At 59.9% G+C, this 51,811-nt stretch overlaps 2 protein-coding genes across 4 annotated transcripts; one reads left to right on the top strand and one right to left on the bottom strand.

The window, feature by feature from the left end:
• Window positions 1-16,245: 16,245 nt before the first annotated feature.
• SPPL2B (signal peptide peptidase like 2B) lies at window positions 16,246-38,081 on the bottom strand. 3 transcript variants are annotated; one of them, XM_047096120.1, is made up of 15 exons: window positions 37,451-38,081; window positions 27,281-27,400; window positions 26,498-26,680; window positions 25,959-26,048; window positions 25,127-25,266; window positions 24,619-24,761; window positions 24,225-24,321; window positions 23,355-23,471; window positions 22,156-22,237; window positions 21,401-21,475; window positions 21,262-21,324; window positions 21,069-21,168; window positions 20,824-20,901; window positions 19,300-19,460; window positions 16,246-18,077 (listed from the first exon to the last, which is right to left on the bottom strand). In XM_047096120.1, exons 2-15 carry the CDS (start codon window positions 27,380-27,382, stop codon window positions 17,832-17,834), a joined length of 1,677 nt encoding a protein of 558 aa, XP_046952076.1. In that variant the 5' UTR covers window positions 27,383-27,400; window positions 37,451-38,081; the 3' UTR covers window positions 16,246-17,831. The 3 variants fall into 3 exon arrangements, with proteins under 3 accessions (XP_046952076.1, XP_046952075.1, XP_046952077.1); XM_047096119.1 differs by lacking the exon at window positions 37,451-38,081 and adding an exon at window positions 34,971-35,079; XM_047096121.1 differs by lacking the exon at window positions 37,451-38,081 and adding an exon at window positions 34,971-35,085 and having other exon boundaries at window positions 17,989-18,077; window positions 19,233-19,460.
• LSM7 (LSM7 homolog, U6 small nuclear RNA and mRNA degradation associated) lies at window positions 35,172-40,564 on the top strand. The gene is made up of 4 exons (XM_047096122.1): window positions 35,172-35,206; window positions 35,290-35,380; window positions 38,981-39,052; window positions 40,286-40,564. The coding sequence occupies exons 1-4, from the start codon at window positions 35,201-35,203 to the stop codon at window positions 40,426-40,428; spliced, it is 312 nt and encodes a 103-aa protein (XP_046952078.1). The 5' UTR covers window positions 35,172-35,200; the 3' UTR covers window positions 40,429-40,564.
• The last annotated feature ends 11,247 nt before the right edge of the window (window positions 40,565-51,811 follow it).

Genomic DNA, 51,811 nt, shown 5'->3' with positions numbered 1-51,811 from the left:
GGGAGGCCCCAGAGAGCTCCCTGGCCCCTGCTCCATGTGAGGACACAGTGAGAATATGGCCATCTGTGAACCAGGAAACAGGCTCTCACCAGATATGGAACCTGCCAGTGCCTTGAACTTGGATTTCCAGCTTCCGGAGCCATGAGAAATGTGTGTTGTTCATCAGCCACCTGGTTGGTGGCGTCCAGCTAGAGCTGCCCGAGCAGACTGAGACAGCTGCCCTCTTCCCCACTGGCCTCTCTCTTTGGCTCCTTTTACCCTGTAATGTTAATCCCTGTAAGCCGTAACTGTGACTGTACCCGCTTTTAGTGAGTTCTGAGTCTTTCTAGGGAGTTGTTACACCTAAGAGCGGTGCAGGGGACCTCCCTGCATGAGTCTCCTGGGGCTGCCATAACAGAGCAACACAAACCGAGCAGCTCAAACAGTAGAGATATATTCTCTCCCACCCCTGGAGGCCAGAGGTCCAAAATCAAGGTGTAGGTAGTGCTGGTTCCTTCTGAGGCTGTGAGGGGGAACCTGCCCCAGGCTCCTAGATTCTGCTGGTCACAGCAGTCGTGACCCTTGGCCTGTAGAAGCATCCCCTCATCCCTGCCTCCGTCTTCATAGGACCTTCTCCCTGTGTGCACATCTGTGTCCCAAGGTCCCTTCTTATAAGGACATCAGTCATAGAGCACTAGGACCCACCCTAATGACCCCATTTTAATTTGGTCACCTCTGTGAAGACCTTATTTTCCAATAATTATCCTTCTGAAGTGTTGGTGGTTAGGACTTCAATATACAAAATCTGGGGGACAGAATTCACCCCAGAACCCCTCTGAACTCGCATGTGGTGTCAGATATGCAGGCAGTCTCAGCCTCTGACCTTATAGTTGGTAGTTCACTCTTCACGAAGGAAGAGCTAAAGAGAGATATCACACCCATTAGGGTGGCCATCATCCAAAAACAGACAATAACAAGAGTTGGCGAGGATGTGAAGTCAAAAGACTTGTGCATGGCTGGTGGGAATGGAAAATGGGGCGGCCACTGTGGAAAACAGCTTGGTGGCTCCTCAAACAATGAAATACAATTACCATATGAATTGCATAAAATTATCACATAGAATGACCACAGGACCCAGCAATGCCATTCCCAGGTATACACCCGAAGAACCTGAAAGCGGGGTCATGAAGCTCTAATATATCTGTGTTCACAGCAGCATCATCCACAATGGCCAAGAGGTGGAAACACCCCAAGTGTCCATCGGTGGGTCAAAGACAAACACAACGTGTCCACCCACACGCTGGAATATTCTTGTTCAGCCTCAGGAAGGAAGGCATCCTGCCACCTGCCACCATGTGGATGGACCCTGAGGATGCTGTGTGCAGGGACAGAAGCCAGACACAGAAGGACACATCCTGCACGACCCCACTCATAAAGGAGGTCCCTAGAGGAGTCCTGTTCACAGAGACAGAGAGTAGATGGTGGGAGCCAGGGCTAGGGCAGGGGGGTGAGGAGTCAGTGCTTCATGGGGACATAGCCTCAGTTTGGGGAGATGGAAAGTTCTGGAGACGGATGGTGGGGTGGCAGACAACATTCACAACGATGTGAATGTGCTTAATGTCAGTGAGCTGTGTACTTAGACATGGTTAAGGTGTCTTGTGTGTATTACTGAAAGAGGAAGGGAAGGAGGGAGGAGGAAGAAAGGAAAAGAAAGAAGAAGGGAGGGGAGGGATCAGGAGAGAGAGCAAGCAAGGAGGTACATAGGCCACAAACTGAAACAGGAGGCGGACAGCTGGAGGAGGTGAGGAGGAAGCCAATAACCATGGGGAGCAGCAGGACACGGTTGATGCAGAAACATCCAGAATGTGGAGAGCCAGGAGCCAGATTCTGTGAACAAACAAGGAAACTCTGGAGGAGCCGGCCGCCTGCTGGCTGCGCCTCTGAGTCCCGCTGATCCCCGGGCTGGACCTGCACCAGTGCATTCGCGCCCCGGCACGACCCCCACGCGGCCTCCTCCAAGGGCCGAGAAACCTCATCCGGCAGTTGGCAGGCTTGGTGGAGGGCAGATAAAAATCAGGCTACAAAATCTGCCTTTGAACCAAGCAAGGCTTAGAAAGGCAGGGACTATTTGGTCCAAACAACCTGACAGTGTCCCCGGGCACTTCCACAGAAGTGGCATTTTGCTTAGACCCTGTGGTAGGTGGAAGAATAGCTCCAAAGGCGTCCATGTCCTCGTCCCCGGGACCTTGGACATGCTCGCCTCGCACATTGAAGGCACTTTGCCAGGGGGGCCAAATTGAGGCCCCTAAGGCAGGGGTGACCCTGGGTTCTTCAGAGGTGCAGTGTCCTCACGAGGTCCTCATAAGAGGGAGGCAGAGAGAGGGGCAGACCTCATGCTGCTGGCTGTGAGTATGGAAGAGTGGCCACAGGCCACGGATGTGGAAAAGGGGAGAGACGGGTCTCCTTGGGACCCCCGGGAGGAACCAGCCCTGCCCACACCTGGATGTAGCTCCGGGAGGCCCACATTGTTACAGCAGCAACAGGAATCTAATACAAGCTTTCTGTGGGCAGTGCTGACCCAGGAGAGAGGGTTGAGTGTTGATTCAGGACATTAGGCATCTTCATAGGAAAAACATCTTGAAAAGGGGAACTGCCTTTCCCCCATGGTGCTCTACAGTCAGGTGGAAGGAATGCTGGTCATCAGAAGACCAAAATCCACGTTCCAGCTGCAACCCAAGTAGTCTGTGACCCCCAGAAAGGTAAACCTCTTCAGGCCTAATTATGGCCAATGATCGGCCTTGTCCCTTTAGTTCTCATTTCTTATAACGTAGGGTGGCAATATCGTTTTTGTCTTCCCAGATCACTTTCTTTGGGGAAGACTTACCCCAGGCGTGAGCCCCACGCACCTGGCCACCAGACCTACCAGTCACACTCTCATGCCCACCCCCTTTGGTGCCAGGTCCACACTGAACCCGGGCCTGCCAGTCACGATACCCACCTCTTCACTCCCATCGGTGATTGGTCCATGGGGTCATGCATGACTGAAGCAAGCCAACTGAGTTTCTTCCCTGAGTTTCAACTGTATGAAATTGCCCTTTTTTAGACCAAAAACAACAGGACATGATCAATTTCATACAGTTCAACTAACAAGAATGGGGGGAGTAGGGGGGAAGCATTCTTCCCAGTGGGGCTCCTAAACTGCCATAGGTAGGCTTGGGGCCACCTTGACTGTCAACAGGAAGGAGGATGAGATCAACACCCTGAAGGAAGAGATGTGGGGGGGCACACCCAGGGGCATGCTTCAAGGGACAAGACCGAGTGACCCAGCTCTGCCAGAGGCCAGGGCTTCTTCTGGATTGCCCAGGCAAAGGAGCCAATCTTTGCTTGAACTGGTTCAGGATGGGGTTGTCTCTCTTACAAGACCAAGCTTATGGCTCATCGACACTCTAAAGCAGGGAGCAGTAACTTCTACTACACGGGCACTAAGGAAGATTCTCTTCACCCACCTCTTCAGCTCTCGTCAGACAAACACACACTACAGTCAACACAATGTCAGGGTCATCGGAGTTCAGGGTCCCAGATGTTGTCACCTCCCCATGTGCTGGGGTGCCTATTCCCCCAAGGCCTTTGTAGGCTTGTGGACATGTAGCCCCAGCGGGCCTGTGGTCAGGAAACTCCCTCCTAAACTCCTCTCCCAGTCTGATTAGGGGCTTCCTAGAGGCAGCAGGAGTGATAGAGGGGCCTTCCGCTAGGTCTTTGTGTCCTCACCAGCTGGCTGCTCTGCTGGTAACATCTTGATGGGACCATGTAAGCAGCCACAAAACAAAACACATCAACTAGTTGTAAGCTGCAGAGGCCTTTCTCGTCACTATCAGCCTTCTCCCACCTCGTCCTCCACGGCTCCCTTCTCTGGTGCTGCCCCTAGGAGAGTCCACAGCACCAGTGATCATTTATCTACCAGCAAGCCCCACATAGAAGTTTCCAGTTCATGTCTCTCTGGAGCTTCAGATGGGAATGGACATGGGACGCTTCTGCACACAGCTCAGCTTGTCCCAAGTGGGAAGTGTATTACCCCAGCCAACCTGCTCACTCTTCCCTCTCCAGAGTCCTGGGGACTACCTCTCCCATCTGCTGATGCTCTAGACCAGCCCCTTCCCCCCCCCCCCCAGTCTTCCTCTATCACTTCTCCATCTTCCTTCCCTTCCTTGCTGGTCACCTCCAAATCTGGCCACTCCACCTCCTTCCTCCTCTCCAGGGGTCCCCCCCCACCCATTCCTGCTCCCATACCTTCACCCCTTCCCTGGGCTAGTGATGTTCTTGCTAACTCCAGGCCTGTGTCAACCTACCCATTTTTTATACAACTAGAGATAGCTACCTAGACCAGGGGATCTCACCCAGGGTGATTTTGCCTTCAGGGGACAGTGGGCAGATGTTTGCGGCTGTCATGACTAGGGGCACTCTTGGCATTGAGGGGGTGGAAGTCGGAGATGCTGCTCAACTTCTCACAGCCCAGGATGCCCCACATGTCCACAGTGCCAAGGGAGAGAGGCCCTGGTCGGCACACATACAATGGTGCTACTCCCTGGCCCGTCAGTAGCTCTTTACCACCCTCAGCACCAAGTTCAAAGTCTTGGTCCTCACCTGACTCTCCTCACCAGCCCTTGCTCCTAGCCATTCCATGTGTATTCTCCCAAAGGAATCCTGACACCTGCTATAACGTGGAGGGACCCCGAGGACACTGTGCGCCACAGGACAGAAGGACAGAAGCCAGACACGGACAAATCCTGCGTGACCCCACTCACAGGAGGTCCCTAGAGGAGTCCCATCCACAGAGACAGAGAGTAGATGTGGGAGCCAGGGGTGGGGCAGGGGGCAGGGAGTCCATGTTTCATGGGGACAGAGTCTCAGTGTGGGGAGATGGAAAGTTCTGGACACGGATGATGGGGGTGGCTGCACCACAGTGTGAGTGTGCCTGACGCCGCTGAACTGTGCGCTCAGAGATGGTTACGATGGTGAGTTTTAGGTTGGGTGTACTCTATTGCAATAAAAAAAATCGCTAACAGAAATCGGAAAGGATGGATGGAGCAGAAGTTTGTGCCTGTCCTTGTGAGTGTGGATTCCAGAAGGGGGGTTCAGCGCTGGTGCAGTAAACGCTGGTGTGGAGTAGAAGGCGTAAAGCCATGGAGGCAACAGGGCTCCCTGGCTGGAAAGTGATTATGAAGTATTCCATGGACACATGCAGGTTAGAGAATCTTCTAGACCCCTGTCAACTCCTCGAGGACAGACGTGCACCTTCTGCCTTGCTCTCATGTCCTGGTAAAGCCTGTGCAAATCGTTGGCACAGACAAGGCATTTGTTGCTTCAGTGAAAAGCTAACAATTTTACCAACAGGTGAGTTATCAGTATGCCTGTATTAGCTTTGCAAAAAGTTGGCTAAAGACCTCTAAGGAGCAACCTCTTTGCATCGCTGTATGTTCCACTAAATGACGTAACATTGAGAGAAGCTGAAGGCTGGATTGATCATGGGCTAATTACCAGTTTCCAGTCATAAAGTCAAGTCGATTTAAAACTCAACTTTCTCAAAGCACCCGTATTTCTTTTTTTTTTCAATATATGAAGTTTATTGTCAAATTGGTTGCCATACAACACCCAGTGCTCATCCCAAAAGGTGCCCTCCTCAATACCCATCACCCACCCTCCCCTCCCTCCCACCCCCCATCAACCCTCAGTTTGTTCTCAGTTTTTAAGAGTCTCTTATGCTTTGGCTCTCTCCCACTCTAACCTCTTTTTTTTTTTTTCCTTCCCCTCCCCCATGGGTTCCTGTTAAGTTTCTCAGGATCCACATAAGAGTGAAAACATATGGTATCTGTCTTTCTCTGTATGGCTTATTTCACTTAGCATCACACTCTCCAGTTCCATCCACGTTGCTCCAAAGGGCCATATTTCATTCTTTCTCATTGCCACGTAGTCCTCCATTGTGTATATAAACCACAATTTATTTATCCATTCATCAGTTGATGGACATTTATTTAGGCTCTTTCCATAATTTGGCTATTGTTGAGAGTGCTGCTCTAAACATTGGGGTACAAGTGCCCCTATGCATCAGTACTCCTGTATCCCTTGGGTAAATTCCTAGCAGTGCTATTGCTGGGTCATAGGGTAGGTCTATTTTTAATTTTCTGAGGAACCTCCACACCGTTTTCCAGAGTGGCTGCACCAATTTACATTCCCACCAACAGTGCAAGAGGGTTCCCGTTTCTCCACATCCTCTCCAGCATCTATAGTCTCCTGATTTGTTCATTTTGGCCACTCTGACTGGCGTGAGGTGATATCTGAGTGTGGTTTTGATTTGTATTTCCCTGATGAGGAGCGACGTTGAGCCTCTTTTCATGAAAGCACCCGTATTTCTAAATTGAAGTAGAGTTTGGACCAACACGTGAAGTTCATTTAGGACTTAAAAAAAATGTCAGCCCCAAACCGAATCTGCCTACGTCGATTATCTTTCCCTTTCCCTTTTCACTCAGATACAATGGAGACAACCTGTCTCAGACAAATGGGCAGTTTACTTAGGGAAAGGTAAAGGGATGGGAGGTTCCAGAAGATCCTTCATGCCCTTAATCTCAGACTACAAAATATCTTCTAGAGTTTGTTTTATTTTTGTTTTTTTTTTTTTAAAGATCGGGCTGGGAGAGAATGGACAACGAAAGCTGAGTGCAAAGAGGGAAGATAGCCGATTAAGAGAAATAAGAGAGAACCCAAGAAGGCGATTGCTGGCTCACGCGGTGACCTTGAGCTAAGAGAAAGCCCTGGACAGGATGAGGCATAGTTTATTATTTTTTTTTGAAAGAAACGTAGGAGGATAAGTTACCACCTGCGCTCGAGAGATACATGAGAACACCCCAGACAAATCTAAAGAATGAGTGCAGTTGCAAAAGAAGAGAAATGAGTAGGCACAGACTTGCTGTCCCCAGTTATGGGAATGACCAGTAGAAGCTTCAAGAAGGACTGACACCGGTTCCAAGATCTGAAGTGTGCACGGAGACAGAGGGAAGGAAGAGGCAGGGTCTCTAGAACATAGAGACCCAAATTGTGAGCTGTGAACACCAGCGTCTCCAAGCTGAGCCTGTGGCTGGCCCAGCATCCAGCTCGAGTACATACCCCCCTGTCCCGACGTTCCCGGGCCCAGGCGGGAGGCGAAATGCCAGCCTCTCATCCCAACTCAGCAAGGATGGGGTGACACTGAGGAAGTCACCCCCATCTGGGGTGACCAAGTGTCTTAGGTCACCTGGAACTGTTCTAGTCATAACCTGGAGATCAGGACATCTGGGCACCTGCTCCCCCTCTGTCTTCATCTACCAGGAAGGGTCTGGAACAATCCAGGGGTTCCCAAGGGGGTGCTGAGCACGACCCCAGGGAGGGAACAACTTGTTTCCAGCCCCCCGACGATGCCGGGGACAGCTTCAGCTTGGAGCCAACATGTTCCTAATGCCACTCTTAACTCTTGTCAGTGACTGTTTTCAAAAAGGGCGTGAACTGTGGGTGCACAGCCTTCAGGGAGAGTACCCAGCCCAATGCCTAGGGTGAAGGGATCGAGGGGCTGGCCTCAGGGGCAAAGTGCAAGGGTGCCCCCACAAACCTCAGTTCAAGATAAATATTTTTACACAACATTTTAAACATATAAACATTAACAGCAAGAGAACGAGCAACCAAATACCGATGTGGCACACAAAGACAGGACTTTGCACGTCCCCGACCACCTCTCTCTCCGCCCCCACTCCCAGCCCTGCCGGGTGCTGTGTTGGTTTGAAACTTTGATATTTTGCTCATCGGGAGTTTCTCTGCGTTCATTGGTGTTTTCGTGATCGCACTGCAGTGTCATTTCTCATGAACACTGACTGTTTTTTTGTCCCTTCAAATTTTGTGCCCGAGGTGAGTGTCCTGCCTGCCTTGCTTCGTCTGGGCCCCGAAGGGCAGTAACTACCTAACAATACTGGTTTTCTTCCCATACATTTATTTATTGTCAGTGACCTCCTCTTTCTTGTTTTTTTTTTTCAATGTTTACTTTGAGAGAGAGTGTGCTAGTGGGGGACGAGCAGAGAGAGAGGGGGACAGAGGATCCAAAGCAGGCTCTGCACTGACAGCAGCAAACCTGACGTGGGGTTCGAACTCACGAACCCACAAGATCGTGACCTGAGTCGAAGTCAGACACTCAGCTGACTGAACCCCCCCCCAGGTGCCCCTTTCTTATTTTCTATTTGTGTTGCAGTGACTACATTTTCTTTTAAAAAAGGGAAAAAATCTTAATTTAAAAAAGTAGGCCATTTCAAGAAGATTTAATGAATATTTTCATGGTCTCCCTCCAGATAGGTGCCCTCCTCCAGTGACGCCACTCAGTCTTGTGGTTTTAATAACATCCCTGAATTCTACAAGCTCCTGGCCAGACTCCTCTTCTGAATTCTGGACTCAGGTCCAGCTGGCTGCTGGAGCCTCCTCCTGCTGGTGACCCAAGGCGACCCCGTGGGCCCTCCCCTCCTGGTATTCACACCCCTGGCCAGTCTCGCCCCCTGAGTTTGTGTGGCTTGCTTCTACCCATTGGAACGCAGCAGAGCCAATGGGCCATCCCTGTTCTGAGTATATTGCGTTAGGTAAGACCCTGTATTGGCAGACTGGAGCTAACAACCCCCTTGCTGGCTTGATGAAGTATGTGGCCACCTAGGAGACCCCCAGATGGCCTGTAGGAACAGAGGGCGGCCACCAGCTGGCAGGCTGCCAAAGCCAGGCCCTCCGTGCTCGCCCATGACCTGAATGAGTTTGGAAGGTGGGTCCTTCCCCAGTCTGGCCTTCAGTTGAGAACACGGTCTCGTGTGATCCTGAGCACGGGGGCCAGCTCAGCCACGTCCAGATTCTGGACCCACAGAAACTGAGAGGTATTAAATGTGAGCTGGTTCAAGCCACCAAACTTGTGGTGACCACAGCCCAATGACTGGCAAGCTGCTCAGATCTGACGCACACCAGACTGAAGCCTGTGGCTTCCCACGGCCTTCCCTGCCTCAGGCAGCACCTTCTGTGATCAACTGAGACCACATCTCCTAGGGTCAGCATGACATGTTTCCACAGCCTGGAAGTGCTGGCTGCCCCACCCCCAGAACATACCTAGCATTGGCCCACCTGTGCCGCACCTGCCTTGGTTAAACAGAGAACCACCCAGGCCTCATCACAGGGCTGGCGGCTTCCATCCTCAGCGGCTAAAACCTGACTCAGGCCATGTCCCACCTCTGCTCAATCCTCCCCGGGGCTTTCACTCAGGGCAAAATGCCTGGGAGACCCAGTCCCACCCATCCTCCCTCGTCTGTCCTCAGCTGTTCCTCCTTCCTCCCTCACTAGAGCCACGGAGCCTTCCCACTGCTCCTCAAACGTGCAGGACACAATCCTGCCCCGGGGCCTTTGCATCTGCTGTGCCTGCTGCCTGCCATGCTTATCTATATCCTCATGGCAGATGCTTCCACCCCCCTGCTGTATCTGTTTTCTCCTGGATTGTGCAGTCTGCACCCTTGGGAGCAGACTGCAGGATGGTGCTGAGCCTGGACTTCCGTGGGTCCCTTTGGGAGAAGCGGAAGTCAGGGAAAGAGCAAATGGACGTTCTCTTCATTCTTAACCCAATCCTGGCCGAGAGAACCGCCATCTCACCCCACACTCTGGCCTCACGGCTCCAGGGGGCACAGCTTGGTGTCAACGGCTGGGACGTCACTCCTCAGGACAGTGTGCCGGAGCAATGGGCCACGGCTTCAAGGGCTGCCACGAGAGGCATCGTCTCGGGGGGCCGCTTGCCGCGACGATGCTCACGCGCCACTGCACAGATGCAGGCCCGGAAGCGGTTCTTCCGGCCCCGGCCAACACCCTGACGGCAACATCATGAGAGGCCCCGAGCCCAGACCACCTGGATGAATCACCCCCAGGTCCCGCCCCACGGAAACCGTGGCATGATAAACTGATAAACGTTTGTTGTCAGTAAACCTTACCCCCAACATGGGGCTCAAACTCCTGACTCCAAGATCAAGAGTCACAGTCTCCACCAACTGAGCCTACCAGGTGCCTCTAATAAATGTTTTAATCTGCTAACATCTGGAATAATTTGCTATGCATCATCCGCTCACTCATTTGTACGCAGGCTCCAGACCCCACCCGGTGTTCTGTTCCCTTCCAGGCGCCACACTTTACTATCGGGGGCCCATCTGGCCCCTTCTCTCCACCTCTTCCAGGCCCCTCACCCTTTCTGTAGCGGCCAGGTGCCCGCCGCCGATCTCCCCTCGCCCCCAGTGGCCACCTGTGCCCCGTCGGTTGGGGTGCTGATCCAGCGTCTGCAAGGGCAAAAGAGCACCGGAGTTCACTGTCTGCCCAGGAAAACCCTGACTTCGCCTCTGCTTCGACCCTCCCCGCTGCCCCCACCCCACCCCAGCCCCCTGTGAAAGTCCATCTTTCCCCTGATCCCATGTGATGCTGGCCCCCCTTGCATCCCGCCCGGCTGCACGGCCCAAGGCCTGCTGCTGGAACAGGCCCCCCTTGCCCGCCCTCCAGCCTCTCCTGTTTCTCCCGCCGCCTCTCTGCGGGCTCGCCAGGAGACCTCCCCCGCCCGCCGCCCCCACTCCATGAAATAAATCACTCAGCAAGCCTACAGGAAATTTAATAAGCTCGGCCTCTTTTTTTCCTTTCCGTCTGTGGACTTTTTGTTAGGTTTTCATGGGAAGAGGTGTTTGTGAGAAAACTGTTTGCAGTGATGATATCACGTGTTCCCTTAGCTTTAGTAACATGCACAGAGGAACAGGGAGTTGGGGACCCCTCAGGGCGCCGGGCGGGGTTGCTGATAAACACGGGTGATACCCGGGAAAACAGATATAGATTCAAAGATTCAAGAAACAAACCTCCAGCCACCTACAACTTGTATAATTTAAAATTAACACAGGTCTGGGGCGCCTGGGTGGCTCGGTTGGTTGGGCATCCAACTCTGGATTTTAGCTCGGGTGATGATCTCACAGTTTGTGGGTTTGAGTTGGGCTCTGGGTTGACAGTGCGGAGCCTGCTTGGGATTCTCTCTCTCCCTCTCTCTCTGTCCCTCCCCTGCTCGTGTGCACACACTCTCAAATAAGTAAAATGAAAATTTAAAAAGTAAGATTAATGCAGGTCCTAAATGCCATGGGGGCTCTCAGACTGGAGCCCAAAACGGAAAAAGTACATTCGTGGGAAAACTGGGAAACCTGAACGAGGTTGGCTGCAAGTGCTGTGCCCACATTAATTTTCTGGTCTGCATCTTTGCACTGTGGTTACATGAGGGGAAGCTGGTGCAGGGTGTGCGGGGACCTGCCATGCCATCTTTGCAAGTAAAATTGTTCCAAAATCATTGATTTTATATTTTTAATGTTTTTAAATTTTATCCTGTGTAAAAAAATTTTTTTAATGTTTATTTATTTTGAAAGATAGAGGATGAGCAGGGAAGGGGCAGAGAGGGGGGAGAGGGAATCCCAAATAGGCTCCCCGACATCAGCAATGAACCCAACACAGGGCTAGAACTCATGAACTGTGAGATCATGACCTGAACTGAAATCAAGAGTCGGCCACTTAACTGACTGAGCCGCCTGGGCGCAAGAGAGAGGGAGTGCAAGTGGGGGAGGGGCAGAGAGAGAGGGAGAGAGAATCAGAATCGTAAGCAGGCTCCATGCTGTCGGCAGAGAGCCTGACGTGGGGCTCAAACTCACAAACTGTGCGATCATGACCTGAGCCGAAGTCCAACGCTCAACCGAACTGAGCCACCAGGTGCCCCCCCCAAATCATCGATTTTAATTAATAGAGGTAGAGTAGGAAAAACAAAGCCTTATCCAGGTATGAGCCAGCAGCCCAGAATATATTATCCTTTGCATTAATTTTAGAGCCATGAATGTTAAAATACATAGCTGGGGACAGCTGTGTCCCGTCTCTACTCACGTGGACAAGGAGAGGAGCAGCCACGAGCAGAAAGGTCACACCTGCCACCAGTTTATAGATGAAGAAACTGAGGCTTGGAGAGACTCCCTCTCTCTGCCTCTGTCTCTCTGCCTCCCCTCCTCCTCTTCCTCACACACACAGTTCTTTTGATCCCAGCGATGTCCCCCACTTCGCTGGTGGCTTCTCTATCACGAAATGGGTCCCTGCCACCCCAGGACCCGGCTGTCCAGGTACAGCAGGTGAGCCTCCAAGATGGGGTTCTCGGCTCCCCATGCACCAGCCACACCCCTCGATAAGAGTCACGCGTCCCAGAAGCACACGGCGGCCCCCACACGCCCCTTGCCTGTAGCGCATGGATGACGAGGCCCAGACACAGGCATCTGCTTCCTCTGCCTCTGTTCCCCTCCAGGACGGGCAGGGCTCACCCGGCCGCGGTCAGAGGAGCGCCCGCCTCTGCCCGGTCCCTCTCGGGTTCCTCCCAGTCCCTCCCAGGGCATCAGACTCTCCCCCCACAGCAGTGATCGCAGTGATCACGGGAGGGGGATGCTCTGTCTTCAGGCCGCACTCAGAGCAGGCTGTTCCGAATAGGAGTTCCCAGCCTTAGCGAAAGGCCGCTCACCACACTGTCTGCGGACCCTCCAAACCCCGCCCTGCACACGGAGTGAACTTGGGGCCACATGCACGTCAAGGACGGGGCTCAAAGCCGGGATGGGCTGCGGGCTTCACTGGCCTCAGTCCACACACCGCGGTCAGATCAGTGCCTACGTCTGACGTCTTGTGTGCGAGGGCCGCGTGCCACCGCGTCTCCTGGGGACCGCCGTGGCCTGGCTCTCCGATCCACACGAGCCGCGGTGGCCGCCATCCCCGTTCTCCAGGCCGGGAGGCTAGTAAGGAGTTCACACACGTGATGCCTCACACAACCGCGTAGAAAATCAGACAGCACTCCCAGTGCAATCACAAACACAACACAGACACACACAGGCTCACGCGCGTGGTCGCACACTGAGTGACACAGCCACGCACAGCCACCCCACAAACACTCCGGGACACAACTACGCACGGTCACGCGTGACTGTACATCCTCACACAGCCACACAAGAGCACACACTGTTGCCATACGGCCACACGCGACTACACAACCTCACACACGAGGTGGCAGGGACACAGACGCGCAGTCTCACACAGCACCCCGGTCAGGCCTGCGGGCAGGTGGCATGGGCTCTGGGTCCACGGCCACGCGCAGAACCCGAGTCCACTCACCTGCAGGGTTCCCGAGGCTGTCCCTGCACGTGCCAATGAGGCTTGTGTTTAATGTGAACACACAGTCCCCCAAAGCCCACACCTTCCCCCGTGGGGTCCAGGGAGCCTGCGAACCCTGAGATGTGGCCCCTGTGGCCCGGCCACCCTCAGCCATTTCAGGGGCAAAGCGGGTACTTCTGACCGGACCGCAGAACTCCAGTGACAGCCTGCCCTTGGTGCCAGGGTGGCTTTCCTGCCACACAGAACTGAACCCGTGAGACCCCTCCCGCCACAAACAGAACCCTCACCCCTTCAGACCACACCCTTCCTAACGTGTGGCCCCGGTAGCCTTGTCGTTTGTCACTTCCAGGGAACTCAGATGCTGGCCGGAGGGCCGGGCGCCCCACAGCCCTCCCTGCCTCTGTCCCCGGTCCCTCCCGCACTCCCCTCCGCCCGGGCTCCAGCTTAGCGTGAACGGAGGGCGGGAAACGGCGCCCTTGGCTGCCGGGACACGCAGTGCAACTGGCCTCCGTCGCCGCGACCCCCGGGCCTCCCCTCCCCGCCACCTGTCCAGCCGGCTCCGCAGCGGCTCTGCCCCACCTGCCGCGCGGTGCCGCCCCGGGAGCCACCGCGCAGAGGGGCCGCCCCAGCCCTTCCGGGGACCCAGACTCACCGAGCCGCGGAGCCGCGCAGGGGCTGAGGCCGCGCCAGAGCCGCCACCACCGCCGGCCAGCGGAGCCCAGGGAGTCGGGGCGGGGCCGGGGGCGCGGCCTCCCTCCTCCCCCTGGGGCGCAGGTGGAGGGTGAGGCCAGGGGCGGGCGAGTCCGGGACCGGGCCCGGGTGGGGGTGGGGGGTGGGGGGGGGTCTCGGGGAAGGGGTGTGTGAGTAACTACCATAGTTTAAAAAACCAACTTGATTTCAGAAGTTTCAGATTTACGGAAGAGCTGTGGAGAGCGCCAGTTACTCTGCACCCCGTTTTCTCCGTGAGTGACACGCCATCACAATTAACGAACCGATAGTGACACATTGTTAGTTAGCGAACATCCGCACTTTATTCAGATTCTGGCCCAGGTCCCCCAGGCTGAGGCACTTTCTCAGGCCCCTCGATTCTGAAGCCGTGGGCAGTCGGGAAAGGGCTGGTCAGGACTGGGGGGGGCGGCGTTTGTCGTGGCCAGGCTGGGGCAGGGGCCTGGCCTCAGTTTTGACACGCTTGCCACAGCCACGCTGGGACCCCGGCCTCCCCACCTGCTTACTTCTCCCTCACCGGCCCTGGGGGAACACATCTTCATCTCTGCTCAGGACGCTCAGGGGATATTTTCTGAATTGCCTCCAGGGACCAGCTGTCTTACTACCATTGGTGGCATCGTCTTTCATGTCCTAAGTGGTGACTGACTTTTGTGGGAAACGCCATAAGCCGTGGGGAGCCAAGCATGGTGCTAGAGGGAGAGCAATCCTCCGGGTCCCGGCTGCCTGCAGCATGGTCCCATTTCCTGAGCACATGCAGGGAGGCCCTGGAGAAGCAGCCGTCACACCACTGGCAGAAGCAACAGCTACAGCCCCAGAGGGAGCATAGGGGCATGACCGAGGTCACTCCTCCAGCATGTAAGCCAAGACTGCAGACCTGGGCTCTTCCCACTGCTGCACCTGTCCTTGAGCTACGACAGCTGTGGGGGGAGGGGTCTCCCTCCCCTCCCCCCACCAGGACAGGTGCCACTATGCCCTTTCTAGGACTCTTGCCCCCTCACCTTCTGGTGACACCGGCCATGCCTTCCCCACGGGGCCAAGAGACCCCTGCCCCTCTCCTGCCCTCCCAGCAGCCATGCTGATCTCCCCACTACAGGCCTCACCTGTCTTCTCCAAGTTCCCTTCCCAAAGACAAAGACAGGTGTGGACTCGTGTCCTGTCCCTCCTCTCCAGGGTCAGCCACCTGGGGCAGAGTGGGGTCTGAGCCTCGCACGTGAATCCCCGGTGGAGTCGGGGGCCTGGCACACAGCAGGCGCTCAATGAAGGCTGATGGAATGAATGAGTCGTGGAAACCAAATAAGCTCTGGGGCTTTAGTGGAAGAACACTGCTGTCCTCACGGCCCCGAGCCAACTACAGAGCCCGCACTCCAGCACCGAGCCGAGCCCCGCCACAGGGCAGGAGCACTGTCCCCCCCTGCGCCCACCCGCAGCTCTGCGCGTGGGGCCCTCCCTGCCCTCACGAAGGACGCTGGGCCCCCGGCCCCCGCGGCCTGGCCGAGACCACTGAGCACCCGGTGTCGGGACCATCTCGGAGGAGCGACACGTCTCTGCTGCGTCTCCGCCAGCCCCGCGCAGCCAAGTGGACCGGCCTCGGGAGCCTCGCCTTCTCTCTCTGCAGCAGAGCAGAGGCACCGCTCACACCGTGGGCGGCACAGCCGGGGGTGGGCCCGCCGCCCTTGGAAGATGCTGGCAAAGAAAGGGCTTCACTGTGTTGACTAGTTGAAAAATACCAAAAGGAGGCCATCACGTGACCTCTGAACACCACTCGGAAGGCACATCTCTGTGTCCGTCAGCGCCCTGGCCACGGGCACGCCTGCCCGCCACGTGCTGTGACACTTGGGTTATGGCAGCAGGGCTGAGTTGTGGCAGGGAGTGGGTGGCCTGGAAGACCCCAGACACGCTGGCTGACTCTTCACAAAGTCCGCGGGGTGCGGATCCCCGCCACGCTGCTTAGATCACCACGGACAAGCGATGGCCCGGAACACGGGGTGGACTGAGCACTGACTGGGCTTCCTTCGACTCTCCAGTGCCAGGAAATAGGACAGCAGCCCCGCTCGGCTCCAGTGGGCGGTGTGGACGCGCTCCCCGGGGCGGTGTGGCCATCCTCACAGACCAGGCCACTCTGATCCTGCCGGGCCGGGCTCTGCCAGCTGCCACACTGTGGAAAACATGAGAGCCAAGCAACAACTATCAAAAGCTGTGTCAGGGCGCCTGGGGGGGCTCAGTCGGTTGAACGCCCAACTCTGGTCATGATCTCGCGGCTCCTGGGTTCCAGCCCCGCGGCGGGCTCTGTGCCGACAGCTCAGAGCCTGGAGTGGAGTGTGCTTAGGATTCTGTCTCTGTCTCTCTCTGTCCCTCCCCCATTCATGCTCTGTTTCCCTTCAAAAATACAGAAGGCAAAAACTGCAAATGGAAACTTCAGGAACTAACAGCCGCCTTGAATTCCTTGATGTTTGTCAAACACAGAAGACAGAGAGAGATCCCGGCTCCTACACCGACGTACAAAATGGCTTAGAGTAAGGTGTGGGCCGATGTGCAAAGGGGGCCACTCAGGCCTGGCACCCCGGCCGCCCAGGGCTGCACCCCAGCTCCGGCCTCCGAGTCAGGGGCTCTCTGGGGTCGGCAGGTCCAGCTGGTCTCCCTCCCAGGTCACCTGTTTTTTTAAGAGACACACAGAAACAGGTGGAAAACGTCTGGTTGTTTTTTTTTTTTTTTTTGGAATAACCATTTCTTCTAGAGAAGCATGGCTGACAAAGGCTGTGAGTCTGTCTGGTGCTGGTATTTTCTGGAATGGATCATGGTTGACCCCCCGCCTGCTGTCTACAACTGATCAGCAGACACGTCGGGGACAGAGCTGGGACCGTGCGGCTGGAGGGTCTATGTCTTTCTGAACTTGAGTCTGTAAGCTGCGTGGACGGGCACGGCCCTGGCACGGGGGCCGCTGCACCGCGGCATTTCTGTCCTGACGTTCGGAGAACCCTGTCGGTGAGGTAGAAGACAAAATGCCGATTCCAGAATACTCTCCACGTTGGCGGTTTAAATAAAAAGTATGCTCGCCCGGCCGGTGGTGTCGCTAGAGGCCGGTCTGGGGTGGGGTTGAGAATGTGCAGATGCCGAGAGGACGGTGCCCCCCTCCCCAGTCCCTCTAAGCTGAAAGACCAAACGGAGCCCACACAGAAGACACAGCCGCCGTGGAGGGTGCGGCCTGGCACCCACCCGCCCCAACAAGGGTGGTCCGAGAGACTCACACCCAAGAGGTGACACTACGGAGCTCAACGAGTCATGGCCGTTTATTAAGAGGCGGAGAAGCTGGAGCGCAGGCATGGGCGGCCCTGGCTGCTGGAAGAGCCAGGCGGGCCCGAGAGGGGTGGCCCGTCACGCCGGGCGCCGCTTGCAGTCCCTGCCGACACAGAGGCAGGTCCGACCCGGCCAGCCGGGCCCGCATCCTGAGTCCAGACATCCAGGGCCCAGGTGCCGGACTGGGCTCTGCTGGCCAGCGTCCCTGGGGACGCGCAGGCGCGGCACAGGAGAGAACCTGAGGGAAGTGGCGGCAAGGTAAGCACCAGATGTGGGCGGATCTGCAGCCGTGGGCGGTCGGAGGCGGCACTTCCTGCCCTTTCCGAGGAACCACCGAGTTGACAGGCAAGACCGTGGAGCTGGGCGCTCCACACGGGTGACCTCGTCGGTCCGGGGGCTCACGGCAGCCACTCGGGCTGGGAGCAGGAGCTGGAGAGGGTCCAGGGTGCAGCTGGGCTCTGCTCAAGGAGGAGGAAGAGCGGGGACATCGGCCAGACCAGAGCACCAAGTTGGGGGGGGAGGGCCGAGCACGTCCAGTCTCGGGGTCTCTCGGCGCAGAGGGGCGGCAGCGAGGGCCCGAGAGTCTGCGCCATCATCTAGGCCGAGGTGCCTACCGGGCCTGTGGGTTCAGGGGTGCGGCTGGCTGGGCTCGTGGGCTCCTGGGGGGGTGCTCTGGCCCCCGTCTCCTCGGGCGCAGACAATGCCGGGGGCTGCTTCGTGGGCAGGGAGCACTTGGCCAGTCCTTCGCCTGGAGGCGGCTGGGAGAGGCCAGTGTCTGAGTCCATCTGGGGCTGGGGGCCGTCGGCTGAAGACGCCGCCCAAGGAGACTGAGGTAGGTCCTTCTGTAAGAGAAGAGGCCACAGTCAGGCGTGGGACGAGGACAGGAAAGCCCGGGGACAGTGGACAGGGGAGGGCAGATGAGTCACCGTCCCCCGAGGGTCCAGCTCCAGACCCAGGAGCCACCTTCCCTTGGGGCCAAGTAGCACCAGCCAGAAGGCGGGACCACAGGCCGGTGACCCAATGCAGAAACGCTGAGCCTTGTTCCCCGGCCTCCTGAACCTTCCAGAACTTTGCCCTGTGGCAAAGCCAGCACTCCTCGGGACTGAGAGCCTCTGAGGACGGTGGGCGATGAAGCCGGGAGCGTTTCCCCGAGGGCCCGCGGGAGGGCCCAAGGCCCTATCATCCATCGGTTACGTTATCTGGTTCATCTATCAGGTTAACCTGGGGCCCTGCTCCGTTCGGCGCCTCTAGGCCAGGACGGAGAGGGTGCGAGTTTCAACTTCCACAAAACCTGGCACGGTAACACCACACTCAACCAGCAGCGCTCCAGAGGGACACATGTCACACTCAGGAGCTCCTGTAACTGACAAGGCTGGTCCCGGTGTCGCCCGCCTCTGTGTGCTACTGACAGGGCAGCAGAGGCAGCCGCAGCCTTTCCATACCCGCAGGGCGTCAGCTCTGTCCCTGCGCCACTGAAACACGTGCCCTCGTCCCATCGAATGTGCTGCGCTGCACCAAGAGTGGCCTCCGTCCCTCTCCTCTTCTGTCTCAAAAACCAGGAACAGCAAGCCACTGGCCGTGATCCACTCCACGAGGGGGGCGGTGGCGCCACAGGCTGAGCTTGGTTCCTCCACCTGGCCTTGCACAGCTTGCCCCCGGGCCCCCTGCCCTTTCCCCGTCCTGGGCGGACAGCCCCCACCCTGGCAGAGGACCTCGGGGGCCCCCCCAGCTCGGCACTGTGTTCCCAAGGGCTGAAGCAGCCGGAAGCCAGTATCCCATCACATGGGGTGTTACGGTCCCTCGGGACTGGCACCTCTAGTAAAGGGCTGTTAGCACCATCCTCAAGCCACACCCAGTGGGACGGCACAAGCGCGTCCCCTCTGCTGGGACGGCTCGGACCCTTCAGAGCCACACGGACAGGACACCAAACAGAACCTTCTGGGAACGGGGACAGAGGCCGCGGGGTTTAGTCGTGAAACTAGGAGGTTTTACTCAACTTTAACTCTAGTTAGGGCTTATTGGGTTATTATTTCTCGCAGACAGTCATAGCAAACGGGTATTCACCGCAAAGCCGCTGCCCGTCCAGAACATGCCCAGCTCCCTGCGCCAGAGCGCCAGGGCGCAGCTTATCATCAGCGTGCAGGGCACCAGGTAGAGGAGGGCGGGCTGGCCGCGCTGCATGAGGGCCAGCGCCATGAACGTCACCAGGAGGCCGATCCCGTAGGCTGCAGGGAGAGACGGGCGGCGTGTTACCCCCACGGGTGGCCCCGCGGCCCAGCACCCGCCTGCGGCCGGGATGCCGGAACGGGGACCGGAGAGGCGGGGCGCCCGCCACACGGTAGCGCATGGGGCACCCGGGGCAGGCAGGGGGCTGCCTGCCTGCGCACGGATGCGCCTGCGTCTTCCGGCACACACACCCCTGCCCGGTCCCACCGGGCGCCAGCGAGAAGGCGGGAATGAGCAAGGCTCCATGGCTGAGCCCCGGGTCTGGAGCCACAGGGGCAGCGAGAGAAAGGCCCGTTAACTGCCTGAGCACCTGTCTGCTCAGCCTCTAGCTAGGAAGAGAATTCTGGAGAAGAGTAACGTCCGCACAAAGTTACAAAAGCAAATGTTCGTAACAAGCTGTGATTGTTCGAAAGGCCGTTTCCATTCTCATGAGATACCCGACGGAGCCCCGAGGGGCGAAGGTCCGAATAAATCCCACACGTCGGTTCCATACGTGAGCGCCAGCGTAGAAGGACGCGCGTTTACGCACGCACACACACGTACTTGCACACACAGTCACGCACGCACACGCTGCTGAACCCGAGGGCCGGCGTGCAGGCGCTCTTTGCGCTAATCCTGCAGCGGTAAATCCGCAACCGTCTCCTCGAGGAGTTAGGCTACAGTAACCTCCTCCGAGATCGCGGCTCGCTCGGCGGTCCTCACCTCCGGGGAGAGCTGTGCGTCACTTACCGGCGGTCCACGGGAGCGGGCTGCAGCTGCGGCTGCGGAGGAGAAAGGCGCCCGCTGCCCGCAAGGTCCGCAGGCTCGACAAGGAACCACACACACAAGCCGGCCAAGCGGCTCACACACACAAAGCCCTTGCAACGGTACCTGAAGGATGAGTGTGGTGTGTAAAGCCCAAGGGAAGGTTTAGGGCCGGCAAAGGGGACGAGGGGGCGTGCCTGCAGCCGTAGCAACCGGGGTGGGAAGACACAGGCGACCCCAAGGTACGCCCGGAAGGTCAGCCCCGGTCGTCCTGGTGCTCCCAGGGGCATTTACAGGGCCTCGCCTCTGCCGGGGTGGGCTGCCGGGGCCCGTGCACGCGGCCCACGACGCGGGGGAGGGAGTCGTCAGGCAGCCCCTCCCCCAGCCTGGCTCCCCCACGGCGGGGGACACGCATGCACACGGACAGGCGCCATCAGGCAGGCTCGCTGCTCCTCCGGAAGGGCTGACCAGAGGTGAGCAGGCCGGCCGGTCTGGAAAACTCTCAAAGCAATCGGGCTCCACAGGACAGGTCGGTTCTGTAGCAATGGCTTTGGTAACCAAAGAAAGAAGTAGACAAGGACAGAACGAAGGACGGACAGATACAAGGAGGGCGCTTACCCACGGTGCAGGCTACAAAGTAGACCCTGGACGACTGCACCTGGATGTCGAACCTGTGGCAGTAGGCCACGAGCAGCCCTGCGGGGAGAAGGCGCGTGGGCCCGGCGGCGTCCCGTGTGACGGCCGTCCCTGCTTTCAGACGGGGCTCGGCGGCCAGCCCGCCACCCAGGGGGCAAACCCCGCCTGCTCCGCTCAGGCTCCACCCACTGGACGCTCCCAAGGCCGCCCACCTCGCACCCCAGTACCTGGCACCAGGATGTCCCCGAAGCCCAGGAGGGAGAAGGGCCGGTCACACAGGGCCAGCGGCGAGGCGTTCAGTCGGGGCACCTTCAGGACCATGGGGAGCTGGGGAGAGCAGGAAGTGCCATGTCCGGGGGGGGCCGCGCGTGCCCAGCACTCTTCTCCGGGCAGCGCCCCGGCCGGGGGCCCCCTACGTACCTTCTCGTGGGTGGCCGAGTCCGAGGGCCCGGTTGCCACCTCCACCATGATGCTGTTCCCACTCTAACAAAGGGGGGGGTGTCAGAGAAGGGGCACGGGGACAGGGGGTGCAGCGGCAGGGCAGGGCAGGGGCGCCCACCTTGGTCAGAAAGGGCGTGATGAACACAAAGAAGACGTCGTAGACAAAGAGCACCAGCAGCAGCAGCGTGCAGGCCTGGGGAGAGGACGTCCTGAGGGGCCGCGCTCAGACGGTCCCCGGCGCACACCCCCAGGCCGCGTCCCCACCCCCACCTCCCCCCACAAGGCTCAGCCGTGCCCACGGGACAAAGCAGCTAGGGGCAAATCTGAGCAAATCCAGTCCCATCCCCTGGAGCCACGGGAGACCAGGGCAGCACGTGAGTCAGGCCACGGTTCTGAGTGATGGAAAAGCTGGAAGGCAGGTGGCTCCAGCGACACGCATTCTGTGGCTTTGGGGCGGTGACGCCCCTTCTTCACGTCTTCCCGTGGACTTCTCGGTCCTGCCCACGGGGCCTGCGCTGGCGCTGCCGCCCCCTTTTGCCTGTGTGTGCGCGGCTCACCAGCAGGAAGTTGACCCGGCACCACCACGGTGGCCGCCTCGGGAAGGACCCTGCCCTGCGGCCGCCTTGCGGCCCCACCCGGGCATCCTCAGCGCCAAGCTGTCACTGGCGTGGCCGCCACACTGGGAGGCGATCCTGCGGCTGATCCTTAAGCCCTGACACCAGAGAGGTGGCGGGACGGACAGAGGCACAAAGAACATGCTGTCCACAGGGGACCCGGGACACCCTGGGCGGACACGGGGGCGGGCCGGCCTGCAGCCGCCCTGAGGACACAGCCCCCTCCCATCCGGCGGCCCCACCCCCTTGGGACCCTCACCTTGAAAGTGGGGAGGCGGATGGTTTTCAACATGTAGAGGCAGAAGGCGACGCCCAGTGCGTCCTGAAGGATCCAGGCCCACCTGGGGAGCAGAGTGGTGGTCACCCGCTGGGGCAGGGGCTCCACCAAGAGCTATGACCCGGCGGGTCGCTCCCTCCTTGGCCACCTTGGCTCCCAGCTTGTGCAAGCTGTCCGTTCCCAGCCTGACCCCATGCTGTGAAGACACAGGCACGGGACCAAGGCTGGGGGGGAGGCGGGGGGAGTGAGGCAGGAATGGGTGCACACGCTCAGGGGCTGTCTCTCTTGGGTGGTGGCGTTCACCCCCACATCACGGGACGGGGTGGGGGGATGGGGTGGGGACACTGTGCAACTATTGGACTCTACCGGACTCAGGTTTGCTTCAAAACTATTTTTTATGTGATTTAGCAAAGCCAAATGCTCGCCAGCCAGGTTCTACACCAAATCTCTTGGTGCCAGAAATGGGAGCTCAGGGACTGCAAGGTGGCGGCGGGGGGGCGGGGGGGCGGGTAAGACTGTCACCCCAGCAGCTGCAGGGAGCTCCCCCCCCACACACACACAAGCCACCCCGCCCGGTCCACAGGCTCGCCCGCGCTGGGGCGGCAAGGAGGCCGTGGCCCAGGTTACTCATCAGACCGGGATGAAAACATCTCCCGGCCGGGGCAGCCGCAAAGAGCAAAGAGGAGGCTTGCGGGCGGCCAGTGGGCGCCCAGACGCAGAGGGAACTGGGCCTGTTCTAATTTTAAAGAACAGAGCGAGTCTTGTGGCTCGAATCTAACCGTGAGAGCTCGTGTTCCCTTTGTGTACAAAGGACTCAAAATATTTTCACGTTTTCCTTCTGCCCAATTAAAGCTGTCGTGGCTCCAAACGGCAGCGCGGCCAAGAGCGGTTAACCGCCCCAGAAAAGGCTCGGAGGGAGCGCCAGGTGGTGTCAGGGGCCGGCGGCCAGGGCCTCCCTGCACCAGCGGGCACCCCGGAGGCCACGCGCTCGCTCAGGGCGCCCGGGGCCAGGAGGCTTCGCGGGAACCATATCCACATTCCAATCACAGTTCACGTGGCAGCCGACAAACCCAGTGACACCGGACGCGGGCGGCACCTGGCCGCCACACAGCCCGGCTCACGGTCGCGGGGAGACGAGCACAGAGGGCATCTGAGGACAGCCCGCGGTGGGGGGCACTCACTGGTCCTCGTTCCGGAAGACACCCCACACCACGCTGACGGCCAAGCAGAGCAGCGCCAGAAGCAGCATGCTGACCCGAGGCCGCTTGTGGAAGTAGGGCAGGCTGTTGTCGGGGACCCTGGGGGCGGGGGGGGGGGGGTGCGCAGCTGTCAGGGCCAGCTTGTTCCTCACCTCCACCCAGCACCCAGAGGGTCACTTCCACCCCTGCCCCAAACCCTGGGCCCCTCATCCTTACGGGGCCTCCTGCTGCCCCCGCCTCCGTTCCCTATTGAACTCTGCCCTGACCTCTTAATTGACTTCTAGAAGGGAGGCCCCCCAGGTCCAGGGCAGACAGAGCAGGGGTTGGCACGTGGGGGTGGGCAGACCCCAGCCAGCGCCGAGCCGGCCCTGCCCTCCTTCAAACCTTTCAGCGCTCGGCCACTGGCCCCTGGCGGCCGAGGGCCCCAGGGGCCTGGACCGGCAGCGCCTTCGGCCACACGGCCCTGCCCTGCCGCCCCTGCCCTGGACCCACATGCATCCACATCGCCCCGCTTCAGCCCCGGTGTCGACACTGGGCCTGACCCAGAATGGGATGTAGGGAGAGAGAGGCTGGGGAACCACCACCCGCCTCTCTGCTCTGCCCTACTCCTGAGGCCGCGAGCCCCAGCCTGCACTGAGTGAGCACGCGTGGCCTGCCCACGCCACGCCAGACTGGCCGGGGGCCACAGGACAGGGAGGGGGTCCTCGGCACCACTGAAGCAGAGCTTGGAGCTCCAGGGGCCGGGAGACGGGAGACCACCAGGGACAGGCCGAGGAAAGGTGGCAAGGTGGGACCTCAGTGAGCGGCGCCGGGGGTGCAGGGCCGGGCAGGGGCCTCCCGCGGGGGGCTTACCTACATCTGCCGAACGGCAGCCTCTGGACCAGTGGAGACAGGCAGCTGTAGAGGCCCGTGGAGGAGGACAGGCAGAAGATCCCTATGATCACATAGACTGCGGGGCGGGGTGGGGCGAGCGTTGAGGGCCGGGGGCCACCTGGGTCTCCCACCCTGCCCCCCGCCCGAGAAAGGGCTCCAGGTGTTCGTGCACCCTAGCTGGGTGGCCGGCAGCTGGTAACGAGAGGGACAGTTCCCCGAGCAGAGGTCCCCTCCTTCGGGCTGGCGGTGGCGGCCCGCGTTCGCCCCACCACCGACTTCTCAAGTGGAACCCCGCAAGCAGGTGGAGGGGGGACCCGAGACCGGGGAGCGGGGGTACGGGCCTCAGCGTCCCTCTGGTGAGCCGGGGGCGCACCGAGCTGGTCGTAGAAGTAGTACAGCAACACCAGCATGGAGCAGCACATGACCACGAAGACACAGATCATGACGGGCGTCACGTCCACGGCCTCGTCCTCCTGCTTCTCGGGCCCGTCATCCCGCTTGTGTTTCATGTACCTTCTTGGGAGGCACAGCTGGGTCAGGGGCACCCTGCCGGCCGGCACGGGGACGGGGAGGGGCGGGCAGGGGCAGCAGGACGCAGGGGTCCACGGGGCTGAGGGGCGCCCCCTCCACGCCCATCACACATCCCTGCTGTCCCTTCGACGAGAGAGCCGGACCCCACCCCGGGGACCTCGCGAGACCACGCGGCGAGGGGCTGCCAGGCGGGCCCCAGCCCCAGGAGCCAAGCCGTGACGGCCGCTTTTGATGGAAAGAGGCGCGATGCCCTCGGCCAGTGCTAGGACCACCCGCGGACCCCAACCCGGCACCGACCGCGTCACGGGCTTCCCTGGGCGGCCAGGGAGAGGTCTCCCCGGGACACTCACTTCCTCACGTCCCGGCTCCCGGCCCAGTAGCCCCCGAGGGCGACGGTGCCGACGGCCATGACGAAGATGATGACCATGTTGTAGTCAAGCATGGGCTCGTTGGGGGCATACAGCGCTGCCCTCGCCGATCGGCCAAAACTCTGCCTCGGGGAAGGCACCGGAGCTCAAGGCGGGGGCTGCTGTCCCGCCCCCTCGGCCACCCAGAGAGCCCAGAGCAGCCCACGCGTGGAGCTGGGGCCCGGGGAGAGCCTTCGCCTGCCACTCCCACCCCAGAGAAGTCAACTGTCGGAACGAGCGTCACACGACGTCCGGTGAAGGGGCCCACGCGCGTGCGGGGACACGAATCCTAAACCTAGATGCGTGTGCGCGTGCGGGAGCGGGGACGTCGCCCCGGGGGAGCTGTGAGGCTGCAATCAGGATCGAGACATGTCCTGCAAATTGCCAGAAGCTTCCACAAAGATTGAACGTTTCCATTTTAATTGTGTCTGGAAGCTCGCCTGTTCTGGAACCAACAACTCCCCCGATGGTGGGTGCACACAGGCCTCTGGTCAGACGGGGCCGTGTGTGGGCAGGGAGAGCCAAGCTCAGGGTCTCCGGCGTGTGGGCGGGGCCGGCCGGTCTGGCCCGGAAGCCAGTGTCCGGCTGCCGCTCGGCACAGAGGCCCCGGAGCCTGGGCGCTCTGACCGCTGGGGCCAGCGTCTCCGTTCCCACGGGTCAGTGTCACCACCGGCCCCGGGTGGGCGGCCTCACTCGTGGGTCCCTGCCCACCCCTGCCCGCCAGATACTCACGGCCTGGCAACAGCCGCAGACCGGAGGACGTGGGAAACCCTACCTTGAAAATGTCTAGCATGTCTTTGTAGCTGAGCAGGGCCACGGGAATGCCGATCTCCTCGTACTGTGTCTTGTTGCCTCCTGGAGGGACCTGGGGGCCGAGAGGAGGGTGTGGCGGGAGGGGGGCCCTTGGCTTCCCAAGGGCGAGGCGGCCTGAAGAGCTAGCCCTCCCGGAGGCAGCTTGGGCCGGGGTGGGTGTGTGTGTGTGGGGGGGGGGGTGTCTGCCCCTCCCCACCGGGGGAGGAAAAGCTCTCCTTCCGTGTTCAAGCCTTGGGGTCAGGTTGCTCAGGTGTCACTCTGCTCTGGGGGGGGGGAGGGGGGCCTGCCTGGGGGAGAGGCAGGCGCGTGGGATGTGGGCCCATGCCAGCTGCTCCTCAGAGGGTACCCCCGAGCTCTGCCCCGAGGCCTTGTAGAGCGAGATGGGATCCGGTCTCCCCAGAGCCCCCGCGACTGCTCAGGAACAGGTCCCCCTCCAAGAGACACGGGTCCGCAGCCACGGTCAGCAAACCAAACCCCGGTCTCGAGGCCCCGGGGCCCTACCAGTGTCTCCCTGCTGACGATGAGCAGTCCGCGCGCCCCGCCGCCCTGGGCCAGCCGCACTTTCTCGTAGAAGGTGCAGTTTCCCCGCGCCACCAGTGGGATCTGGTTGCTGAAGCCTTTGGCCGGGAGGTCAGGCGGAGAGCAGAGCACAGAGGCCGTCCAGTCCCGCAGCTGCAGGAGGGACTGGGGAAGGGGGCGTTGACACCACCTGATCTAGAAAAGTCAGTGGGGGGCCGCACACACACACACACACACACGTCCACACGCCTGAGCGCGAGGCCAACGGGAGGGGCAGGGGGTGGCGTGCGCTCAGAGAAAAGCCCCCAGAAACCTTCCCAGCATCCACTGCAAACGGAACACAGGCTGGGCAGGCGGGAGCCGTGGCCTCGGCAGTGAGAATCACCCACAAGCCCATCCAGCACGTGGGGGGTGGCCAGCGCCCCCGGCAGGGGCTGTGCCTCAACACCACCCGAACGTCCTTTTGTTTCTGACCAAGGAAACCAAGCCCCAGAGAGGTGATGGGGCCCCTCTACGGTCGTCTGAGACCCCAGCAGCCCCTCAAGTGTGACCAGGCCCCCCACGTTGGTTTCCCAGCTGAGGCCCTTCCTCTGTCCTCCAGCTGGTTCCCTGCAGGGTGAGACTTGTAGCAGTCCCCTCAGACAGCAGGCTGGGGAGCGGAGGGTGGCAGCCAGCAACACAGACCGGACCCCAAGTCAGGAGGGGGCACCCCAGAGCACTCCGGGCCTGCAGGGCCCCAGAGGGGACGCCCCAGTGGGTACTCACCGCTTTGCTCAGGTCGTGGGGCAGGTGGGCCCACTGTGGGTTGTAGAGAATGCAGTAGTCCTTGCCTCTGGGGCCCCCTGACTCGGAGACCACGTGCACCATGCCGTACTCACAGGCCACCTGGGGTGACAGGGCGGTGAGTCAGAGAGCTCAGCACCGGGGCTTGACAAGGAGGACAACCCCCACCCCCCAGCTCAGGGTTTGGGCTGGTTTCTTCCCTGGACAGGACGGATGGGACACCTCCATCCGCATCTTACGGCAGAGGAACAAGGCAGGGACAAGCTTCTCGAGGGAGACCTGGGTGCTGGCCGTGGCCGTGGCTCTCACGGCCGGGACAGCACCACGTCACGGGGCCCTCCAAGGATCGACGGGACGGGGAGAATGAAACCCCCACGGCTCCGTCACGAGGGGGACGTGGGGAGCCAGCGGGTCTGTCCAGGGGCTCCAGGCAGAGGCCGGGAGCACAGGGCCAGGCAGGAGGCCTGGAGGAGCTTTTCTGCACCCCAGCAGGTTTGGGGATTGCCCCTGACCCTGGAAACCAGGCTCCTGGAAAATCTGGCCACTGACCAGCGAGGCCAGCTGGGTCCAGGCCCCTGGTGCCAACTTTCCGGCGGGGGGGGGGGGGGGCGTCAGACCCAGTGATGTGACCGGCCAGTGGGATCCCAGGTCAGGACTGAACCCCTTGCCCTGGGGCGTGGCTGGGAACTGCCAGACTTCGCCACAGAGCAGGGTCGTGCTGACGTCATCATCAGGGCGCGCACAGCTGTCCCTGCCAGAGCCTGCCTCCCCACACACCTAACCCTAACCCCACACAGCCCCGGCTCCCCAGAAGGAGGGAGGAGGAGGGAGGGGAAGGGCCACCCCCAGAGGGTCAGGAGGATCCAGCAAGCTTCGTCTGAACTCAAAGCAAGGCACAGGGGCAGATCCGCGCCCTCGGAGCACTGGACGGCCCTCGAGGGCAGTGGGGTGGCTGGGGGCCTGGGACAGAAGAGGCCGACAGCCCTCTTTTCTGCTGAACGCCAGCTTAATCTATGTGACAATTCCATCACACAAAGGTGTCCCCGCTCCCTGTCTCCATCCCTCCCTGGAGCCGCTGCCTGGCCGTCAGGTGGACTTGATTCGCAAGACCTCTCCCGGCTCCTCCCCTACGCTGGCCTGGGGCAGGGGCGCAGAGCATGACCTCTGTCCCTCAGGAGGGCTTTGTCACCAGCGGGCCACGCGGCATGTGACGCCCAGGTCTTGGCTGCTCTGCTGGCCGGTAGGCTTGCCCCAAGTCTGAGTAGCTCCCCAGGGTCTGCTGAGAGGGGAGGGGGTCTCAGGAGAGACACGCTGTGCGAGGTGCCAGGAGGCTGAGTCCAGCCACCACACCCAGGGGGCCCTGCGCCCGCCTGACCCCCGAATCCTGCTGTGTGCACCTAGGGCTCTTGGGGCCCCCGTGTCTCTAGCTCGTGCTCCCCGTGGGCTGCAAACACCTCAAGGCCGAGATGGAAAACTCACTCCTTGGTACCCCAAGAATCTGCCAAGGAGACACACGTGCACCGGCGGGACCCAGCTGGCACCGCCAGACACACACCTCACCGTCGGGGCCGAGGGTCCTGATGGCTCACGGCTCCCAACACCAGGCCTGGGGCCCTGACGGGCTTTCATCCGGCCAGAGCCTCGGTGGGAACACAGCAAGGCCCCGGCTGTTCCGGGAGCTTCTCACCCGGGCCCTGCTCACTTGTGGCGGCGGGAGCGTGGACCGACCCCCCCGGCCTCCCAAACCCGCAACCTGGAGGCCAACAGGAGGCACTGGGTGTCCACCTGCGCTTCTCCGAGGCACCCGGCCACCTCTCTTCCAGCTGGCATCTCCACTCTGACGTTTCCGTCTGCCGCCTTGAGCCAGGGACCCAAGGCCACGCGGACTGCTGGGTGTGCTCTGTGAAGCCGTGCTTGACACAGCACCCAGCTCTAAGAACCCGGGCTCGTGGCAACAGGGCCAGGGGCCGCCCGAGGCTGACCGGAGGTCTCCTAGCATCTCGCTAAGGCTGTGTCCTTCCCCGACCTGCCCTGGCCAACCTCCGCTCACCTCAGTCCCTCCACCAGAGACAGAACTTCCTAACTCCTAATGTCCCCCTCTTCCAGATTCTTCCCACCAGACTGTCCCCCAAGGGCATCCTTCACCCTGGCTGAGGCCCCGCGTACCGTGCCTGGCCGTCTGCTCTTTCCAATGGGCCACCCCGTGTTCAGGACCCCAGCACCTCCTCACCGTGGGCCACTGTGGAGCACGTCCGATCCCCAACCCACCGGCCTCCTGCGCCCCACCTTCCGTGCTCCTGAATACGTTTCATTGGAGCGCGGCCACCCGCTCCTGTGCGCAGGGCTTCCGGCTGCTCTCAGTGACCACGGCAGAGCCGGGCAGTCGCTACACAGACCACGTGGCCCACAAAGCCAGAAATATTCACCATCTGGGCCTCTGCGGGACACCTTTGCTGACCCCTGATCTGTGGGACCCAGGTTGTTGGAGAAAAATGTCACGTGTGTAAAGGGGGAACGAGTAGAAGCTTCTAGAAAGGTCACTGCGGAGTACAGACCTCCGTCCCCACACTTGGCACAAGCAGCCTCCTGCTAAATCAAGCTGCGCTTCCGTCGGATGCCCGCGTACAGTCTCCTCCCCCACGGAGTTAAAGGAACCAGTAGATGCTCCTCAAAAGGACCCGATGTGCTACAAGTGGGGCTTGGCCAGTCCCGGTCTGGGATAACGGACAGGCCGCCTTCCGACGTGTCACGGCCACCAAGTAGGTTCAGGAATGGCGAGGGAGCCCGTGACTCAGGGAGACCGCGAATGCATTCCACATCAGGGGGTCTGAGAAGAGCCAATGCGTCCAGGCCAGAGGCAGCCTCCCCTCTAAGACTTGGCAGGTCTTAGGAGGAGAGGGGGTAGAAATAAGAACCCAGGAAGCTTGGAGATGCTGAGGCAGAGGAGGGGTGGTGACAGGTGGAGGAGGGGCAGAGGGGACAGGTGGAGAAGAGGGGACAGATGGAGAAGAGGGGACAGATGGAGGAGTGAGGACAGATGGAGAAGAGGGGACAGATGGAGGAGGAGTGAAGACAGGTGGAGAAGAGGGGACAGGTAGAGGAGGGGACAGGTAGAGGAGTGAGGACAGATGGAAAAGAGGGGACAGGTGGAGGAGGGGCAGAGGGGACAGATGGAGGAGGAGTGAAGACATGTGGAGAAGAGGGGACAGGTGGAGGAGGGCCTGGGCTGATAGAGGAGAGGAAGACAGGTGCAGGAGGAGCAGAGGGGACAGGTGGGGAGGGGGGGCCAGTAGAGGAGGGGAGACAGGTGGAGGAGGGGGAAGGGAGTACCGGGGCGGGGAGGGAACCAACTTTGCTCCGGGTCTGTTACTGGCCTTGACAGTACACTTCCGGTAGCCACTGGGGGAGATGTGTCTATCTGGGGAATCCCCCAGCCAGGGTCACAAAATGGTAGCAAATGAATTCAGGGCTGTCGGCAAGCAGCCTCCTACCCGGTGGAAAGCTAGTCTTCTTCCCAGGCAGCAGGACCCAAACTTCTAGAGAGAGCCACACCCGCACGCCCAAGGCCGCCTGCCCCGTCTCACGGCCAACAGACCCGACCGGGCCGTGTTCCGCGAAGGGCACGCACAAGGCTCTCCGCGGCTGGCGCGCAGGTCGAGGTCCCGCCCGGGAGAGAGCCCGAACGCCCCAGCACCGGGAGCACTGCCCTCCTAGGTCCGCCCAGGAGGCCGCGGCGAAGCCTGCCCTTTACCCTCGGCCGCCAGCCACGCCCACCGCTGCCCCTCCCCCTGCCCTCCCGCGAGCCTCCTTCAAGTGCATCCGAAGGGCCTCCTTGGGGGTGTCGTCTTTCTCAGGGCGTGAGCATGATATCATCCTACACGCCAAAGTGGCCTCTTCACCTTCTCAAAATAAAATATCAGCTCTCACACCTCCACCCCTGTTCAAGCTCCTCCCATCACCGGCAACACCCTCCCTCTGCCTTGAGACCTAGCAAACTTTTTTTTTTTTAATGTGAAGTTATTTACTTAATTTTGTATTATTTACTTACTACAATTTTTATTTTTATTATAAAATAACTATATTATGAGATAGTATAAAATACGTACTCAGCTCAACTCACTGTATTTTTTTATTGTTTATTTTTGAAAGAGAGACAGAGTGTGAGCAGGGGAGGGGCAGAGAGAGAGGGAGGCACAGAATCCGAAACAGGCTCCAGGCTCTGTCAGCACAGAGCCGGACATGGGGCTCGAACTCACGAACTGTGAGATCATGACATGAGCCCAAGCTAGACGCTTAACCAACTGAGCCACCCAGACGCCCCTCAACTCACTTTAATATTTTGTCACATTTGCTTCGGCTTTTAATTTCCCCGTTTTTTAAAAATAATATATTTATTTTTAATTTGCATCCAAGTTAGTTAGCATATAGTGCAATGATTTCAGTAGAATTCAGTGATTCATCCCCTACGTATAACACTGAGTGCTCATCCCAACAAGTGTCCTCCTTAATGCCCCTTGCCCATTTAGCGCATCCCCCCACCCGCAACCCCTCCAGCAGCCCTCAGTTTGTTCTCTATCTTTGAGAGTCTCTTGGGGCGCCTGAGTGGCTCAGTTGGTTAAGCGTCTGACTTGGGCCCAGGTCACGATCTCACGGTTCTTGAGTTCGAACCCCACGTCAGGCTCTGTGCAGACAGCTCAGAGCCTGGAGCCTGCTTCAGATCCTGTGTCTCTCTCTCTGCCCCACCCCGCTTCTACTCTGTCTCTGTCTCTGTCAAAAATAAACATTAAAAAAAAAAAAGTCTTATATTTTGTCCCCCTCCCTGTATTTGTATTATTTTTGCTTCCCTTCCACGAGTGAAGTCACATATTTGTCTTTCTCTCACTAATTTCCCTTAGCATAATACACTCTAGTTCTATCCACACTGTTGCAAATGGCAAGCTTTCATTCTTCTTGATTGCTGAGTAATACTCCATTGTATATATATACCACATCTTCTTTATCCATTCATCCGTCAATGAACATTTGGGCTCTTTCCACACTTTGGCTATTGTTGATAGGGCTGCTATAAACATAGGGGTGCAAGTGTCCCTTCGAAACAGCACACCTGTATCCCGTGGATAAATGCCTAGTCGTGCAATTGCTGGGTTGTAGGGTAGTTCTATTTTTCGTTTTTTGAGGAAGCTCCAGACTGTTTTCCAGAGTGGCTGTTTCCCACCAGCAGTGCAAAAGAGATCCTCTTTCTCTGCATCCTCGCCAACATCTGTGTTGCCTGAGCTGTTAATGTTAGACATTCTGACAGGTGCGAGGTGGTATCTCCTTGTGGTTTTGATTTGTAGTTCCCTGATGATGAGTGACGTGGAGCATTTTTTCATGTGTCGGTTGGCCATCTGGTTGTCTTCTTTGGAGAAGTGTCTGTTCAGGTCTTTTGCCCATGGATTATTTGTTTTTTGGGTGTTGAGTTTGATAAGTTCTTTATAGATTTTGGATACTAACCCTTTATCTGATATGTCATTTGCAAATACTTTTCCCATTCCGTCAGCTGCCTTTCAGTTTTCCTGATTGTTTCCTTCGCTATGCAGAAGCTTTTTATTTGGATGAGGTCCCAGTAGTTCATTTTTGCTTTTGTTTCCCTTGCCTCTGGAGACGTGTTGAGTAAGAAGTTGCTGCGGCCAAGATCAAAGAGGTTTTTGCCTGCTTTCTCCTCAGATTTTGACGGCTTCCTGTCTTACGTTTAGGTCTGTCATCCATGTTGAGTTTATTTTTGTGTCTGGTTTAAGAAAGTGGTCCAGGTTCATTCTTCTGCCTGTCGCTGTCCAGTTTTCCCAGCACCACTTGCTGAAGAGACTGTCTTTATTCCACTGGATATTCTTTCCTGCTTTATCAAAGGTTAGTTGGCCATACGTCTGTGGGTCCATTTCTGGGTTCTCTATTCTGTTCCATTGATCTGAGTGTCTGTTTTTGTGCCAGTACCATACTGTCTTGATGACTACAGCTTTGTAATACAGCTTGAAGTCTGGGATTGTGATGCCTCCAGCCTTAGTTTTCTTTTTTAGGATTGCGTTGGCTATTCGGGGTCTCTTCTGGTTCCGTACAAATTGTAGGATTGTTTGTTCTAGCTCCATGAACAATCCTGGGGTAATGCATTCAGTGCTAGGTAATGCACTGAATATGTAGATTGCTTTCAGTAGTTAGCGACATTTTAACAATATTTGTTCTTCCTATCCAGGAGCGTGGACTTTTTTTTTTTTTTTGGTGTGTGTGTGTGTGTGTGAGAGAGAGAGAGAGAGAGAGACCTGGCAAACTCTTATCCACCCTTCAGAACACCCTTTAGGTGCCTCTGCTTCTGAAAAGCCTCCCCAAGCAAACCAGGTCACTCTCTCCATGGTGCTCCCATTGCCCTTTGTCCACTTCTCACTTTGTTCTCCTTCAAAATGTCTGGAGAGCTCAAAGTCCCTGCCCTCACCTTGCTCAGACGAGGAAATGAGTGAGCAGCATCGGGAGGAGTGCTGGGAGCTGGGGAGGGGGTGTCCCAGAGAGCGTCTCTGGGGAGGAGGGAAGAACAAGCAAGCTGAGACCACAAGGATGACCAGGGGCATCCCAGGGAAACGGGGAAGACCAGAGAACTGAGCGCCCTCTGCAAATAGAAAAGGAGAGGAAGTTTCTTCCCAAGCAGCCAAACCACAGAGGCCTCCCAAATGCACTGAAAGCCGTGGGAAGGCTCTCATCTGGATGCCACGAGACTTGACACACTTTCAAAGAGGTCACTCCTGGTGTGTCCAGGATGGATTGGAGAATGTGGGAGACGAAAGTGACCACAGAGAGAACACTGGCCACCAGGAGATACGTGGAGGTGGTGGGCTGGAGTGGATACATCAAGGTTAATGGCTGTGGGTGCAGGGCTGTAGGGACACCATTCCCTGAACTGCATAACCCAGGGGAGAGAGGACTTGAAAATAAAAAAAGGTGCTTATGATAATGTACATAGCCGGCTCATGGCAGGTCCCCCACTCCCCGGGGAGACCCTTCACTTAAGTGCCCAAGAAGATGCACGCCGCACGCAAACCACCCCATGCATCATCTCGCTCAGTCCTCGCTGTGCTCCTCTCTTCCTTTTGCAGAAGCGCAACAGACGGCCAAAGAGGGGACCTCCCTTGCCCAAGGTCACGGGACAAAATGCAGGGCGGCGATGCGACCCCACTCCCAGGATGGGCCCCTTGCCGCTCCCGGACAAAGTCAGGCACTGGGTGCCGCGTTGGACGGCTCACCGCAACCACGGGGGTGGGCGCTAACAACGCGCGCAAGGGGAAACTGAGGCTCGGGGAGGGGCAGCCCCCTGCCCAAGGCCACGGGGCCAGGCAGCGGCGCCCCCGGCGGCGGTTGGAGACCTCGAGACAGAGCAGGGCCTGAGGAGGTAAGGGAATTCCCAAACTTCAGACCCCGGCACAGCTGAGTGACGCTGCAGCTGGGGAAGGCTCCAAGGCAGGAAAGAGAGGCTGGCCGGGGACAGGCCCGCAAGGTCACGGCCGAGCTCCGGGCCTGGGGGCCACCCGCGCTGGAGGCGCGCAAACCCGAGGCGGGTCCCCAGGCCAGGCCAGTCGGGGCTTGCGCGGGGCCGGGGCAGAGGGCCCGGGTGCCGCAACCGGCGGGGCCGGCGGGGCCGACGCAGCCTCACCTGGGCCGCGAGGAGCAGGAAGGCCGCCGCGAGCCGCGCCAGCGCCGCCGCCGCCGCCGCCGCCGCCGCCGCCGCCATGTCGGCCGGTCCGCAGGCGTCGGCAGATGTTTCCCAGCAACGCCCCGTCGCTCCTGGGCGCGCCTGCGCCCTGTGTGCTCCGCGCCTGCGCGCGAGGGCAGGGTCAAAGGGCGCGGCGGCAGCGCCTGCGCCGAGCGGCGCGGTGCGGCAAGATGGCGGTGAGCGCGCGGCAGGGCCGGCTGGGCGGGCGGCGTGGGACCCGTCGGCGCTCTGCGCCTCACGCGCTCTGCTTCCCCTGCAGGACAAAGAGAAGAAGAAAAAAGAGAGCATCTTGGACTTATCTAAGTACATCGACAAGACGATCCGGGTGAAGTTTCAGGGAGGCCGCGAAGGTGAGAGCCCGCCGCCCCCACGCCCTAAACGGTTTAGGGTGAGTGACGGCAGAGGCGAGAATGGTGGCTGATGCCTGGGCACCGCTTTGAGCACTTTGCTCGGATAACTCGAACCGGCCTTCTAACGTGGGGAAATTGAGGCACGGGAACGGGTCCCAACCACCTAGAGGCACAGAGTTGCAGCCGGGACTGGGATTCCCGGCTTGCCTCCTGTGCGGTGCTCTCCCTCCGAGCCCGTCCCGGGCAGCGGTCGCAGCCCCTCGCCGATCCCCCCTACACCAGGTTCCTCAGGCGCCGCACCGGTGACATTGGGGCCACATGGTTTTCGGTTGTGAGGGCTGCCCTGGGCTCCCTGGGGTGTTGAGCAGCACCCCTAGATGCCACCAGGTGCCGGGAGCATCCCTTCGTTTTGACATGCAAGCCAGACATCTCCCCGGTGGAGACCACTGCCCCTATCTACAGTCGATCTCTAAGAATGGGCCACGGAGACCCGTTAGAAACAGGTTGAATCTCCGTGTTTGCTGCTCAGTTCTTCCAGGCTCCGCGCCGGCTTAGGGTAAAGGACAGCCTTTTGTACCTCTCAGTGGCACGTGGAGCCCTCAACTACCACAGGGAGGAGAGGTATACGCTTCCTTTGCCTGGAGTGCTCCTACCAGGCTAGCTTGTTACCCGTGTTAAAGCACAGACCTCAACTGAGGGAGTTTTAACGATCTGTTGGCTTTCTTCAACAATCCGTGAGTCAGGCAGCGACCCATCTAGCAGATGGAAGGGAGCGGAGAGGCTGTACCAAACAGAAGGTTTTTTTGTAGGCGGGAGGGTGCAGGAACAGACAAAAAGTGGATTGTTTCAGGGGAGGTCACCTTCCTTTGGGGGATGGCTGGGGGTCCACCGGGAAGATGGCCTCACTTGGTGCTGGCCGGGAAATTCCAGACTGGTTGGAGTTACGTTCCTGGGAGAGCCGAAAGTGTCTCCGTGTGGTGGTGTCCACTTGGCACAGGTGACTCCGTTTTCGGTCTGTTTAACTCCAGGTTAACCTCAGAGTCCTTTTCCTGCTCTCAGCTCAAGGTTCTTGCTCCGGGAAGCCTTCCCTGAGTCTCCTCCCCAGGCCATGCCCCTTGGGTGTGAGCTCCTGGTATCACCTGTCACAGCCCCCAGCTTTATGCATGTGAACACGCTGATGACCTCTGCATCTTCCCCCTGGAACCTAGTACGGAGAGGGCAGGAGTGAGGCCCAGTGTCGCTCGTGCGCGTAGGCAGTGTGGCCTAGGTATGGTGGCTGCCCGGCCTAGCCTCTGGGTTCTAGAGCCAGACGGCGTGGCTCCAAGCCCCGGCTTCTTCATTTGTCACACAAAGCTGTTTCTCCACCTCCTCGGCGGGCGGCAGCGGGGAAGGAGCAAAGGGTCACGGGGGTGCTTTGCATCGTTCCTGACACCAGTGAGCACTTGAACCAACGTTTCGTTTACTCAGCTGCCTGTTTGGTCTTCAGTTTATCTCATGAGACAGCGAGCCAGATCCCTTCTCACGGGTGATCAGGTGGCGTCAGCAGGGTTAAAACACAGCGCGTGATGGGGCGCCTGGGTGGCTCAGTCGGTTAAGCGGCCGACTTCGGCTCAGGTCACGATCTCGCGGTCCGTGAGTTCGAGCCCCGCGTCAGGCTCTGTGCTGAGAGCTCGGAGCCCGGAGCCTGTTTCCGATTCTGTGTCTCCCTCTCTCTCTGACCCTCCCCCGTTCATGCTGTCTCTCCCTGTCTCAAAAATAAGTAAACGTTAAAAAAAATAATAATAAAACACAGCGCATGCAAGTGTGCGTAGCCGGCAGCAGAGAGAATTTGAACCCGAATAGACGTCCGCCCCGTCCGCACCATGCTGGCTCTCGGACTTACGAACGAGATGCAGCTCTTGTTTTTTGGGGTGTCTGTCCTGGTTTTCCACCCTCCATAGCAAACGGCCACCAGTTCAGCAGCTTGGGCAACACGAATTTATCACCTCGTGGTGTGCGTCTGGAGTCTGGGTGCCCTGGGCCCGAGGTCTCTCACAGGCTGCGGTCAAGGGGGGGCTTAGAGCCTCTTACCTCAGGCCCAGGGCCTTCCTCCAAGCCTGCTGGTTGCTGGTAGAACTCAGTTCCTCATGGCTGCAGGACTGGAGTCCCCGTGCTCTGCTGCGGGTGTCCAGGACGCTTGGCTCACCCAGGACTCTGTCCACAGCGGGGCAGTTTGCTCCTTCCAGGCCAGCAGGGAAACCTCTCCCACACTTCCAGTTTTTTTCTTGCAGAAAATTCCTGTTCCCTTCGCAGCTCATCCAGTCAGGTCAGGCCAACCCAGTGTAATGTCTCTTTAGATGAACCAGAGGTCCGCCGACTTGGGGACTCTCGTCACATCTACAGAATCCTTCTTCCTTATCGTCAAAATAACCTAATCGCATTAGGAGTAGGCACCCCACCGGCACTCACAGCACCCCCACACACACACTTGAGGGGAGGGGCTGCCCACAGTGGTCACCAGGGAGGGGATATTAGCTCCATTTTAGAACCCCACTCGCGCCGCATGAAGGAGGGTAGACCCACGGGTGCCGGTCCCCTGCTCTGGGCTCCGTGCCACATGCCCGTATGTTATTGCCATCCGTGCTGTTCGCGACCCCATCGGGGAGATCCTCGTAATCTGTTTTGCAGGGCAGGGAGAGAGGAAGCACAGAGCCAGGGGCTCAAGCCCAGGAAGTCTGAGGCTGGCAGATATTTTCTGTAAAAGGCCAGAGAGGAAGTATTTTAAGCTTTGCGAGCCAGAGGACCCCGGTCACAATTCTGCAGCGTGAAAGCAGCCATAGACAGTACGTGGCCAAGCCAATGTGGCTGGGTGCCAGCGAAGGTCCGCGCGAAACGCAGCAGGCTGGATTTGGTCCGCGGGCCGCAGTTTGCAGACCCCCGCCCTACGCCACACGGGGCTGGCTGCTGGTCGTGCCCAAGCCCGTTCTCTGTGTGGACGCTACAGCTGCGTGCTCTAGTGACGCGGGGGGACACGTGCTTCTGCCAGCCGTGCCTGGGACAGGGAGGCCTGAAAATGGGAGGAGTGAGGCAGGGGGGGCAGGGGGCTTTCAGGGCACATCATACAGCTCCTTCCTGTGGCTGAAGAGTCCTCTCTATCCGAGGCTCGCCATTGCTTGCTTTTGTGTGGCTCGTGAATTACCTGAAATTCACATTTCTGTGTTGTAAGTGAGGTTTCGCTGTGGCACAGCCACACCTGAACGTCCACTTGTGGTCTGGCTGCTTTCGCCCCAGGAGGGCAGAGTGGAGTCGTTGCCATGGGGACCATGTAGCCCGCGTGGTTGAGAGGTGCAGATGTGCGCCGGCCGGCCCTTTGCTGAAGACATTTGCCAACCACGCTGGGGGGGGTGAGAGTCATCCTCGCTGCTCCCCTTCTGGAGCCCCCTCACTTTCCCCTTGGTCCCTGATCCCTCCCGCCCCAGAGAGGCCGCTCCCACATCAGCCCCTTCCTGGGGGGTGAGCCCCCATCTCCATGTACTGCCTCCCAGGCGCTGTGTGCCCCTGTCCCTGGAACGACTGTTTGTTTTACGCTTTTCCGTTTCTCTTCTCGGTGATTCCTACAAGCCAGCGGCATCCTGAAAGGGTTCGACCCACTCCTCAATCTCGTACTTGATGGTACCGTCGAATACATGAGAGGTGAGCACAGCCACGGGCCTCGGAAGCTCCTCGCCAGGCCTGAATTTTTCACTGCTCCAAACCCACCAACCTGCCCCTGAATGAAGGACACGGTCCTTGTGAACCAGGTAGCTGGTCTCCCCCGTCTCCTGTGTCCTCAAGTGGACTCTCTGCTGCTAACAGGGGGTCCTGTTCCCCTGATTCCCTGCCCCGGTCCCTGTCGCCAAGGTCCCCAACCCTCCATCAGGCCAGCACCTGCCCATCGGCTGGCTAATTCTCCAGCTCGGCCTGCCTGAAACTTTAAGGGGATACCCAGACCTAGGAGGGAGGCAGGGTCCTGCCCCCCCGGGCACTGTCGCTGTTACCCTGGTGAAAAATTAGCGGGGACGCCAAGGGGCCTTTGTGCGGAAGCTTGGTCTCGGCAGAATGGCCGCCACCCGGCCTGTCGCTTTGCCCTCGTTTTCCGTCCTCCTGCCGGGTCCGCCCAAGCTGGAATCCCGGAGGCAGGATGAGTTTCTTCCTTTGTGAAAGGACAGCCCCACCGCGTGGGTCCACTGGGAAAACCCTGCACTCGGAAGCAGGCCAGGCACCCGGCTGCACGCTATTACTCCACACGGAGCCTGCTCCTCGCGGGGCCGGACTCCCCCGTGGCAGGAGTCCGTGCCCTCTTGTCTCAGCCCCAGAACAGTGGTTACCCTCTGGTCTCTGATGCACTGGGCCACTGGGCCCTCCCCTGACATGGTGCAAAAGCAGTAAAGGTTCGGTTGCTGTCTATGCCACGGGGTCCCTCTCATCCCACCGTTAACTGCCCGCTGACATGGGGCGGACGGTGCCCCCACGCGGCTTCCGAGATTTTGCAGGAGCCAGGAGTCCCAGACCGATTTTTATTCCAGCTGCTCATCGCAGTGTAGTCCCTGGACCTCTGCTGACTCAGATGCCAGGGCCCCCAATGAGCTTCGTGAGCCAGCGTCCCCCAGGCTGTGTTGTCATTGTAGGAGGAGGGCAGGTACAGACACTGTTGCCAGACCTCTTCCTGGCTCTGTGGTCCGTGGTTCACCCAGGCACGAGGGCTGTGTGTCTGGGCTTGAGGAGTGAGGGTGAGGCACCTGGCCTGCACCCAGGCCACCAGGTTCCCTTGGATTTGGGTCCTCAGAGCCGCCACCCCCACCCCCGCCACCTGGCATGCGGCCTTCCCATCAGGCTGGGATGCCGCCTCCGGGCCGCCTCACGCCCGCCCTCCTTCTTGCTCTGCAGACCCCGACGACCAGTACAAGCTCACAGAGGACACCCGGCAGCTGGGCCTGGTGGTGTGCAGAGGCACGTCTGTGGTGCTCATCTGCCCGCAGGACGGCATGGAGGCCATCCCCAACCCCTTCATCCAGCAGCAGGACGCCTAGCGGGCTCGGAGGGCCCGGGACACAGCCTCCCGAGGACTCGGAGCTGCCCCTCCCGCATCACGCGCCACCGCAGGAATGGGGTTTCCTTCTTGTATAGGTTTTGTTTTTGTTTTCTTAATAAAATCGCAAACCTCAAGTGTCCGGGAGCCCCAGCATCTTGCTTCTAGCCTTGGCTTTCTGGCCAGACCGGCTCCCGGGGATTCAGTTCGGCCCCCCGGGTTGTCAGGCGCTGACCTCGGTCGTGCTGGCACTGGCGGGTTCAGAGACGACCGGGCACACGCTGTGCAAGCCGAGGGACGGGGACGTGGGAGGCAGGAGCCCCCTGCAGCTCTATAGCAGGTGCAGCGCCCCCAGGCCCGCCTGTGGTCCCAGGAGGGTGGACGGGCACACACCTCCGTGGGAAGGCCCCGGCGGCGCGTCCCTGCCTCTGCTGTGTCGCTCCAGTGCCGCCTCGTGCCAGCCAGCGTGGTCCCCGAAAACCAGGGCCTTCTGGGCCATGCTGGTCATGCTGCTGCCGACAGCCACGGCTGCTCAAGAACAAGGCAGCCACGTTGTCTTGGCCGGGCCCTAAAGCACACCGTGGGCCCTTCTGGAACCCCACCCTTGCCGGCTGGCTCCAGATCGTCCTCGGGAGTTCCCCCCCCCCCCACCATGTCCCCTCCTCAGAAAGTGGGACGTCTTCTCTGATCCTTGTTTTCTAAACTCCTAGTGCTTGTTAGGACCCTGCCCCCACAGGATGGTCCCTGCCCGGAACAGGCTTCCTCCCTGACTTGTCACCAGGGGGGCCGAGGGGGGAGGGGGAGACGGGTTGGGAGTAGGAACTATGGACCCGCGACCCCCTCACTACCAGCAGGGCCCGTGCAGGATGCTGGCGGCAGACGGGACCGGGGCTCCGAACGGGGCCGGACGGGCGCACGTGCTACCTGGCCGGCACTGCCACCAAAGAAACCGAAACCAGCTGGCTTCCGGCTTATCGCGGGGATCTGGGCTCTGTGTTCGCCGCGGCCACTGGGGATTAGTTATCAGCCACCTGGCCAACCCTGTGCAGTCTCCTCATCCCTCCTGCCTGCTTCCACTGCCGCCGGGCCCGGCCCTGCCTCCACCAGCTGCCTTATCAGAGGCCTCATCCCCGAGCCAAATCCTCAGCAGCTGGGCATTGGGGGGGGGACGCTGGGTTAGCTGCGGGCGGCAGCCCCCGGGGAAGGCTGTGACCTAGAATCGGCACACCCCACGTGCCGGCATCCGGGCCACCAGGCCTCGCTGCTGGGGAGTGACGCCCCGGTGCCCATTTGACAGTTGGGGGCCCACACACGGTCAGAGAGGCCACAGGATAGAGGGACCGAGACCCCAGGCCCTGGAACGTCTGCTCCTTCGCGCACCTAGGCCACCCAGTCTGAGGCCAAGGCACAGCCTGAGACCGAGACCTCGGGGTCACCACTGAGTCCAGAGCCCTTGGCCATGAGGTAGGGCAGGGACGGGGTGCGACGAGGTCTGGGAGGCCAGTTAGACCTCATTAAAGCCCCAGGGGCAGCCAGGGGACCAAGACAGGGATGCCTGGCTTCCCAGCCCCTAGCTTCTCCCGCAGACCAACTAAAGCTCGGCCCTGGTCCCCCCACCCCCACCCCACCATCGCACACCCCTGTGCTCCAGGCCTCTGCCTGCCCTCCCCTCCCCCTCAGCAAGCTGGTGAGGGCAAAAGCTGCCCTCTGCAGCCACAAATCCAGAGTTCAAATCTCCTGCAACTTGCTGTGTGACTTACAGTAAGTGTCCCAACCTCTCCTAGGCCCCCTTCCTTCTCTATTAAGTTCAAAAACAGGCCGGGTATATCGATTCTGTGGCCAGGCACCGGGCCACCGCTGTATGGGGGGTTGGTTAAGAGCGACAGCTTTGCATTCAAGTCTGAAGATGAGAACAGAATGCCCTGGGACCCCCCCAAAGAGGGAAACCTCAACCCTGGGGGCTCAGGCAGAGCTCCCCAGAAAGGGGGATGAAGTGGGTTTGTTCCATTTAACCATATCTGCCCTCGAGAGTCCGTTTGACCCCCTTTGTAAAAGACTGGAAATAACCTAGCTTCCCATCACCGGGGGATCTGCATTATAAACTCAGGTTCCCAGGGCCCCTGGGTGGCTCAGTGGGTTAAGCACAATCATGAGATCACGACCTCACAGTTCGTGGGTTCAAACCTCGCGTCGGGCTCTGTGCCGACAGCTCGGAGCCTGGAGCCTGCTCCAGATTCTGTGTCTCCCTCTCTGCCCCTCCCCTGCTCGCTCTCTCTCTCTCTCTCTCTCTCTGTCAAAAATAATAAGCGTTGAAAAAATCAAAACTTAAACTCCGGTTCTTCCGACCAACTGTAAAGCAACTTTTTGCAAAGAGGTAGCTCTCTGCATGGGGGCGGGGGTCGGTGAAATGCAGCCACAAACGCTCTGCAGCTCTCCCCGCGAGAGGGGGAGTCTTTGTCCACCCCTCCAAACCCGGGGCCTAGCTTTGGTGATAAGGATGTGGTGGGAACGAGGTGGGAATTCAGAGTCTCCTTCGCCGAGGGGCCTTGCAGCTTCCGCCTTCCTCCCACTGGAGCGAGGCCACCGCCGTGATGGGAATTCAGAGTCTCCTTCGCCGGGGGGCCTTGCAGCTTCCGCCTTCCTCCCACTGGAGCGAGGCCACCGCCGTGAAGGCGTAAGAAAGCTGGGCCACTGACCGAAGGCTGAGAAGCCCTCGTGGGAGCCCTGAGGCCTCCCAGCCAACAGCCAGCAGGCACCAGGGCCCTCGGACTTGTGACGGTCTCAGAACTCCTGGCCCAGGCGGCCCCCCTGAGCCAGCCCAGTGACAGCTGCGGACGCATTTCACAGCCGACCCACTGAAGGATGAGGAAGAGTAGTTTCGTGCCACTGAGCCTGGGCGTGTTTATTACCCAGTGACAGGCCCAGACACTTGACACAGTGAGACAAAGTTGGGCGCACAGATACGGGCGGTCTGGTCCCATTCGCGTCAGATAATAATGATGGTTAAAAAGACCTTGTTTCTCTGCTTTCAAATGTATAGGGAAAGATCTGGAAGGAAGATGTGGAATTGAAGAGGGTGCCCGGAGGGCGGCGTTAGCCACTGCTTAACATTTTAATATTTCACGAGGAGAGATTTAATATTTAACGGTCTGTTGAAACTGTAATATTCTAGGAAGAGCCAGAAACGGGGAGATGCAGAGAGAGAGACAGGGAGACGGGGAGGCAGAGCAGGGAGGGCGACGAAATGAGGGCACAGCGGCCTAGCGGGTGACACCGGATCCCATCCTCCCGCCCCCCTGGCCGCGGTATAAATCCCCGGTCCGCCGCCCCACCGGCCGGCGACCATGCCTTCCAGAGGCTTCCCGCTCACCCCTGCCCGGATCCCACCCTTTGAGCTCCCAGGCCCACACCGGCCTCGGCACACGGGGCGCGGGCTGCGGCCGCCAGACCAGGAGCTAGCCCTGCTCCACGTGCACACGGTCACCGCGGCCCACGGCTTCCGGGTGCTGGCTGAGAGGCCTCGGGTGTTGTCTGCTGAGGACCCGTTCTGGGAGACGGTGCCAGCGGCCCCAGCAGACAGGGAGAGAGGGGCAGACCCCGGCTTGAGCCCAGACCGGCCAGAGAGCCCCCGGACACCCCCCCACGGCAGATTCTGGAGCCTTCCGAAGGTGGACCGGATCTTCATGTTGCCCACGGTCAGCCCAGCCCCTCCCCACCCCAGCTGCCTTTGTCCCCCGGGTAGCTCTGGTGACAGGATACACCTTCTGGTCCACTTAGCGCCCCCCGCCCGCACCCCCCCCCCAAGCCCTTTCATCACCCCGCTTACAGATGAGGAAACTGAGGCCCAGACGGCAGGGATGCCAGCTCGGATGGCAGGCTGCCCCCCGCACCCTCTCCCCTACCCTTCCTGTGCTCTAAAGCCACCGAGGCGCACTGCCCGTCCCTGAGGCCCAAAGCTAGATGGGTGACATACGTGGGGTGGGCACAGAGAAAGGGAATCACCACCTGCCCCACCCCCTGGCCAGGGGCCGGGAGGGAGCCAGTCCTCATTCCTACCCTGCAGGCCTGTTCCTGCCGCCAGCAGCCAGCGGAAGACCTCACTGCGGCCTCCGAGCACCGACAAAAGGACCCGATGCTGCCGAGTGGCTTGGGACCCTCTGCTGCAGATCCCAGAGCCCCCAGGGCGCCCAGACTGTCACCACAGGCCTCCTGGCCAGGGAAACGGGGGAGGGCCCAGTGGAGGACGCGGACGTAAGAGGCTTTTGTCAGGCAAGTCTGCAGGTACAGGGGGCCGGTTCCTGCATCCACGGGCTGCTGGCTTGAGCTCAGGGTGTGAGCGAGGACAGCCCCGCGGGGCCGCCCCCCCTCCCCGCCTCCTGCTGCCCCCACGTCCCTCCCTCCCTCCGCAGGAACAGGTCCCCCCACCGCCACCCACCGCCTCCCTGCTGTTGCCAGGGAGACGGGGGAGACCCCGGGGCTCGAGGCCTCAACCCAACCTGACCAAAAGGTGTCGCTGGAGGCTCTCGGTCTCCTCACAAGAAACATTCAAGGACGGACGGGCACACCGTGTTTGAGCCAAGCCCGTGGGAGTGCATTAGAGCGAGCGCACTACCCCCCACGCCGTGTGAGGGTCTGTCTGTCACCCACGGTTGTTAACAAGGACGCGGAATGTTATTAACTGGGGGAAGGGAATTTGGGGAGGGGGGTTTCGCCTCTTCTGCCTTCCTCGGTCAGGGTCTCCCGCCTTCTTTGTCGTGGGCGGGGGGTTTGATCCCGCTGCCTGCGGCTCTCATTTGCCGGGTGCTGCGGGGACCGGCCTCCGACCTCCCGAGAGTGGGCCCCAACCCCCCCTCTGCTGGCCTGCACGCGTCCTCTTACAACCCGACTAGCTGCCTATTTTAACGCTGCCCGCCAAGGAAACCTTAAAATCTTTTATTTTATTTTATTTCTTTATTTATTTTTGAGACAGAGACAGAGCATGAGCACGGGAGGGGCACAGAGAGAGGGAGACACAGAATCCGAAGCAGCTCCCGGCTCCGAGCTGTCAGCACAGAGCCCAATGTGGGGCTCGAACTCATGGACTGTGAGATCATGACCTGAGCTGAAGTCGGACGCTTAACCGATTGAACCACCCAGGAGCCCCTAAAATCTTTTAAAAGAATGGGTGATGGCCCGTCTTCCCTCACGACCGCGTGCGGGGTTGGGACGCTGACCTGCCTGAAGGCCCCGGAGGTCCCCTCTCTCCAGGTTTTAGGAGACCCGGAGGGACAGCGGGGAGCAGGACAAGGGGTGGCTCACTCTGTTTCGGGGTTTCTTTCGGGGTTGCTGCGGATTTACCTGGCTGAGGGGAGAGGAAATAAGTGTGTTAGTAACTTGAGGCCCCGGGGTCCGACATCAGAATGGGGTGTGCGGTCGCTAGGGGTCCGGGGGGAGGGTAGACCATGAAGAGTCCAAGGAGCCCCCCGGGAGGAGGCGGAGGCGGGCGGGGGTTTAGGCCCTGGGGTCCTTCCTCGGAGCTTATCCGCGGCCCGGACGCATGGGCCACTTGCTGGAGATGTGGGCCTCTGGGGCGTGGTGTGGGGGGCGTCCTTGGCAGTTGAGAGGCCCCCTCCTTGCAGCTGGCCGCGTGGGCGTGTGGACAAGGAGGGTCTGCTGACAGTCCGGCACCTGTTAACTTTTGGGCCCCCCTACTCTCGGGGCTCTGCTCCGGGGAGTAAGCCTGTGCTGTGGTGCTGGGCGTAGGGCCCCCGCCTCCAGAACCTGGCAGAGGGGGGCCTCTTACACGGAACTGCCGCCAGCGGTGAGCCAGCTGCCGTCCTGGTCGCCTAGAGTTGGCCTCTCAGGCCTGGCCTGCTGTGCCAGGGCCGGGCGCCTGTCACCCCCCGCGGCAGGAGGGCAGCGGGGGGGCTCAAGGATCTAGCACACTTTGACTTACTTCCCGAGAGTCCAGCCCTGGGGCCTGACCTTCAGGGAAGTATCCTCTGGCTGCCATCGCTGTCCCGTGGTCTCCGGGACTCCCTGTACCTGCTGGGGTCTGAGCCCCAAGGATGTGACCCGACGCTGCCTTGATGGCTTCTCCCTCGGAGAGCACAGCGGCGGCCACCGCCCTTGGGTGTCCGAGTGTTTCGAAAGAAAGGCTGTGGGTCGCGGGGCGGCCCCCGGGCTCGAGTAGGTGCCCCCAGAGTCACCCCTTGCCTTTCGGCCACAAGTAAGGTGAAGCACTTTTCAAGGTTAGGCGTCCCCAGCGTGGGGGCTGTTGCGAGCAGGCTCTGAGCTGTTGCTCTCCCTTCCGTGCAAGCGGGTCGGCGTCCGGGCCTTTTAAAACCTGGGGCAGGGGTTTGGCTGTGAGCCCGAACTCCGGAATCCGGATTCCGCAAAACGCACCATCCTAGAAACGTCTCGCCTCTGCACAGTATGGCTTCCTTGTGCTTACGGAAAGGGCCCGCCTTCCCGGGGTTCGGACGTGTCCCGAGTGTCCTCGCGTGGGCCTCTGTTGGGGCCACTCCACACCCTTGCGGCGACAGGACGCCGGTCCTTCCTGGAAGGGGCTACAGGGGAGCGCGTCACCCACACATCGCAAGCAAGCTTCCTGAGCCGTCTGGCAGGAGCGTCGCCAGACAGGTGGGGACTGTCCCTGAAGCCCAGGGCAGGACTGCAGGCGTAATGCTGAGTCACACTGGTGGGTGGATGTCGCTCCCTTCAAAGGCAAGCGTTCTGAGATTCCAGACGTAAGCGCGCAGAAGAAAGCGGCTTGGAGACGTGGGACCGTGAGCCAGGCGGTGCCTTCCGGGGTCAGGGGTGAGACGGTGCAGGGATGAGGCGCCTGGGGGGCTCAGTCGGTTGGGCGTCCGACTTCGGCTCAGCTCATGATCTCACGGTCCGTGAGTTCGAGCCCCGCGTCGGGCTCTGTGCTGACAGCTCGGAGCCTGGAGCCTGCCTCGGGTTCTGTGTCTCCCCCTCTCTCTGCCCTTCCCCTGCTTGTGCTCTCGAACTCTCTCTCTCTCTCAAAAATAAATAAATCGACATGAAAACAGCAGACAGTGCAGGGATGAGGCACAATGGGGTTGACACGGGGCAGGGGGCTGAAGGGAGCACAGCACCAGGAGGCCGTGATTTAAGATCGTGTCTGTTGAGGGCCGGAGGCCTCACCCGCTTCAGGTTTAATGGGGTGCTGGCACCTGCAGGGGTCATTACTCTTGTCCTTTAAAGCACTTTCTATCGGATTTACAAACATAGCTCCTCCTGGGGTCCCCTTGTCCCACATGTGGGGATTAACCCGATCCCATGCCTGCGGGAAATGGCGCAAGATGGGACCTCCCGAGCCAGGAAGAGGCCAAGAGTAGCGCCCAGGGTAGACGGAAAGCCTCCTCCCAAGAGCGGGCGTGGACGTTCCGGCAGGACCCGCCGTCTGCGAGCCGCGAGGTGACTTCCCGGCAAACGAGATGGGGGCTGAGTAAATACTTTGATTTTGGCCCTCCCTCCACCCCGACAACGGGGCAGCTTCAGAAGCTAGGGGCCCCCAGTGGGAATCAGGGGAGAAGTGGCTCTCGCGTGGACAGGAAACCGAATAGGCTTACCTGCCACTTCTGGGGCCACCTGTGGTTCCTCCCCCAGGATGGTGACGGCCTCCTGGGGGGCCTCCAGGGAGCTCGGGGCCGGTCAGTCAGCCACGGCCGTGACTGGTAAGAGGTGGGACCCCGGCTCCCTTTGGACCCACGGGCTCCCTCTTCCAGTGTCCTCCCTGTTTACGCAGGGGACACGGCGCTGGAGGAGGTGGGTGCCGAGGGCACTCGTGGCCCCAGTGGCCCGGACCACCACGGGGGAAATGGGCTCCCTCGCCTTGTGGTCTTATTTGGGGTGGGTTCGGGTGGCCCCGAGGTGGGTCGCCAGCTGTGAGGGCGGCAGTCGAAGCCTGGCCGGCCTGCTGAAGACCGAGAAGGCCGCACCCCATGGTGATTAGCTGCTGTCTGGGCCCCACAGCCACGTGTTGGAGCTTTCTACGGTTTCTGGGGCTGACTGGCCTACGAACCGGACCCCAGGACTGACTGCCCTGCCCAGTGTCTGGGTCCACATTGTGGATTCCCACCGCCCTCCTGCGCGATCGGAAGAGGGCAGGATGTCCCTGCTCCTGTCACAGTCCGCTGGCTTGGTGACACCACGGTGCCATGTGGTCCCTGAAGGCCAGTCCCGGTCGCCGGGGGTTTGCTCGGTGTTACAGCAGAAAGTGAGGAGGACCACGCGGTCCTCCCAGCTGAGGTCACCCGTCTGAGTCAGCTCACAGATCCCCCCCCCCGTAAATCCGTCAGGGTCATCAGACAGACGACCCAGCGCCCAGGGCATCATAGCGGGCAGGGAAGCTCCTTCTGACTTGGCTGTGGTGACGGAGGACGGACGGGTTGGCAGGCGCCGGGCCCGAGGCGAGGGGGCATCTCCGTGGCTCCTGGGTCGTTCCCCGAGGGGAGCTACAGACAGAAATCCCTCCCTGGAGCCACGAGCCAGAGGACCCCATCCGGCCACGTGCGCCTTGCACTTGTCAGATGGCTCCAGAGGGCCGTGAAGGCCGGGGCGTAGGGGGTCTCCGTCCATTTCTGGTCTCTTACGGAAGAGGTGAACCTGTGGTGTGGTTAGGACCCATTTTCCCGCCAGACTTCCCGCCCTCCGGCTTATGTTGGGGCCGAGCCGTGTCACAAACATGGAGAAGCATTTTTCTTTTTTTTTTTCTAAAGTTGTTTAAAAAAAAAAATTTTTTTTTAATGTACTTATTTTTGACAGAGAGAGTGCAAGCATGAGCCAGGGAGGGGCAGACAGAGAAGGAGACGCAGAATCTGAAACAGGCTCCAGGCTCTGAGCCGTCAGCACAGAGCCCGACGCGGGGCTCGAACCCACGAACCGCGAGATCGTCACCCGAGCTGAAGTCAGATGCTTAACCGACTGAGCCCCCCAGGTGCCCCTGGCTCTGGTTTTTTTAAGATTTTATGTATTTAAGTAATCTCCACACCCAACATGGGGCTCGAACTCACAGCCCCGAGATCAAGAGTCTCCCGCTCTTCCGGGCACCCCCGAGTGCCCCTCCACGTCCCCCTTTTGTTGCCCCACTGCTCCTGGGTTTCCAGCTCACTGTCCCTTATTGTGACTCTGTTAAAACAGCGTCAAGGAGAGCCCCAGGGTTCTGGATGGCGAGCCTGGTTCCACAAAAGACCACCAAGGAATTGAAACAGAGACGTTTATTCCTCACAGGACCCGTGGGCGGTACGGGGCCTGGGAGAGCCTGGCCGAGAGCAGGACCCACACGAGACTTTACTAGGGTCCGTGGGTGGAGTGTTTTGGGGTCCCTGCACTAAAGCTGGTTTGGTCACTTCAACCAAGAAAGAGCAGGGGTTTGGCAAGCTCCGTGGGGCTTATCTAAGGGGCCCCCACAGGGAGGCCTGGGGGGGGCATGTCCCAGGGCAGTTGTGGGGGCCGGGGGGGGCTCGTACTTCCTTGTGTCCCAGATGCTGCTCTCCAGGGCGCATGCCCGCCTGAGGGACCAGTTCTAGGCCCCCCCGCAGGCCACTTGGCCGAACAAAATGGATGCCAAGGCATGAAGGCTGCAGAGCAGCAGGGCTAGACTCTGGACTCCCCACTGGCCTCTGCCGCCCTTGGGCCCACGGAACTTGTCCTTTGGGGCCCAGCCCTCCCATAACATTTGCCTCGTAGCCTGGATTTGGGGCCCCCTGGTCTCCCCAGCCCAATGGCGGAACCTGTGTTTGGGGACCCCGTATCCCAAGGGCACCACGCACAGTGCGAGGAAGTGTTGACTCAGAAAATAATAACCAACAACCTCTGACAGTCGAGAGGGATTCGCTGTTACTACTTTTTTTTTTTCTTTAAGTGTATTCACTTATTTTGAGAGAGGGAGTGGACAGAGAGAGGGGGAGAGAGCGAGAGAATCCCAAGCAGGCTCCGCACCGTCCGCGCAGAGCCCGATGCGGGGCTCGAATCCACAAACCGTGCGCCAGATCGTGACCTGAGCCGAAACCGAGAGCCGGGTGCTCAGCCCCCAGGATTCGCTGCTATTATCCCCACTGTTGCAGATGAGGCTACGGGGGCCCAGAGAGGTTAGCTCAAGGTCGCGCGGCAGGGACCCAGCAAGACCCCAGAGATCTGGAACCGGAGCCCAAGGCTTCGATCACTGCACGTTTGATGATTCCACTCCCAGTTACAGAGAGGAAGCCACTTGTCTGGGGCCACGGGCAAGAGGAGGAGGGCTTCTGACTTTAGAAATAATTACTGATGCCTAAGGGCTCCTGCTGGCTTTTCCAGGCGTGAGGGCACAAGAGGGGAAAAGCCCGTGGCCCAGGCACACCCCCACCCAGCGGGGCACACCCCCCGGGCAGGTGGCCACCTCCCTGCCCCCCAGCCCCTCTCATGGCTTCCCCATCTGGAGCTGTGCTCTCCTCCCGGGTGGTCTATCACCATGGCAACATCCCCAGCACACACACACACACACACACACACACACACACACACACAAAAGTGGTCGTAACCTTGGCAACCAGGTACTTCCACCCCCGCCACCTGGGACGCTTGACCCCCTTTCCACAGTCCCCACACCCCTATGGTGGCATCTTGCTGGGGATGCTGGGCCCAGAGAGGCCACCAGGGTGGCTGAACCCCCCTCCGCCATACTGCTGGACGCATCGGAGCAGCGCACTCCAACGTGCACGTTCTAGCTGTTTGCTGAGCACCTACTAGGTCCTCTGGGACATGGCAGCCTGCGACGCAGGCGTGGTCCCTGCCCTCGGCAGGCACTCCCTTGGGACAGGAAGTGGGGAGATGCTGGCCAAGGACAGAGAGGGGAAGACAGGCAGCGGCTTTGGGGAGCGGTACTTAGAGGAAAACCAGGGTGCCACTTCCCTGCTCGGAATCCCCACCTCTGGGGTTCCCTCAACATCACTGGGTCACTCAGTCATTCAACCAGGATCGGCTGGATGCCTGCTGCGGCACACTGGAGCCACAGGGAAGCAGGATTAAATCAGGAAATTGCAGAGAATCTTAGCTGGGGAGAGCGCCGAGGAGGAGGGAACCGGAGGAGCCCTGAGTCAGGGGAAGGGCGGTGCAGGCAGAGGAGCGGCCGTGCAAAGGTCCTGAGCTGCGTGTGGGCGAGGCCTGCCCCTGCCCTTCAGCGCCCACACACCGGGCAGAGCAGCCAGCACCCTGGTGTGCCCTCTGTCATTGGGAGCGGCGTCTGTGCGGGTCTAGGAGATGGGGACTGCGCTGACTCCCGCGTCACAGGTGTGGAAACTGAGGCTGGAGGGGCGTCTCCCACAGCCCCATCGCCAGGCAGTGGTGGCAGCATCTAGACTGGAAGCCTGGCCCCCACTCCAGGTCACCTCTCAGCCTGC

Source organism: Lynx rufus, unplaced genomic scaffold (assembly GCF_022079265.1).
Source record: "Lynx rufus isolate CCGP_SWC_20201006 ecotype Redwood Valley unplaced genomic scaffold, mLynRuf1.p SCAF_4, whole genome shotgun sequence".
Taxonomy (NCBI): domain Eukaryota; kingdom Metazoa; phylum Chordata; class Mammalia; order Carnivora; family Felidae; genus Lynx; species Lynx rufus.
Note: the sequence above shows the minus strand (reverse complement) of the source record. Positions and strands in the feature narration are given on the sequence as shown.

Bases quoted from the DNA above. Each gene is read 5' to 3' on its own strand.
- SPPL2B (XM_047096119.1), bottom strand. From the start codon at position 35,048: ATGGCGGCGGCGGCGGCGGCGGCGGCGGCGGCGGCGCTGGCGCGGCTC. The intron at 23,472-24,224 runs GTAAGCCCCCCG...CCCCGCCCCCAG, and splicing joins CTGCCGTTCGGCAGATGTAG to GGTCCCCGACAACAGCCTGC. The intron at 22,238-23,354 runs GTGAGTGCCCCC...TCTGCTCCCCAG, and splicing joins GTCTTCCGGAACGAGGACCA to GTGGGCCTGGATCCTTCAGG.
- LSM7 (XM_047096122.1), top strand. The intron at 35,381-38,980 runs GTGAGAGCCCGC...GATTCCTACAAG, and splicing joins GTTTCAGGGAGGCCGCGAAG to CCAGCGGCATCCTGAAAGGG. The intron at 39,053-40,285 runs GTGAGCACAGCC...CTTGCTCTGCAG, and splicing joins TACCGTCGAATACATGAGAG to ACCCCGACGACCAGTACAAG.